At 37.7% G+C, this 72,089-nt stretch overlaps 1 protein-coding gene across 1 annotated transcript; it reads left to right on the top strand.

The window, feature by feature from the left end:
* The first annotated feature begins 35,026 nt into the window (after positions 1-35,026).
* Positions 35,027-38,219, top strand: LOC108999401 (MDIS1-interacting receptor like kinase 2-like). Its single transcript, XM_018976295.2, has 2 exons — positions 35,027-37,534; positions 37,625-38,219. Exons 1-2 carry the CDS (start codon positions 35,080-35,082, stop codon positions 37,930-37,932), a joined length of 2,763 nt encoding a protein of 920 aa, XP_018831840.2. The 5' UTR covers positions 35,027-35,079; the 3' UTR covers positions 37,933-38,219.
* The last annotated feature ends 33,870 nt before the right edge of the window (positions 38,220-72,089 follow it).

The following is a 72,089-nucleotide window of genomic DNA, read 5'->3' as shown; positions in this document are numbered from 1 at the left end:
CCTCTGCAAACTAGGAAACGAGGAAGGGAAGGAGCCACTCAGGACACTGCTCGTATCGGCGCTCGTACTGTTATGGTAGAGCGAGAGGTTCTGATTAATGAGTTTGACGAACTCATATGATAGCAGACGAACCTGAAAGATGTTTTCCTCAGTAGAGGCTGAGGAAATATCTACACATTGAGGGGGAAGGTATACCCCTCAATGGTTCAGGAGTTCTATATGGAGATGTGTGACATGCCTCAGGATGCATCCTTTCACACCATGACTGTACGCGGTGTTTCCATTGAGATTTTGCCAGATGTCATCGCCGAGCACCTCGGGATTCATCGAGGAGTTGAGAAATCTACACACGCTACACCCTGTGAGGATGTAGGCACTTTTGCATCATCTACTGGCTGCCCATTTGAGCCAGCATTAGCCTGAGATTCAGATTGATCAGAGGCCGAGGATACTGTCCTCGAGGCTCGAGATGATGATCGAGACTAGGATTTCTACATCCTCACCAGGAGGGACCGCATGCAGATCGAGAGGAAGAACACCTTCAACCAAAACCATCTGCTACCTTTCTTCCGCTTGTTGCACCTTATTGTTGCAACAAATATGGATCCTGTGGCACATAAAACCACATTTAGTCGGCTTCGGGCATAGTTTTTTATACGAGTGGCACGTGGCGATCCCATAGATTTGCCAATGCACATCTTTGAGAGGATTCATTACTAGGTGAACATCGTCTCCATGGATAATCTCCCATACGGTGTCCTGATTAGCCATCTATTACTTACACGGGGAGTGCCAACCCAGCTAGAAGAGCAGGTCAAAGATCATATGAGCCCCCTAAGCATGACCACGCATCAACGTAGCATTGGACAGGGGAGGGGACGTCAGCCACCCCTATAGAGGATCTAGTTCCTCTGGCGCAGCCTGAGCCATGTCATGTGGGGAGTAGTAGTTAGCAGACGCCGAGTACATCTGTGGGAGATGCCTGGTCTGCTGGGGTTGATGTGGTGATCTCACAGCTGACTGCGCATATCGATCGTAAGATCGATCGATCGATCGATCGCTCGCGGCTATAGAGACGTCTGTCACCAAGATCACCCATCGTGTAGGTATCCTCAATGACAAGGTTGATACCTTGACTGAGGAGGTACAGAGTTCAAATTTTACGGACAACACTATCATCTGAGTGTTGTTTACTAAATTCTATCATATTTTGTATTTTACTTTTAATATATGTAAAGAAAAATATTATTGAATATTTCTATGGTTTTTTAATTTCAATTCTCAATCTTCTTTAATGTTATATTTTCTAACTTTAATACTAAATCACTGCACTTCAAATACATATAAACATAAATATATATTTATATATTACAAATTGTGTATATATTAAATATATACAAGTCAAATTTTTAGACTTGTTCACAAATTATGCACTATAAGAACCACATAATTTTTAAATTAGAGTCATATTTAATTTAAATTTACAATTAACGTTCGAACGTTAATTACTTATGTTCGAACATTGGCGCCAAAACATTTCACGTTCGCACATAAGTAGCCACAATGTGTGAACATATATATGATGTTCGAACATAAATTTCTCATTCATTGGAATGTTAAACGGATCTTATCTATCTTTAGTGACGGTTTCTTGAAACCGTCACAAAAAAGGTTTTTTGGTAATGATTTGAGGACTGTCACAATTTCTCAACCATCACTAAAACGCAATTGTGTTATAGTGAGAGTTTATCATGTTTACAAACAACTTATGTAATAGTCGACTGAGTTCAACTTTATTCACCAGTTCCATCATTTTAATTAGTAGATTATTTATATTACATTTAATAACTTTATTTATATGAGCTAGCTTCCATGAGTGGACTGGGTTTTATGCGAGTTGAATCGTTTAATAAATATTTATATTTTTGCATTAACAAACGTTTCATCTAATAATTAATGAATCAAGCATTAGAAGTTGAATTCGACCTACCCCATGATCTCAAGTGGGTTATTTATTTACTGCTCTTATAAAGACCATGAACCATAAATGTCTCTTTCAACGAGATATGGGACCAAGACTTTGACAAAAGTGCACAAAAATGCAATATTAATCATCCAAGGGTACACATTTTTCTTTCCCGAACACTAGTTGTACATGAACTATGACAAAGACTACCACCTTCAACACGATTATGGATCCCAACCCTCTCCTTACACAACACAAGATAGTTGACAAAGTCACAACCCTCTCCTAACATCGATTCTAGATGCATGTTATAATTATTTATTCGCGACGATATAAATAAACCTTGAATTAATGTATTTTCATAATTGATGTGTATTTATATATATATATATATTTATACTTGTCTGACCTTTTGTACTTCAAATTTTGGTTGGGGGAGAAAACTTTAAAAAAAAAAAAAACTGATAAATAAGTTATTTCAAGACGATTAGCGGTGTAAACAAGTCGAGTTTGAATAAATATATATAAACAATTCAATGATTATATTTATAAGGACTTCAAATAACATGTTTAGTACTGAGAACATATATTATTTTAGTCTCTTTAAATGCTACGTACAAATACTATCATTAGGAAGATAGAGCTAATACTTTAAAAAAAATACAGAGTTATTCAAATTTATATGAGCTAGCTTCTATGAGTGGAATCGGATCATTTTATACGAGTTGAATCGTTTAATTAATAATTATATTCTTGTAATAAAAACTCTGACACAGTGAACAATACGGGAAGAACAGACATTTTGAAGTAGGCACTGTTTGTTCCTCAGGCTTGTAGTATAAATAGTAGATCCCAAGTACAAGAATATCTCTTTGATCCCTACGCTCTCTTACTTATTTATTACACTCCTATAATATTTACTAACTTTGGCATTGAAGGTTATCCGACCGCGAGGCCGCCCTCTCAAACCGCAGTATTTTCTAGCTTATGCAGGGCCCATCTTTAAGGACCTGTGTTGTTGGTGCTTGGTCTAAAGGTGTGCGAAACACAACGTTAATAGTTAATGGATGGTGCACGACCCTGAAGAGAAAGATGGACGACAACCTCCCCAGAGCGAGATCCCGTGCCCTTTAATTTTGTAACACCTCTTCATCTAACTTGTACTTTCTATTTTATTTAGTAAAAATGCGATTATTTAGGACAATGCAAAACATCTACTTCACGCTTTCCCATTATCAATAAGGCACCAACAATAAAAGTGCAGCTGACAAAATCTATGGCAATAAGAGCGTCAACAGATTACCTACCCGTGAGAGACCATAGGAAAAGGTAGACCTAAGGGTTGCCTTATCCCTCCCGCAATGGAGTGCAGGTCAGCCTTTGGTGATTTGAAAATGAAAATTTACCTTACTTGCAGACGTCAACAGGTGGGTGCAGGTCTAATCACAAACTACCCGAAGTTATCTCCATGCGGGACACTGTAGGGAAAGATCGGCCTAAAGGTGGCCTTATCCCTCCCGTAGAGGAGAGTGGGATTGGTGTCATGGCCCCCCAAATAAATTATTCTGACTTTCGCCGCAACAAAGAGCACGATCAGCACCAGTCTGACCCAAAACTTACCTATCTTATGATATCAATGAGCGGGAGCGGGTCTAGTAACAGACTGTCCGAACGACTTACCTCCCTACGGGACACAACAGGGAAAGGCCAGTCTAAATGTGGCCTTATCCCTCTTATAGAGGAGAGCAGGTCATGCCTTCAATGCTGCCCAAAGAACTTACTCTGTCTCCTATCACGATGAAGAGCGGTAAGCCAATTGCTGTCCGAACTTATGTGCCCACAAGATACCACAGGGAAATATAGGCCTTAAGGTTGCCTTCTCCCTCCCGCAATGGAGTGCAAGTTAGTCCCCAGCTACCCGACACCAAAAACTATACATTCCTCGTAAGTGTCAACAGGTGGGAGTGAGTAGAGTAACAAACTGCCCGAATAACAAACTATACCTTCATGTCATGTTTATATCTCTTAATCAAAACTCTCAAGTTAGTTAAGAGATAGTACTTTATAAATAAAGCCCATATGATATATACGCTGCTCTACAAACAAAAACAATGTGATCATTAACCATCAAGAAGGTATTTTCCCTTCTCATCAACTCTGTCCTATTTGCTCAGTTGGTTCCTAATTCACTGGAAGCTGCTTTTTCTTCTAATTCTTCCAAAGATGGAAGTTTACCGCATGTTCGTACTTTACTACTCCATGATAATTATTCCAAAAGAACTAATTCCAAGACATCCACAATTCCTAACATCGATTCTAGAAGCATGTTATAATTATTAATTCACCTCGAATTAATGTATTTTCATAGTTGATGTGTATTTAAGCAACATCCTTAACTTATTTTTATATATATATATATACCTGTCTGATCTTTTTCTACTTAAATTTTCGTTGGGGGAGAAAACTAAAAAAAAGAAATGATGAATAAGTTATTTCAAGACAATTAGGGGTGTAAACAAGTCGAGTTTGAATGAGTAGACCCGGATGCAAGTCAAATATTGTGCATTTAACAATTTATTCGAACATGAGTCAAGTTTCATTCTTTATCGAGTTAGATTTTATCATGTTTACGAACAACTTACATAATATTCGATTGAGTTCAACGTTATTCACGAGTATCATTTTAATTATTAGATTATTTATATTACATTTAATAACTTCATTTATACGAGCTAGCTTCTATGAGTGGAGTCGGGTTTTATACGAGTTGAATCGTTTAATGAATAATTATATTTTTGCATTAACAAACGTTTCATCTATTAAATGAATCGAGCATTAGAAGTCAAATTCGACCTATCCCATGATCTCAAGTGGGTTATTTATTTACCGCTCTTATAAAGACCATCAACCACAAATGTCTCTTTCATTGAGATGAGGGACCAAGACTTTGGCACAAGTGCACAAAAATGCAATATTAATCTTCCAAGGGTACATATTTTTCTTTCCCGAACGCTAGTTGTACATGGACTATGACTATGACTACCCCCTTCAACACGATTATGGACCCCAACCCTCTCCTTACACAACATAAGGTAGTCGACAAAAGCACAACCCTCTCCTAACATCGATTCTAGATGCAAGTTATAATTATTTATTTGCGACGATATAAATAAACCTCAAATTAATGTATTTTCATAATTGATGTGTATTTAAGCAGCATCCTTAACTTATATATATATATATATATATACATGTCTGACCTTTTCTACTTTAAATTTTGATTGGGGGAGAAAACTTAAAAAAAAAAATTGATGAATAAGTCTTTTCAAGATGATTAGGGGTGTAAACAAGTTGAGTTTGAATGAGTAGACCGGGATACAGTTCTAATATTGTGCATTTAACTGTTTATTTGAACATGAGTCAACTTTCAATCTTTATCGAGTTAGATTTTATCATGTTTATGAACAACTTATGTAATATTCGACTGAGTTCAACTTTATTCATGAGTTCCGTCATTTTAATTAGTAGATTATTTATATTACATTTAATAACTTTATTTACAAATTTTGGCAAACAACTTTTTACTAATATCTTTATAAAATTTATATATATGCATACCAATGATTATATTTATAAGGATTTCAAATAACATGTTTAGTATTGTGAACATATATTATTTTAGTCTCTTTAAATGCTACAAATACTATCATTAGAAATATAGAGCTAATGCTATAAACAAAAAAAAAAAAAAATGATACAGAGTTTTTGAAATTTATACGAGCTGAGCTTTTATGAGTGGAATCAGGTTTTATACGAGTTGAATCGTTTAATAAATAATTATATTTTTGCATTAACAAACGTTTCATCTATTAAATTAATCGAGCATTAGAAGTCGAATTCGACCTATCCCATGATCTCAAGTGGGTTATTTATTTACCGCTCTTATAAAGACCAACATGAACCACAAATGTTTCTTTCAACGAGATGAGGGACTAAGACTTTGACAAAAGTGCACAAAAATGCAATAATCTTCCAAGGGTACATATTTTTCTTTTCCCGAAGTGAGATAGAGGTGGCTCCTCGATCCAACTTGTTTATGCATGGTAATTCAAAATTCATCGTCTTAATTTGTGATTGAGATATGTTTTTTTATTAAAATGATTTCGGTTAAGTAAAAGGTTTCCAATGGAGGTGCATAATATTTTTATAAAATACATGTTGTTTACCGTACACACGTGTAAGAATATGATTATGCTACTTACCTTGTAGCGCGAATACAATATTTTCGGCACATAATTGGTCACCTATAATAAGCACGTAATGTTCTCTAATTAAACCTGTGACTTTATTTAAAAGCTAAAATACTAAAATAGCCTATATTTCCTAAAATCTCCCTAGCACTAAAATATTCCCAACCGTTAATCCTAAATAGGCATGGGTTCCCCTAGTGAAAGATAGGAGTTTGTTTGCTTTAGGCAAGAGTGTCTCCCCTCCGAAGGAGCTAGTTTGTTTCCTTTCTTCTCTTGCTGGTTTTATTCTTTGTTCTTATTGAGAGAATGCTCGAAGAGACACCTTGCTATGATGGCTGATGATTTCATTGAAAAATGGGGTGCACTTTGCCTTACTAAAAGAGAACTGAAGACACTTGAAGTGGAGATATCAAAAGAGAGCATTGCTTCAATTTGAGGCAAACTCTGCCTGGTTGGACTCATCGTAGCTGAGAAAAGTGTTAATGGGGAGGCTTTCAAATCCACCATACAAAATTTGTGGAAGGCAAAAGGGAGATTACAGTTTCAGGAGGTTGGTTCCAACCAATGGGAAAAACTCATAACAGCTCGGGTGAAAACTGCATTTTAATACTAGCCAATAAAAAGCTGCCACATAGAATGTGCAATAAATTAAAATTTACACCCAGATGCAAATGATTATTTCATTTTATTTTCTCTCTCCCTCCCCTACCTCCCGTCGCCTGCAAGTACCCCCTCTCTCTTTCTTTATTTTTACTTCCTTGCAACACAAATTTGCAACCAAAACTGTCTGCCATTGCAAAAGGAAGAGATGGTCACAAAGCTTTGCCTCCCAAGCACCACCCACCATTTTGTTCCCCCACCTTTTGTTAAACTAATAAAAAAGAGTCAGAATCCACTCCCCAATTCTGACAGTGATCAATTGATCAGCCTACAATGCAAACCGCACTATCACTACATAAAATTATTGTAGAATTCACAAAGACATGGTGCGTCTTCACTTTAGATGCAGGAAAAGGCAGATCAAACAAAGAAAATACAACACCAAAACTATAAATTGATTTATATATCAACAATGCAACTCAAGTTATATGAAATTTTAATTTCAATCAAATCTTGAAGCTAAATTAATCACTCTAGAATTAGAATAACCAACTGACTCTAAATTTTTAGCTAATTGTCAACAATCCAAGCTTAACGTATAGAATTTGCACTTATAAAACCAAAGTAGGACAACCAAAATCACCCACAAAGTTCTTGTAATAGCCACACAAAAATGGCCACAACTGTTGTTTGGATGCCATTAAAGACCAATCTTGTTGTAGTGACCGCGTAGAGTTAATTTCATTTTGGTCACACTGCTACGAAAAAAGGAAAGTTAGAGAACCAAAAACTAGATGGAAGAAAAGAAATGGCAAAGCGATGGGGGAGGGAGAGAGGGGAGGAAGAAAGGAAAAAAATGTAATGAGTTGCTTGTGGGTGCATTGTCTATTTTCTTGCAACCCATACGTGGCATCTCCTCATTTGCAGGTGTAAAAGCAATTATTACACTTGACCAGCTGTTAGCATCTCCTAGTCATCGAGTATCAGCATGTAGCAAACCTTTAGAAAGTGATGAAAGGTAGGCCTTGTAACTTTGATCATAATTTACTATGCTTCACTGCTTTTGATGATCATGAAGCTCCTAAAGACATTAACTTCTCAACTGAACCTATGTGGATCCAACTAAACAATATCCCATTAGGAGGGATGACACAAGATGTTGGTAAGCTTATTGGCAACAATATAGGATTGGTGGAGGATGTGGACACTGATGAGGATGGGATTGGATGGGGTCCATACCTCAGAGTTAAGGTTGTTGTGGATATCACCAAGCCACTCATGCGTGCTATACTAATCAATGTCTTAGGGAATACATGTTGGATTCCTTTTCAGTATGAAAGACTCCCTAGTTTTTGTTTTAATTGTGGCATTATAAAACATGTTGCTAATGGGTGTAACCAATTAAATGGTGGGAAAGCCTTGCATAGTGGGAGCATCACCAGTGGCTTGATCTTCTCCCACGAATAATGGGAGCAAGATCATGGCAATCCTCAAAGTTATTAGGGCCAATAGGAGGACGAAAATGGGGAAGGCATTAATTTCAAAGGGGGCAAAAAGTCAAATTCTACTGGAACAGAGGCAGGATTAGTGGATGAGTCAAGGTCTATAGCTACTAATATGGAAAGTTCCCTACGAAGGAATGAGGAGCAATCTAAAGAGTTGAAATGGATAGGGGCTGTCAATCAGAGGATCCCACTTAAGAGGCTGTTGGGGACTCTGTTGGAATCACAGCTAGAAAGGAAACTCTTTCCAACTTAGGTAGGTGTCAACTTGGTTCCCAAGAAGCTATTTATTCCCACCCTCCATTGATTAAGGAAAGTTAGGCTACTACCACTGGCCAGAATGAAGGAGCAGACCCATTTCAAATTGAATAGAATCCTCTGCTTGTCGATGGCTGTAATGATAAGGGGCCCAAAAAAAAAAAACAAATGGAAAAGAAAAGGTCGGAAGAAAACAAGTACCCCAGACCACCATTATGAAATCAGGTCTCACAAGAGATATCCTATGACTAGGTTTGAAGAGGATGTTGATGGGAAGAATAAATAAATAAAAAACAAAAAATTGGGTCCATTGCAGGAGTGCCCACTCAATCGCAATTCTGCCAAAACCAATGAGTTGCTTAAGTTGGAACTGTTGAGGGCTTGAGAACCCTCGGACAGTTAGATTCCTTAGTCTATTAGTTAAGGAAAAGTGCCCCGGTGCAGTTTTTTTGATGGAAACAAAATGCAATAAAGAAAGAATGGAGGCAATAAACTGAAATTTGATGCTTGTTTGACAATAGATAGCATTAGCAAAAGTGGTGGTCTTGCTATACTTGATGACTGCAGGAATCAAGTCCCACAGCTCCTTTGGGAAATACTTGGGACTCCTAGCTATTGTGGGAAGGATGAAAATGGATGCATTCCACTCATGGGTATGTTCTTATTGCCTATGGGTCTTGCTACACTATGGGTATGTTCCTATTGCCTCAATCCATAATACAGAAGCTAAACAGATTACTAAGGAATTTTTGGTGGGGCTATAATGAGGACAAGTTAAAAATCCAGTGGGTAAAATGGAGTCATTTGGGGAAAGGAAAAGATCAAGGTGGTCTTAGGTTTAGAGAGTTTAAGTCCTTCAATAATGCTATGTTATCAAAGCAATGTTGGAGAATTTTAAAACATCCTCACTCCCTAGCAGCCAAGGTTCTAAAACATAAGTATTTCCCCCACACACAATTTCTAGAGGCCAAATTGAGATCTAGACCCTCCTTTGCATGAGGAGTCTCATGACAGGGCTTAAATTGCTAAAAGACGATCTAATATGGAGAGTTGGAGATGATAAACAGATTAGGATATGGGAGGATAGGTGGCTCACGGATTCAAGCAAACTAATGGTAAAAAGCCAGACCCAAAATGAAAGAAGGCTTGAGAAGGTGGCAGATCTCATCCATCCTATACTTAATGAGTGGAATGAGGATGTTATCTCTAACGTGTTCTCACCAACTGATGTTATTCAAATTAAGTCCATCCCCCTCAGTTCTATTGGGAGGGAGGATATGATAGTATGGGCCTATACTAAGAATGGAGTTCACTCAATTAAGAGTGTTTACTTGCTGCAACAGGATCTACTAAGCCAAAGTGAAGGAGAAACTTCAAAAGGGAGGGAGAGGAGTGACTCATGGAAGGCTATTTGGAAGATGCAGGTCCCTAATGTGGTCAAAATGTTCCTATGGAAAGCCTACAAAAATGAATTATCCACCTTGTTGAACCTGTTTCCCAACGAAAGATAATTCCTATCCCATTTGTAAACTATAGTGAGAAACAGATTCTCATGCTCTTTGGGAATGTGTGTCGGCAAAGGATGTGTGGTGCCAAGCTAGTAAAAGGCTACAAAAGATGTCTATCCATAGATCATCATTTCTAGAGCTTTGGGAGGATCTGATTCAGACTTTGCAGAAGGATGAATTAGTTGAGTTTGCAATGACTGCTAGATTAATTTGGTTTAGGACAAACAAATTTATCCATGGCAAGGGATTTTCTTCCCCTAACTCTATTACTATGAAGGTTGCTGAGGAGAAAACTTGCTTCAAGCAATGTGAAGTTCAGAAATTGAAAAGGCCTACTACTCAAGAGCAGTGTTACAGATGGGTAAAACCTCCTGTGGGATTTTACAAACTGAATTGTGATGCATCCATTGATAGAGAGAGTGATAAAGTTGGGATTGGTGCTATCATAAGGGACCATATGGGTCAAGTTAATTGCACTCTCCAAGCCCACCGAGACATACTGCAAGGCCCCTTCATTGCAGAGGCTTATGCACTAATGTTAGCCAGCTATATTCTGACGAGACCTGGGAATACAAGATGTTATCATAGAGGGTGATGCACTACAAGTCATCAACATTCTGAACAAAGAAATTCATGATTTAAGCCAAGGAGGAGTTCTAATTGCAGACACCAAAAAGATACTTAATAATACCTTGCATTCATGGTTAGCTTCCCATGTCAAGAGGGAAGGAAACAAAACTGCCCACAGATTAGCTAGAAATGCTCTATCCCTTGAGGAAGACTTATACGTATTGGAAGATTATCCAGCTTATATACATTCCACTATTATTATTGAAATGCTGTAAGTTAGTCATGAGCAATAAACCTTTTGGATTTCAAAATAAATAAATAAATAGATAGGCATGGGTATTTTTGTAATTTAACTTACACCCTCACCTGTTATGTGTTTTTAGGTACGGGATTTTAGACATTTGAAGGGAGGAGATGACCTCACTTCGAGAGGTAGTGGGCAATGGAGCTTGGCTATGAACTTCTAGCGAAGGTGAGTAGTGGCTAGAGGCTTGGCACTGGATAGAGGGAGAAAGATAGATAGAGCTTGACCGTGAGATAGGGAGAGGGAGTTTACGCACCATGCAACATATGGGCTGCGGCCAGTGGTGTTGGGCATCAACTGGGCAGCGTACGATGGTGGAGGCTTCCTTTCCAGCGAGTAGTGGTGGCTAGGCTTGGGTTAGTAGATGAGTTGAAGTTGCTCTAGGTTTAAACGAAGTTTTCAGTGGAGGTTGGACGACTGAGGATGGCTTTGAGCTTGCATATTGGTCGTGCTTGGAGATGCTCTATTTTCTGTTGCTAGAAAGAGAGGCTTAATCGAGTGATGCTGATGAATTGCTGGACATGGTGGGGCAACTTGCGCAATGGTCGTTGGCAGAGAGCAACTGGTGGAGGTGCTTGCTGGACAGTGCATAAGAAAGAGATGGTAGCTAGACGTGGTGCAGTGGCAATTACAGACCTTCACACAGTCTGCATCTTAGGCTGTATTCACGTTGGCCTTCTTTTTACTCATGGTGGTGATCGGCTTCATGGAGGCGATGACTGAGTGAAGTTCACATAAGGTTTACCCATGGGCTGGGCAGTGCTTCGTGGAGGCGATCAACGACTGTGCAAGGGGGGACGTAAATGAGCTAGGTAACGTGAGGGCTACTCCGTTTGTTGTTGGTGGCTTTTGTTGGCTATGTGATGCTTTATGTAGGGAAGAAGAAAATCAAAGCGGGGAAAGAAGAACATAGCAACAACTTGAGGAAGGTTGGGCACCGCGGCTTGAATTACTCTCACAAAGGAACAATAGGTATAAATACTATTGGTTTCAGAAGTTTTAACGTGAAGAGGGCTCACGTAGAGTTGTAATCCTAGTGAACGTTGATGATGAAGACGTGCATGACTTGGAGTTCGTGGTTTATTTGATCTATCGAATATTAAATAGGCTTAAATCTATTTATTAAGTCCAGTAAAATTTCATAATCCATTTAAATATTTTTGGACCTATTAAACATAACTTAGGCCCAATAGAAATTATCAATATTCATACCTTGGAATTATTAGGTTGGGTTGTTACAAGCTGCTCTAAACTTGTGTGTAGAAGACCAGGGATTATTGTTGTATAAGCATACATAGTAATTAGTGTTATCTTTTCCTTCATCCCGTTTTGTGTCTTTGGTACTACTTTAAAATTCATTAATATCATGATTGATATGTGAAAATACTGCACTCATGATATATTGTTCTACTCAATATTTATTAGAATTTTAAACATTTATATAGAACATAACAACTCCATATTTGCACAGCACACTAATGGTTATTGAATTCTCATTTTCATCAATATTTGCTGCATGCAAAACAGGTTGTCATGACCCCAAAAAATCTCAGCGAATCCTTTAAAGGATGCGGTGAACAAATTCTTTAGGAGAAAGACATGGTAGATCAGTTTATTAAGGTTGTTTAGCAGAGCTAGATTTTTTTTTACGTTCGATCAGGAACTCAAATAACTAGGTTTCAATTATGGTTCCGGTTTGGATAAACCCCGTGCCAAAAACTTCATCGCCCAAAACCAGCCCTACCCGGGCCAATTACGGGTAGAACTCGGTACCTAGAATTTATAAAAATTTAACTCCGAGTTTATGCAAATTTTAAAAGCTAGAAAGATTGAGTGGATTCTTCGATTGTATGTACTAATTCTTTAATATGTGAAGTTCTTGAAATAGGAGTTTTGTTTATGTTGAATCATATAAATATATATATATGATCATTCAATCATGACTACAACAAATTTGAGATTTTGGGACGAAATTATTTAGGGATGAAATTTTTTTCGTCCCTAAAAGTCATTTCTTGCGACGAAATTTAAATTTCGTCTCAAAAAATTGATGACTTTAAAAAATTGTTCGAACGTTAAAATAACCGTTCGAACAGTATTTTCTGTGACGAATTAAATCGTCTCCAAAAATTTTTCCCGTTCGAATGTCAAAAAATACGTTCGAACAGTAAAGTTTGGTGGATAATTACTTTATTATGGCGGGGAAAGTTCAAAAACGTTCGAACGATAATTTGTTGTGTTCGAACGGAAAATATTTGGTGGCAAATCCTGGCGGAAAGGTTTCTAAACCGTTTGAACGGAATATATTTTGTTAGAACATATTCAAGCACCACATTTATACATTCGAAGGTATAATATTAATCTCGGTACGAAACTCAAAATATAAAAAATATCTATCATATATAAAAATTCATTAATTAATTTTATGTAATTAATTTTAAAATATTTTAATGATTTCTTTTACGTTAAATAAGATTTTTAGTTAAATAAATATTTTCAACCACATATATATTAATCAACCAAATAAAGCAAATTATCAAAATGCCATATATATTGTTCATAACTATAACAAAAGAAAATATAAATAAAAGATAAAAACTACTGTGATGCGAGGTCTCTACACACTTCCTCGACTGCAGCTAATTATGTCTCTACCTGTGTCAGTCGAGTACTAAGTGTGACCTGAGTTGAATTATTGGCATTAATCGCTGTACGTAACTCATTAACCTCTGTACGTAACCCAGAGACGGTAGCCATAATCTCTGTACGCAACTCAGACATGGCAGTATGCACTACATCAATCACTACTGATGTGTGTACGCCGATCTCAGCACGCAATATGTCAGCCATCTCCTCGCGAATATATGTGCGTGATGCCTCAGCCTGTGTAGATGTCTCACTAGCCGATACTCCAGTATCTCCCGACTGTGCATCTCTCTGAATCTCAGCCCTGTCAGGATCAGCCCCACGAAAACGAAATCTAGAGTGTCCCGTGCTCCGTGATAGGGTGGTGCTGTTGATCGGTGCCATCGGAAATCGGGAACGCTCAGCAGGTTCGGACACAACCCCGGGATGTAGCAAAAATTGAGTGATGAGGATCCCAAACGGCAGTATATCTGTCGTAATGAACCGTGCCTCTGATCGAATCCTCTCAAATATATAACCAACGAAGTCGATCGGGATGCCACGAGCAACCCGTAACATAAATCTCGCTCGATCCATGCCGACCTTGGTCTTGTGCTGCCGTGGGTCAATATTGTTGGCAATGATCAAATTCATGATCTTGAAGAAAGAAGATAAATCTACCTGCCTAATACTCTTCGTCCCATCGTACACTGGAGCATCTGGACCAACAATCAAGTCTCTGACCTCATGATCAGCAAGTGTATCGATCTCATCAGTGTAATCTGGTCCCTCGTCCTGAGACATAGCTGCATCACCTGAAAGATCAGACTCTCTAGGCGGCAGGTTTGGATAGGCATCAAGAAGCCTAGGAATACCCAGATATGCAGCGAGTCCGTCCGCTGAAAATATAACAGGAGCTCATCGGACACAGATCCTATATGCCCCTCCATCGTCTAGGCTGGCAGCACCGAGCTCTTTATAGAACTCAGTAACGATCTCAATGAAAGAAACGAGCTCCATTCCTTCTTCTCGCTGATCTAAGATTGGTGCCCAACCACGATCATTGAATACTAATGGGAGGGAATGAACCTCACATATAAGAGCTACAAAATCAGACAGTTTTACCTGTCGCTCAAGTAAAACGGTCCGCTCTCGAACTGTTTGGATGGAAGGTTCTCCTAATCTACCACGTTTACGGCCCCGATAAGACATTATTATGATCCTGAAATTTTAAAAATAAAATATACATTCAAGATTAGTGATAAAATCTAATTACGACTAAAAGATTTACAAAATTATATACTAATAGCAATTTAATAAATTAATTGATAGAACTTATATTCAATTAAACAATGAAAACAATTTAATAAGCTAATAAAATGTAAATGGATTGAATTTAATAATTAGCATTCGAACGTCTAAATATATGGTCGAACAGACAATTAGTAACGTTCGAACGTTTTAAACCTGTTCGAACGTACAGGTTTACTCGTTCGAACGTACAGGTTAAATAGTTCGAACGGAAAACAGATCTAACTCAGCCATGGCTGAGTCAACTCAATGGCCATGAAAACACTCAAAAAATAATCGATTCCGTGGTTTCTTCAACTAAAAACAAAGTACTCTTCATTTCTAAACATCCTATGATAGATTTATGATATTCTACAGTAATTATTGATGAAAAAGTCTAATTTAAAAAAAAAACAAATAAAACCATAAAATTATAAAATAAACGGTAAAATGAGTTTGAAAATACATACCTTTACTTGGGAGGAAAAGTGATTGACGTATGTGCTGATCACGACGGCAAACGGCGGTCAATGTAGTGCGTTCAAACGTTTTCTCGGTTTTTCAAACGGTGGGGACAGCGGCGTGAGAGAAATCGCTGTCCACGATAACTTATACATGTATAACCATTCGAACGTTAAATATTAACGTTCGAACGTTAATATAAAACCGTTCGACCGTTAATATGTCACGTTGGAACGGAAGTTTTGTAAGTTTATTAAAAATTATATTAAATGTATACTATATTTATATTCCTATAAATTATTATAATATGTATACTATTATAGTAGATTATATATACTGTAATATATATGTAATATTATAATATATTATAATATATATTATGATAGTAGAATACTTTAAATGAAAACATAATAACTTATATGTATTTTTTTATAGTATAATAGTAATATATCATAATACTTTACTATCAAAGTGTTATATATGAGATTGTAATATATATATAGTACCATATGATAGCATATAGTACTATATGGTATGAGTTTATACTTAACTAATATATGTCATACTATATATTTCATTATACTTTACCTACTAAAGTTATACATGATATTATACAACATATATATATAGAGTATAGCTTACTAATATACTATCATCTGATAAATTTCTCTATACTTTATTATGTGACCTTAGTATATTTGAGGCTATATATATATATGTGAGTATATATTACTAATACATATGATCTTAATAATACATATGATAGTATAGGTCACTATATATATGATAGTATATATTACTATATATATGATAGTATATATAACTAATACATATGATCATATAGTAATTTTCATTTAATGATGAAAAAAATTATATTTAAACATAAAGGATATGTGTTCGAACGGTTTACGAGTACTGTTCGAACACATATGTTGCGTTTGAACGTATAAAAAAACATTCGACGGGTTATTGCAATGGCGGGAAAACATCTCGCCAATTAAAGACTGCTGGATTACCGTTCGAACGTAATTTGTTATAATTCGAACGGATTATTGCAGTGGTGGGAAAATATCCCGCCAATTAAACTATAGTATCATCTAATATGTCTATATATATTAATGTTATTCTTTTATTCAAATGTATAATGAAAAAAAAATACAAATAAACATTTACAACACCATTTGAACAGTTAAAAATAAAAGTTCGAACGGTTAATTTTCGAGCGGAAATAAATCAATAACGTTCAAACATACTATTTATACATTCAAACGTGAAAATTAGGAGGGAATTTTCTCCCGCTTAATATTTTCACGTTCGAACGGTTAGTAAATAACCGTTCGAACATGAAATGTTCTACAAAAACACGACAGAACCTCACAATATTGTTTCTCTCCTCCCGCGCGCCCGAAGTATTCTCCTCAGTGTCGCCCGAAGTTTACCCCCTTCGCATATTAGAGGTATTCTTTCTCAAAATAGCCTCTAAGCTCAAAAAAATTTCCATCTCACTCAATTATTCTCGGATTACTACTTGTAGGAGAGTTTTTTTGTACGGCATATCACCATCTCCTTCCCTTTTCATCTTCAAAAATTCAGGTATTCCTTCTAAAATAGAAATGTATGGTTTGAACTTAATATTTTGCAATGTTAGAAAGTTGTATCCTTTGAGATTGTTGTTTGTGTTTGTTAGAGTTTGTGATTAATGGAGTTTTCAGCGTTGTTGAAGACGACTGGAATCTGGAATGAATATGTTCGAACGGGTTAGGATTACCGTTCGAACGTATTCATTTTGTTCGAACATAGGTTATCATTGTTCGAACGGGTAATGACATTACATCAACTTTGATATACAGAATACAAATATTTTGGGATAGTTGTAAATTATATGTACTACTAAATCACAAATAATTAGGACCAACTACCATTTAAATAGTTAATTCTAAATAAATAAAATTAATATTCAAATTAAAATACTACTAAATCTTTAAATTAAAATAGAAATAGTTAAGATTTAATAATACTTAAATACTTAATTATAAATTAATAAAACTAATATTTAAATTAAAATCTAGAATAAATATTGAAATAATACCTACTAATTATGTTTTTGTTGTATTGTTGTATAAATAATATGTTGTTATTGTTTGACATATATTAGCATATTTTGCATTGTTTGTTCATCAAAATAAACCTTAGACCCGTTCAAGAGTTATCAATCCGGATGAATGCTTGATTGATAACTCTTGAATTGTCCAGAGTGGACAGTTTGTGATTGTAAGATCATTCTCGCAAATTATAGAACTATATCTGTTGTCGTTCAACATTATGATTTTGGTAGATTCATCCATTGTTCTCTGGATATGCAATTTCGGTGATGGTGCAACGACGTGTTAATCGTCAGTGCACACAACCGAACGAGCATATTTGGAGAACTATGGGGAGATGCTGCCGAAATTTTGTTGGACGTGACAGATAATAGATCATAGGTTGGCGACTATGATCTTACAATCCCGAACGAGATAGGACCAACTACCCGGTGAAAGGTGGCATACTCATTGATTGGTACATGATACATGGCTGTTTGCTGATGCACACGTGATTGTTTGTAATGAATATAGTCGGCATGGATAAGAGTTGGATGAGAGTTAGCGATCGATTGGGTCAGAATTACAATGTATATGCTGAAGGTGTTAAGAAATTCTTGGAGTTTGCATTGGGTACATGTGATAGTGATGGGCGTATCAGATGCCTATGTAGAGAATGCAGGAATTTGCGTTCTCATAAGATAGACTTGGTGAGAGAGCATCTGTTTGTCAAAGGTATTGATAAGGGTTATACTGATTGGGTCTTACATGGTGAACCATATCCAACTTCATTTGAGGCTCCACATGAAGAAGAAGAGATCGATGAAGATGTACAAACAGAGATTGTTGGAGATGATTACGATGAGGATATGGAGGAAATGTTAGGTGACATCGGTGCGAGACTGTTTATGGATGAAGGTGACACGGACACATCAAGCTCAAATTATGGGGGCCATAACACTTTTGCACGCTTGTGGAATGATTCACAGCGTGAGCTATATCCAAGATGCAGAAGACACAGTAAGTTGTCATTTACCATAAGATTGCTTCACATAAAATCAATGTGTCGATTATCTATTAAGGCAGTCAATATGTTACTTGAGCTGTTTAAAGAGGCACTACCGACAGACAATACTTTACCTCGTAACTTCTATGAAGCAAAAAAGTTGAAATGAGGACTCGGATTTGATTACAATGTAATATATGCATGTAAGAATGACTGCATAATATTTTGGCGAGAGAATGAGCAGTTGAATGAGTGTCCTATATGTCACGAGTCAAGATGGACATCGGACAAAGCAAATGTTCCACAAAAGGTCGTACGCCACTTTCCATTGATACCTAGATTACAACGATTATTTATGTCACGCGCAACGGCTGTAGACATGACATGTCACTCATCAGACAGAGTAAGGAACGATAATATTTTGTCACATCCTGCTGACTCCCAGGTGTGGAAGGAATTTGATCAGGAACACCCATGGTTTGCTGAAGAACCGTGTAAAGTAAGACTTGGATTGGCAACAGATGGATTTAATCCTTTTGGGAACATGAGTACTAGTCATAGTACTTGGCCAGTTGTACTTATGCCGTATAATCTACTACCGTGGAAGTGTATGAAAGATCCATATTTCATGATGAGTTTGCTCATCCTAGGTCTGAGGTCACTGGGAAATGATATAGACATACACTTATAGCCATTGATTGCAGAATTGAAAGATTTGTGGGAGAATGGGGTTGTCACATTTGATTCGTCAACAGGCAAGTCGTTCAAGATGCATGTTGCGGTGTTGTGGACAATAAATGATTTTCCAGCTTATGAGAATTTGTCAGGTTGGAGTACTAAGGGGAAAATGGCATGTCCAACTTGTAACAAATACACCAAATCTGAATGGCTTACGTACGGGAGGAAATTATGTTTCATGGGTCATCGTCGATTTTTACCTGGTGACCATAGATGGCGTGGAAGTTCTAGAATGTTTGATGGAACTGTTGAATGGGGCCAGCCTCCACCATATTTGTCTGGCGAAGATGTACTTGCACAATTTATAGATGTTGGTTGTAATGAATTTGGTAAAAAACAACGAAAGAGAAAACGAGCTACGAATGAGTTGAATTGGACAAAGAAGAGTATATTTTTCGAACTCCCGTACTGGTCGAAGTTAAAATTGCGACATAGCCTTGATGTTATGCATATTGAAAAAAATATTTGCGAATCCGTATTGGGAACATTGATGTCAATTGAAGGAAAAACAAAGGATACAATAAACTCAAGGAAGGATTTGAAGCGGTTGGGAATAAGACGGGAAATGCAGTTGCAAGAAAATGGTTCGTCTGTCTACATGCCGATTGGGTGGTATATATTGTCAAGGAATGAAAGGGTTACATTTTGTGAGTGGCTAATGAAGATCAAATTACCGGACGGTTATGCCTCGAATCTAACAAGGTGTGTGAGAACAAATGATTGGAAAATAACTGGATTAAAAAGTTATGATTGTCATGTTTTCTTACAGCGTATCTTGCCTATTGGTATCCATGGGTACTTGACCAGAGATGTGCGCATGGCTTTGACTGAGTTGGGTGCATTTTTTAAAGACTTATGTGCTACGACGTTGAATGTAGAAGCTTTGGATCGAATGGAACGAGAAATTGTCATAATATTGTGTAAGCTAGAAAGTATTTACCCACCGTCATTCTTCGATGTCATGGTTTACCTAGCCGTTCATTTGCCACGTGAGGCTCGGCTTGCAGGACCAGTTCAATATAGATGGATGTATCCCATTGAACGATTTCTTGGAAAGTTGGAACGTACAGTGGGTAACAAGGCCCGTCCAGAAGGATCAATTGCAGAAGCATATATTGACGATGAGTGGCATACCTTCTGTTCCAAATATTTCCACAGAGTTGACACTCGGTTTGATCGGCCAGAAAGAAACTTGGACGTTGACTGAGCAAGACAACGGAATGTATTTTTTGTGTTTTCCCAACAAGTTCGTCCAATTGGTGCAGTGCATGGTTATGACTTGTGTGGAAGAGAGTTCGAGAAAGCTCAGTGGTACGTGCTGAACAATTGCCCTGAGATAGAGAACTAATTGAAGTAAGTTTTAACTTTTTCTTAATTTAAATTGCCTCATTACTTTTAAAAAAATACAAAATATAAAAGATTTGTGGTAATCATCAATTTCAGTGATCATATTAACGTGCTCAAGGAACTGGGAGTAAATGTTATAAACCAGAAATATGAAGAGGAGTTCCCGAGATGGTTTGAAGAACGGGTAATGACATTACATATGCGTCACTCAATAACAAATGAAAAAATATTAATTTCAATTTTGATATAGTATATGCTTTACTCAATATGTAGGTTGTACAAATGCATACGAATAATCCAAATGATATATCGGATGAATTGTATGCATTGGCGCGTGGCCCATCGAGACGCACTGCTCGATATTCTGCATGTATTTCTCAAGAAGTAGGTATCACACACTGGATCGAGATTGTTATAGGAAAACTCAAAATAGTGGTGTCCTAGTCGAAGGAAGTCATGATGAAGAAAATATTGATTTCTATGGGGTTATTGTCGATATAATTGGAATGAAATATTTGGAAGAGCTTGCGGTGTATCTGTTTAAGTGTGATTGGTGGGATTTAAGCAATCATCGTACTGGAGTCCGTGATGATGAATATCTTTTGAGTGTTAATACATCAAAAAAATGGTATGAAGATGATCCTTTTATTTTGGCTTCTCAAGCATCTCAAGTATTCTACTTAGATGACCCGAAGTTAGGAAATCAATGGCGAGTAGTACAAAAATATTCTCCAAGAAATATATATGATGTTATCCCTCAGGCGGAAGGACAAGATGAAGAAGAAGATGACTCCTCTACTCAAGAAGCATACCAAGAGAGTCAACCCGCCTTAAATTTGTTTGTGGATTTGAGCCAGTATGAGATGATTCCATTAAATAGAGAAGATATTAAGGCTGAAATTGTTGATGCGACAGTTGAGGAAAATGTTGAATCATCTGAAGTATCTACAGATGATGAGAGCGAATTGTCAAATGAAACTGATACAGATTCTGATTGACCAATTATGTGTTAACATTACACTTGATGACAAATATTTTACTTATTGAATGTATCAGTAGTTTGAAATTATGCCGCTAAAGAGGAAGGAAGTTCGCAACCCGTCTCCACCTGTTCCTAGCTCTCCTTCAGACTCACCATTAGAGATTGACTCTACAGAATAAGGTAAAAATCTAATACTCATAAAAGTTATTAATTAAGGTCCTATAATAGACATATAAATGAAATTGATTACAATGTTATATTTTATAGAATCTATAGTACAATCTCGTCAAGGTCGAGGCACCACTAAAGGGGTGATGTTGGAAAAATATGGAAGGTGGGTAAGATCAAGGTTAACATTCTTGACGAACATACCAGGGGCGAAGGACAACCAGCAGCTTGGCTTGCATCGCATGTGGGTGCTCTTACATGAACTTATGCACCTTTGGCAATGACTTCATGGAAGAAAGTCCCTGAAGATGTTAAAGAGCTTATCAAGAAGCGTTGTTTGGTAATGTTTAAAACATTGATTTAGTAGAATAAATTTCTATATTTTACTTAAATTTAGAATATTATAAATGATAATGTGTTTGTGACTATTTTTTTAAGGATGATTTCGAATTAAACTTTGGTCGGAGAGAGGAACATAAGACTGTGGAAGAGCTTATGGGTAATGCATTCCGCAAATATAAGGCGAGGTGTCATGAGCATTATAATAAGTTTGAGAAGAAGGAAGATGCACGCCAACATCCTTTCCAGGATGTCCGACCTTCTGAGTGGGAAAAACTTTGTGACATGTTTGAGGATCCATCATATCAGGTATAATGAAATTTAATTATTTTATTTGTCCTATTTGTCATTTCGCTTCATAATATTTTCAATTTCTTTGTAGGAGCGAAGTTCTATAAACAAAACAAATAGATCAAAATTGAAGATTAACCATCATGCAGACTCAAGATCTTTCCATCGCCTTTCTAAGAAATTGGTATTGCTATTTTTTTTATTGGATATAGTTAATTATTTGGATGAATCATAATGAATTTATATCTTAACAGATTTATTGTAGCAAGATTCAGATACTAATTATGATCTGACAAAATTATGTGCTGCATCACACACTGATCGTAATGGAGAGTGGACTCATCCTGATGCCCGTAAAAATTATGTAAGTATTATAACCTGTTTTAATTAAATATATTAGATTATTTATGACGATATTAATTCTTTATCTTTTATATGTCTAGGATAAAATGGTTGCCCTGCGTGCTGAATCTGTGTCAGATCAAAATTCCTCAACAAGTGATATTGAGATTTTTACACAAGTCTTGGGTCAACGTTCAGGATATTTGAGGGGTTTGGTTCATTGTGTAAAGCCTGGTCCCTCTTCCTCTTCTTCTGGGAATGCATCTATGACTTCTATAGCGCTAGAGAATGCGAATTTCAGAATCGAAAAATTGACTGTAAGGCAGCATGAGTTAGAGGCTCAATTGGCAAAACAAGCAGATATGGAGATGCGCCTCAAAAAACATGAAGAACAACAAGAAGAGTTCAGAAGACAGATGTAACTCCAAATGCAGCAACTTATGCAACAGTACAGGCCTCCAAGCAACTGATGGCTTTTTACGTACAGATTTTGGGATTATCTATTTATGTACGAACAATGCCTGTCTCGACTGTTATTTATTTAGTTTGCGCTTATTATAACACTTTTGTGAGTGTTAAACAGCTTCTAATGTATTTTTTTAAATAGTATGAATGTCTATTTGGTTTTCTATTATTGATTTAAATTAAAGAGATTTCGTTCGAACGAACATAAAACGTTCGAACTCTATGTAACGACAGTAGCGTTTGAATGTAAACATAATGTTCGAACGAAATTTATGTTCGTAGAGTTCGAACGATCACACAACGTTCGAACGTAAATAATTTCAGTCGTGTTCGAACATAGCATATACCGTTCAAACCCATATACCGTTCGACCTGACCATTTAACGTTCGAACACAAAGACAATTCATAACGTTCGAACGAATTCATGTTTGTTCGAATATATTTCAAAATCGTTCAAACACGTCACTACTGTTCGAACTTAAAATTTTTTCTGTTCGAACTATTTTCTAGGACGAATTTTAACCATGACAAAAAAAAATTTCCGTTCGAACGTGTTCGAACGGTTTCCTTCAATTTCATCCCAAAAGAAATTTTTTGGGACGAAATGGTGATTTTCGTCCCAAAATACCTTTTGGCACAGTGATATTGGAACGACTTTGGGATGAATTTTTTTCGTCCCAAAAAATTTTTTGGGACGAAAATTTTCGTCCCAAAAGACCCTTTTTGTTGTAATGCATGTATTAAATGATCATGAGTTTCATCTTTTAAGTTTAAAGTAATTTGAATGGGCATGTTAGTAAATATTAGACAAGTTGATATTTTATAACTTCGAAACACTTTTGCCTTCTTTCTTCTATAATGTTTGTCTTATATATCTTTTCTATACATTATAATTAGAAATGGAAGAACGTGGCCATTAGAACACTCCACAATTAAATTTATATAGACATCCTTAACAACTAATAAATTAGTAATTCTAAGAATGAAGCCCTCACAAAGGCCGCTACTACTATCGTTAGCTCTATGTAATGGGAAAGTATTACTGTGTCTTTTGATTTTGGACTTTGGAGGACATTAATTCATCCCTCCAGTGGGAACAAATATTAATTAGTTTTTGTTTCTTGCCGAGTAAAACTCCAGAGTTCATGATGTAAAGCATGTAGTTAATAAAAACAATGGAAAGAATAAAGGCCGAATAATAGATCTTAAAATATATATTTATTCATTTCCATGCACGTACATCAAGCAGCTTGACACTTCGGAGGCGGCAGTACCGATCCCATGATGAAATGACCCATCTCTTGTATTTGAAGACAACATATAATATAAACGTTGCATGCTAAACTAGATCAGACAGATATAATTGGAATTTCAATACATAATATATATATATATATATATATATATATATATATGATAAATGCTTCCGCCAAAAAAATAGAATTTCAATGTACGGAAGCATATGGATACAAGGTTGCTTTGCTACCACCTCGTACGGTTTATTGCGTCTCAATGAGGCGGGAAGCATACCGAAGGTTGCTGGGACCTAATACAAGGGCGAGATCCAGGGGACGGGGTTCCCCCGACAGGACCCCTTTGAGCTGCAATTAGGCCAGAGCTAATTAATTATTAAATAAATAATAGAACTAATTTATAGCTAATGATGCATCAGAAGTACTTTGAGATAACGTTAGGACGTAGAAATGAGGTATATATGAAATTCTAAAAATTTTTGTAATTTTTAATTACTATCCATAAACTTTTGAGAGACATCATAATAGAGAGAGAGAGAGAGAGAGATCAGTTAAATTACCATAAACTTTATGCTCATCGCTGATCAACAGTTGTCGAGGGGAAACAATATGGTTAGCGAGGATGAGAAACGCAACGAAACAAAACACAATGGTAGTAGAAAGTTTGAGAGCCATCCTGACTTTAATCTTAATGGGAGGCCAGTAGATGAGGAATCCACACCAGCCCCCTCCTTTATATAACTTTTCACCTACAACTAGAGGTACCTAGGTTTTCAAAGTTGACGTAGTCATCAAGGCTTGCAAAACATGTTAAAACATTTAAAAGAAATGAAAAAAAAAAAAATAGTTTGAAAAACTTATGAAAGCTCCCTCCAAATTACGAATCTTGCTACTTATCATCTCTATACACTATATATGTACATAATATATTTATTTTTAATTTTAATTTTTTAAAATATTTTTTAAATTGTTTTTAGTTTATTTTTCTTAAATTAATTAAATTATTCTGCTCATCATTCATGTACCACACATTTGATAAGAAAAAAAATTAAAAAATTAAAAAAATATGTATGATGTGTGGTGTGTGGTGTCATGAGCATGATAAATAGAATTTTTTCCAAATTATATATACAAGAAGTACTACTGATTGTATTCCAATTCTAGTACTTTTTTTCATTAATTTACGAGGATTTTAAGAGATTCTATTTTTTACCCTCTCTCTATATGGTTCTTAATTTTCTTCTAATTTGCACAATATTACTGGTATTAATTTGGGTGGCATTTCAATGCAATTGCAGAGAAGATTCTCCCGGCCAGTGGGTTGAAGTTATCAGCTTGCCGCATAAAATATTAAATATTAAACCAAATAATAAATCGTAAAAGCATTGTACAATAATCCAAAGAAGATAAATGAAATAGTTTCAAAGCATTGGGGATGTAAGCTATGTGAGTGATGCTGAAATTATCAAGTTTCAAAAAGAATCATAAAATATTAATCGTTTTAGGCTTTTATAACATTAATGGTACGTACGCAGCTTGAATGTTGGTTCTGCGAAAATGTTTAAATATATTAATTTTTGTATCTAGGTAATGACTGGATAAATAAAAAGTTGAGACGGCTTTTTTTTTTTTTTCATTTAAAGATATTTAGTTTGTTTGAAAAGCAACGTGGAAATATTTCTGTAATCGAACAAGGCCTAAGTTACAATTTAGTCACAGAACGTACTATCATTAGAAAGTGGTGGTTATATAAATTACAATTTCAATGATTAACCATTCCCATGAAACTTTAAAATGAAGAAATATAAGTATTTCGTGATCAACAAAATGATGTTATTTCAATATTAGGAAGTTCATGATCACAATCGAAAAATGAAAATCGTTAATCGTCTTGGAGGTGACCGCTTGTTTATGGTAATTAGTTCGAAAGATCCTCGATCTTGTGGTCCATCTTGTTTATGGTAATTCATAACTTAATCGCTTCTTAATTGAGATGCGTATTTTTATTTAAAAGAATTTGTTTTGGTATTGGCATGTTATATTAACTGATCATGACATATATGACGTCATAATTCATTGACCGAAATCGTTTTTCCATAACTCATGACTTTTCCAAATACATCCAGATACCAAAACATCATGAAAGCTACTTACAGAAGTTTTTCAACAAAATGGCCGTCTCTCTTGACTAGGGAGACTTCCTGTCATCTTTTTCTTGGAACCATGCATATATATACAAACGAGGCGGCTGGTTTGGGGAGTGAGATGGGATGAGAATTTTATGAATAGTAGTAAGATAGTTTGTAAATAATAGTGAGAATTTTATGAATAGTAGTAAGATAGTTTGTAAATAGTAGTGAGATGTTTGAGAATAAGATGGGATGAGACCAAACAAGCCCTAATGTTTTGCTTTCAATTATAAGATCAACTGTTCCTTGATACTAAGGATGTGACACCATCCAAAATAAGAATTATTCTGATGGCTAGCTAATCAATAAAAACTAAGGATTGAGATTGAAAAATAATGCAAATGGATAGAAAACAATGGAGTTTATATATTCATTAAAGTTGAAAAATGCTTCATAAACCCACAAGTCGAGCTCAAATAGTTATGGAGATTTGAGATTTTGATAATTTTACACGGAAAGACAAAATCGCAATTATTGCATAAAACTAATTAAATTTGTAATAAAAACTATGAATATGGCCAGAAACTTGCCCCATACCGGAATAAAAATTATCTCTAAAAGCAAGAGAGAAACATTTTCATAAAAGGAAAAAAATATTTCAATTGATTAATCAAAGGGGATACTGGTCGACTTCGGGATAAAAACAGAAACCACTAGGCATAGCCAGGTGACCATTTGTGTGCGCTGAAAAGAGTTATGACCAAAATACTAACGAGTGCACAATATTACTCCAATTTCAGGAATCTTCACTTTTTTCTTATTCCCCCCTAATCCCTTCCCCCGCACATGCAGGAACCCTAACCCCTTCCCCCGCATCCCTCTGCACGAAGACTAACCCCAACCCTAATCTACCGCACCCTTCCCCCGCATCCCATCCCTCCTCTTCTTCCCCCACGCACGAACCCTAACTTCTTCCCTCGCATCCCTCTATTTCGCACTAATTCTAACCCTAATCTACCGCACCCTTCCCTCACATCCCATCCCTCTCTTCTTTCCCCACACACGAACCCTAACCCCTTCCCCTGCATCCTTTTGTTTATTTATTTTTCAACTCTGCAAGAGACGCTGAAGATGACATTATAATAACAAATTGATTCTTTTATTCTTGGAGAATAGAAAAGGGCACCGCACTACTACAAGTCTCTTAACTCTATTCGTGGGTTAATTTATAGTGGAACAAAATAATTTCAGGAAAAAAAAAAACATAACATAAAAAAAAGGCAACGGATAAATTTAAAAAGTCTTTTTTTTTCTTCTTCTTCTCCTTCTTTTAAAAAAAGGATGAGAGTGTTGGTCCGTATTCTGAGACATCAATAAATACGTTTATAAAAGGTCACAAAGTCAAATGCCCGAAGGGTTGAACTTCCTATTTTGTGTTAGGTACGTAGGTTCTTACATAACTCTAAGCAAGTTGCAGTTAAACCGATAACGTAAGACCCCGGCCCACCCCCTTTTTTTTTTTTTTTTTTTAATAATAATAACGTAAGACCTTGTTAATATTAGTACTGTTACTTACTCCAGTACTATTAGTACTACTTATAATATTATTCCTTCTAGTAGTTTGATTATTAATATACGTAGATGCCTCAAAAGAATAAGGAGCTCTATATATATATATATATATGCCTACTTTTCTTCTCCAGCTCCTTGGCTCAAGGCTGTATAGTGTATATGCATATTTAAACTTCAAATCTCCACAGCTTTGTTTTGCTCCATCAATGGTACTACTGGGATTTTGTTTGAGTTTATCGCATTACCAATCTGATCATCCTCTTTATCAGTTTGGGAAAAAGAAATATTTATGAAAACATATATATATATATATATATATATATTTATAGCACCTAGCTAGCTAATATTAACTCGTAAACTTCCGATTGGGGGATTTGAGCTTTGGTTCATTCAGAAGATAATGATGATATATACATTGGATCGAATTATTTAATTATAATAAAAGGACAAATTAAGCTCAGATCAAAACATGATTTGAATCATGCACGTATGGAACAAAGATCGATCATCATCTAGATCATCAATATCTAGCCTCACATGATCAACAAAACACTGCTAGTTTTCTAAATTAATATGAATACATTTACTTTTTATATATATATATATAAGTAATTAATATGAATACATATATAAGTATCACACTATCATAAATACAAGTGGAACAAATATTAAAGCTGGGTGGGTATTTTTAAATTGAATTTGTTTTTAAATAATAAGAATTAATGGAAAGCTGACATGCATTGTGCGGTGTGAACTGCAAAGCCAATATCCTTACCCGACATGCACACTCAGTACTCTTTAACACTTTCCATTAATGGGAGTAACGAAGCGTGCGAGTGCCCATCCCTTGGATCAAATAATTAAAACGCACTCCCAGGCCAGTACTGGACCTGATAATTAAATGCAGATCAACCCAATTAACACATGAATAATTGAACCTTTTAAGAGAATTATGTAAGCTGTTGCGTCATCACCACAAAAACTAAAAGTGGCACTAAGCAAAACATTATTACTGCGTTTAAATATATTCTTATATAACAAACACTACTCAAGTAATTATTAGAGAAGCTCACCATCACCATCATCATCTGGCATATTATATTTGGACTAATATGCCTTCTCAAAGTATGCTAGCACTCTCAACGTAGAATCTGCCAAATTAACATCATCAGAACCGAATTCCCCTTCATCATGAAGAAATCCATCTTGCAGTTAGCCTTAAAGCAACATCCAAGTATAATTGTTTTTTTCAAAAGTTTAATGAGAATAGTTAATTATTTGGTAGAGTAAGTATGAGATGGTACTTCCACCTTATCATATTATAGTATATTATTAAAATTGCTTATGTAACCACCGTTTTTATTGATTTCACATTTTGTGATAGAGTGAGAGTTATACCATGCATGCATGTGTCCATATACCATATATATATATATATATATATATATATATAGTTATGCTCTTTTAAGCACCAATATTCTTGTCTTATACCAGCATTCATCTTCCTCTAACTTATAATATCAAGACCATTGAGAAAGAAAATTGATGTATGACGAAATTAAAGAACGAATACTTTGACGGGCTTTCTTGTGGTGGTGTCTATATCTCTACCTAATTATAGTGACTAATTATAATATCAAGACCATTACCAACCACAAATGTCTATATCTCTAACGAATTAAAAGGAACGAAGACTTCGACGAATTAAAAGTGCAGAAAAAAATACATTAATAATCCTCGTAGACAACATATTTTTCTTTTTCCAACCTGGAGGGGCCCGGTTATAACTGACTAAAATGATATATATCACGGGAAAATGAAGCAATAATGAATCTAGTAGACAAGAATTTAATTTCAATCTTGAATTGCTGAGAAATTGCTGGAAGAAAGTTTGATAGATCTTTCTTATATATCATCAAATTAGAATTTGGGCTCATTAGATTATTCCTTTTCCAAAGTTTGTAATTTTTGGGTGAAACAAAATTAACAAAATCCCAACGTTCAATGGATAGTTGGTTACGTAGTATGCAATTACGCTACATAAATTTTTTAAAATATATGATATTACTATTATACATTATTCAACAAAATACAAAACTTAAGCCTCGTTCGTGAACACATCTTATCTCAAAATTTCTCTTAATTTTCTTATGCGTTACTTAAACACAAATACTTTCAATATCAAATCTTCAACTTTTTCATGTAATAATTATCTAATCATTATAATTTTCTAAAACTTCCAAAAAAAAAAAGAAAATAAATTATTAAACTTTTTCAAATTCTAAAATAAAAATAATATTTTAATTTTATAATATTTTATTCAACATTTTCTCTCACATTTTTTAAAATCTCATAAAATATCTTAATTCAAACCATTTCATTATTATTAAATATTTCTTATCTCATTCCCCAAATGAGGCCGGTATCATATAGCATTACTCATAAAAAAAAATGTTTTGCAATCTTGAATTATATTATTGTTTCTTATGCGGCAAATATTAATGATTGAGATTTTTCATCTCTAGCTATTCCACCATACACCACAACAAATAATTAAAGTCTTTTGGAACGAACAATGTTGTCCCAGAAGATTGGCATTTTGTCCCAAAATATTTTTTTGGATGAAAAAAAATTGTCCCTAGTCCGTCCCTATAAAACCGTCCCAAAAGGTATTTTGGGACGAAAATTACAAATTCATCCCAAAAAATATCTTTTGGAATGAAATTAAGCTGGACCGTTCGATCACGTTCGAACGGAATTTTTTCTAGGACGAATTAAATTCATCACAAAAATCCTTTCGAATGTCGGAAATAACGTTCGAACAATGAGGAACGGCTCAAACGGGTATTTCATGACCAGTCGATCGATACCAGTCCGTTCGACCAAATACAAATGAAGAAACGTTCGAACAAAAAAATTGATGATCAAACACAAATAGTGAATTAGTTATACTAAAGCGTTCAAACGACGAGAAATGTTTTACCGTTCAAACTCAAAATTTCAATGTTCAAATGGTTGTGTCCAATTTATCTATGTTCGAACGTTTGATGAGAGTTCGAACGGTTATTATTTTCTTGGACAATACTTAAAACCAAATAGATATTTATATTTTAAAAATACATTACAAATTGTTCAAAATAAATAATACTAATCTAATAAGTCAGAACTATGAGCCCGATGTTAATGGTTTTGTTCAGCCCTTTCATTATGATTCTGTTACTATCACACTCAATATGTTAGAAAAAATACTCAAATCTTCTATACAAAATTTTCTACCTCTATAACTTATTGCTGGGGAAAGAAAGCAGAAGCAAGGAGAGGAAAAGGACAGGCCCGTCGATCGAGGAACTTGACTTTCTCCAATGACTGGTCTCGTTGGATGGCATGCAAAGATCAGGCATGGGTTTTCATTGACCCAATGCCCTCTTAGTTTTCCATCATGAAGTGGGAAACAAGTGGGAAATTTTACTACAAATGTCTATATCCCTAACGAATTACAAGGAACGAAGACTTCGACGAATTAAAAGTGAGGAAAAAAATACATTAATAATCCTTGTAGACAACAAATTTTTCTTGTTCAAACCTGGAGGGGCCCGGTTATAACTGACTAAAATGATATATAGGGTCGACGAAGACTGCCTCCTTCAACAAATGAACCCCAACTATCTCTTTACAATAGATATCTAAAGAAGTTCGACGAAAGTTCGTAAAAGCAAACCTAATCACGGGAAAATGAAGCAATAATGAATCTAGTAGAAAAGAATTTTCAACCATGAATTGCTGAGAAATTGCTGGAAGAAAGTTTAATAGATCTTTCTTATATATCATCAAATTAGAAATTGCATATGTGTAGCGTTCAGATCATGTATGAGCCCGTTAATGGTTTTGTTCAACCCTTTCATTATGATTCTGTTACTATCACACTCAATATGTTAGAAAAAATACTCAAATCTTCTATACAAAATTTTCTACATCACATGGTTTTCTTCATCTATAACTTATTGATTGGGAAAGAAAGGAGAGTAAAAGGACAGGCCCGTCTAGGAACTTGACTTTCTCCAATGACTGGTCGTTGGATGGCATGCAAAGAGGCATGGATTTTCATTGAACCATTAATGCCCTTTTGTTTTCCATCATGAAGTGGGAAACAACACAAGACTAATGAAAGCAAAGGATTAAATGAGGTATGTGGACAGTATATAGTAGGATTAATATCCCATCCCCAAGTGAATCCATCGGCCTTGACTTGGAAGTCTATTAACTGTATATTTATATTGTTACGTAGGATAAAAAAGATTCATTCCTCAATTAGTATTGCTCAAACTATGCTAATTCAACTTATTTTGCTTTCACTAATAGTCACTCCCTTAACTATTAAGTAAAAATAAATAAATTAAAATAATCAAGTGGTAAGTTTGAGTGGTGAGTTTGAGGGGCTCCATTAGCATTTTTCATTCATTAAAATGGTTATTTCCTTTTTGTGAATAAGATATATATGTTTGGATTTGACATATCAACTATATTATTTAGGCTTATAAATTTACACTGTTATATAACCCACATCTTACATAGATCCACTACAATAAATTAGGTCTTTTCTTTCCCGAATGCTAGTTGTACATGGACTATGACTAAGACTACCCCCTTCAACACGATTATGGACCCCAACCCTCTCCTTACACAACATAAGGTAGTCGACAAAGGCACAACCCTCTCCTAACATCGATTCTAGATGCAAGTTATAATTATTTATTTGCGACGATATAAATAAACCTCAAATTAATGTATTTTCATAATTGATGTGTATTTAAGCAGCATCCTTAACTTATATATATATATATATATATATATATACCTTATATATATATATATACCTGTCTGACCTTTTCTACTTTAAATTTTGATTGGGGGAGAAAACTTAAAAAAAAAAAATTGATGAATAAGTCTTTTCAAGACGATTAGGGGTGTAAATTAACAAGTTGAGTTTGAATGAGTAGACCGGGATACAGTTCTAATATTGTGCATTTAACTGTTTATTTGAACATGAGTCAAGTTTCAATCTTTATCGAGTTAGATTTTATCATGTTTACGAACAACTTATGTAATATTCGACTGAGTTCAACTTTATTCATGAGCTCCGTCATTTTAATTAGTAGATTATGTATATTACATTTAATAACTTTATTTACAAATTTTGGCAAACAACTTTTTACTAATATCTTTATAAAATTTATATATATGCATATCAATGACTATATTTATAAGGATTTCAAATAACATGTTTAGTATTGAGAACATATATTATTTTAGTCTCTTTAAATACTAAAAATACTGTCATTAGAAATATAGAGCTAATACTAAAAAAACAAATACAGAGTTATTCAAATTTATACGAGCTAGCTTCTATGAGTGGAATCGAGTTTTATACGAATTGAATCGTTTAATAAATAATTATATTTTTGCATTAACAAACGTTTCATCTATTAAATGAATCGAGCATGATTTGAAGTCGAATTCGACCGATCTCAAGTGGCTTATTTATTTACCGCTCTTATAAAGAGACCATCATGAACCACAAATGTCTCTTCCTACGAGATGAGGGACCAAGACTTTGACAAAAGTGCACAAAAATGCAATAATCTTCCAAGGGTACATATTTTTCTTCCAAGGGTAAGTAAAAGGACTAATTAAAACAATGTCAGTACTATTGTCGTCATGTGTTAATTGACTTGTGTGATGGTACTAGTTTGGTACTCATGCATATTATAATTCATTGTGAAAATGGTGTTTTGTTAACTGAATTTTCCCAAGTACATCCAAATATCAAATAGAAGTGATATAGCTACAAAGAAATTCTACGAAAATAGATTTTCAAATTGATATAGTTTCGTAAGATACGTTAGATTTATTTTATAATGAAAATAACTTTACAACCAAATTAACATATTATATCAAGATACGTTATTTTGTGAGTTTATTTTTATAGAATCTTTTTATGGTTAAACCATCTCTCAATATCAAAATATCATGAAAGTTATTTACGGAGAAATTGTAATACAACAAAACAAACCTAGCAGCCAAAATCTCCTTAATTTTAGTTATTTGGTCGTCCCACTCGACTGGGGAAACTTCCTCGATCTCATCTTTTTGTTCGAACCTAAATGAGATCCTGTCATTTGTGATTCTAGTGGGAAAACGTAGAAACATAATAAAAAGATGAACATATGAACTTTGCCGTGGTGGAATCTCTCAAGCTCTCTGTTTAAATATAGTGACTTATATATCAAGACCATTGTGAACCACAAATATGTCTATATATCTCTACCGAAAAAGGAACCAAGACTTTGATAGATTAAAAGATAGGGAAGAAGACTAGCTGCCTCCTTCGTAAAAGCAATAGGTACACATTTTGATTTTTCCAGCCATTGATGTGACTGGAATGTTGAATGCACTGTGGAATGTTGAATGTACTTTGGAATCTAGTCGACGAGATTAATTTCCAGCCTTGAATTGCTGAGAAATGTTGCAAGAAAGTGTAATGTACTGGGAAGGATGGGATCAATATCCCTGCCCTTAAATTATTTTCTAAACTTGAACAGTATCTATCGATGAGTGGTAGGCCCCGTACAAGATTGCTTATAAATAAAGCCCTTAACGATCATACGCTCTACAAGTAAAAACAATGGGATCATTAGCCATTAAGAAAGTATTTTCCCTTCTCATCAACTTTGTCCTATTTGCTCAGTTGGTTTCATCACTGGAAGCGCCTTCTAATTCATCCAAAGAAGCTACTGCTCTTCTTACATGGAAAAACAGCCTTCAAAAGGAATCCCAATCCCACTTATCTTCATGGACTTCAGTTTCTTCTTCCAATCTAAACGTAAGTAGGAATCCATGCAATTGGTTTGGTATTTCATGCAACCTTGCTGGAAGCGTCATCAAAATAGACCTTGGCAACTCTAGCTTACAAGGTATGCTTCACGGATTTTCTTTCTTGTCATTTCCAAATCTTGCGTACATTGATCTTTATATGAACGCACTTTTTGGGACAATTCCACCTCAAATTGGTTCACTGTCAAAACTTGAATATCTTGATTTGTCCCTTAATCAGTTTTCAGGTAAAATCCCACCAGAAATTGGCAAGTTAACTAATCTTAAGGTCCTCCACCTTAGAGATAATAACTTAAACGGCTCCATTCCTAAAGAAATAGGGCGCCTAAACCTTCTAACTGAACTTGCTCTTTACAAAAACCATATAGACGGTTCCATCCCTTCTTCTTTAGGCAATTTGACCTACTTGGTTAATTTGTTTCTTTATGACAATGAACTTTCTGGTTTCGTTCCTCCAGAAATGGGAAACCTCTCCAATTTGGATCAACTTTTCATTAGTAGCAACCACCTGACAGGTCCAATCCCTCCCTGTTTCGGGAACTTGAAAAAGCTAACCATCTTGTCCATGTTTGATAATTCACTTTTTGGTCCCATCCCTTCAGAAATTGGAAATTTGAGTTCCCTAAAGGAATTAAGTCTTCTTCAAAATAATCTTTCGGGCTCAATTCCAGCATCATTAGGTGATTTGGTAAATCTTACCCTACTTCACCTGAATAATAATAACCTTTCTGGATCCATTCCTACAGAAATAGGAAACTTGACTTCTCTCAAATATCTACAGTTGGATCAAAACCAACTACATGGTTCTCTTCCAACTTCATTTGCTAATTTGAGCAATTTGGTAAATGTATCCCTTTATGAAAACCAACTTACCGGTCCTATTCCTCAAGGAATTGGAGATCTCATCAACTTGGTGTTTCTAAGACTTGACACAAACCAATTTATTGGTAATTTGCCTCAAAACATTTGCCATGGTGGATCACTTCAGTACTTTATTGCAAGCAACAACTATTTGGTTGGTCGAATTCCCAAAAGCTTAAGAAATTGCACAAGTATAGTCAGAGTCTTTTTAGGAGGTAACCAACTCATTGGAGATATAGCTAAGGACTTTGGTGTCTATCCAAACTTGAAGTTCATAGATCTAAGTCATAATAGATTTTATGGAAGGATCTCAAGTAATTGGGGACAGTGTCCACAACTACAATATCTACGACTGGGCCAAAACAATATTAATAGTAGCATACCACACGAGATTGGAAATTGGACTCAGCTAGGTGAACTTGATCTTTCTTCAAATCATATAGTTGGGACGATTCCAAAAGAATTCGGAAGGCTGATTTCTCTAATGCGATTGAGGATGAATGACAATCAACTCTCTGGTGCTATACCTTTTGAATTTGGATCATTGACAAATCTTGAATATCTTGACCTGTCCTCAAACAAGCTGAGTAAGTCAATTCCAAGTAATTTCGGGGACTTCGTGAAATTGATCGACTTGAATTTAAGCCACAACAATTTTAGCAAAGGGATTCCAGCTCACCTCCTAAACTTATTTCATATCTCCAAATTAGATATAAGTTATAACTCCTTAAATGGAGAGATACCAATGGAAATTAACAAATTGGAGAGCTTACTGATCTTAAATCTCTCCCACAATTATCTTTCTGGTTTCATTCCGAAAGCATTCGAACAAATGCATGGCTTGTTGTATGCCGACATATCCTACAATGAGTTGCAGGGACCCATTCCCAATAGCAACGCATTTCAAGCATTACAAGGGAACAAGAGATTGTGTGGTAATGTTACAGGACTACAACCATGCAATGCTTCCATGATATACAAGCATAGCTCAAAAAGGGGACACAAAGTCGTTTTTCTTCTTGTTTTCCCGCTTTTAGGAGCAGTTTCTATTCTACTTTGTTTCTTTGGGCTTTTCCTCTTTATGCAAAGAAGAAAGACAGATCTAGAATCCAAACAAAGCAAGACCAAGGGGCAAGTACAGTTTCTTTCAATATTACAATTCAATGGAAGAACATTGTATGATGAAATCATAAAAGTGACCAATGGTTTCGATGCTCTATACTGCATTGGGAAAGGAGGACATGGAACTGTCTATAAAGCAGAGCTAACTTCAGGTGAAATTGTAGCCGTGAAGAAATTCAATCAACCACTACATGATGCTGGTGAGAACAGATTTCAAAAGGAGTTCATGAATGAGATAAGGGCATTAATAGACATCCAACATCGAAACATTGTTAAACTTTATGGCTTTTGTTCCCATGTGCAACATTCCTTTTTGGTTTGTCAGTATCTAGAGAGGGGTAGCTTGTCCCTAATCTTGGGCAACGAAGATACTGCTAAAGTATTGGGCTGGAGTAAGAGATTGAATATTGTTAAAGGTGTGGCATATGCCTTGTCTTACATGCACCATGATTGCTCCCCTTCGATTATTCATCGTGACATATCAAGTAGCAACATCTTGCTGGATTCTCAATTTGAGGCTCATGTTTCAGACTTTGGCACTGCTAAGCTTTTGGAACTAGACTCATCCAATTGGACTTCCCCTGCAGGCACTTATGGATATATTGCACCAGGTTATAAACCATTTCATTGTCCTATCAAAGAAAGGCATGCATATGTGTTGATTTTTTTTCCCATGTTTCCTTGATTTCTTTGCTTTGCAGAGCTTGCTTATACAATGAAGGTAACTGAGAAATGTGATGTGTATAGCTTTGGGGTATTGGCAATCGAAGTCATTAGAGGAAAGCATCCAGGTGATTTCATCTCCTCACTATCAATGCCGTTAGCTATGGAGAACATACAGGTGAAAGATGTCTTGGACCAACGGCTTCCATTTCCAACAGCTCAAGTTGAAAATGAACTTAGAATAGTTGTACAACTAGCCATGAAATGCTTAAATGTCTATCCCCAATCAAGGCCGACGATGCACATGATTTCTCAAGTGTTATCAACCGATATTGCAAATTCCTAGAGCCATCCATATGTGCATTGCCAACGTGAAAGCTGAGAATTGAAGCTTATAGACTATCGAGATAATAGTTAATGAGAATAAGTGCTAAAATCATGTGTTAGTCTAAGAGCATTTTATTTTCATCCCAAGTATTTATGTGTAACTTTAGTTTTCAGTTGTATGAGTGTTAAAGTATCTTTCTTTATCATCTCATGTCCTTCAATTTAATTCCAACTATATCAATCAACCAAAGTGTCTTTTGGGAGTATAAATGTGTCAAGTTTTTGCAACTTGAAGGTTTGTTTGTTCTTAATAAATCTTTTTAATAGAAACCCATGTGATTTGAAACATTTGGAGTTGAAGACCTTAATTTAGAAAAGTGGGAGCTTGAGACATCAATTTTTTACTTTTTCTTTTAGAAGTACTCTTAAATATAATTTTTTAGAGCCGCATGATATTTTTTATATCTTCTAGAAAATATACAAAACAAATAGTACATAGCTTCTGGCTAGCAATAGCAAAGGGTGGGAGGTAATTCCCCCCATACAGTTACCGTTCTATATGGAGGGAAAAATCACCGCACATGGGGAGGCTACGAAGTGGAGGGGGGATCCCTCCCTGCTAACACAATACAACTAATAGAGTTGTTCTTATAAATGTATTGTGTTAGAGTCTTCAATGACAAAATTTATCCTGATAGGAGAGTTATTATTTGGTACACTTGGAATACGGACACATGGTAATCACATCCTATCATGTATATGTTGTCATGATAATTAAGTTTGATACTTACTACTAGGCCTACAACCCGATGGACACCAATCGGATTTGGACCCGGTCCAGCACAGTTTACGTGCCGAACTAACCCATATGGTATAGGTTGGTTTTTTTTTTTCCTGCCTGCCTGCTACATGCCACAGTGGGGGAGATAATTGATATTAGTCTTTTTTTTTCAACATAATTTATGTTAAATTTGTACAACAACAAAAAACTCATAAAAAAATGTACAAAAGCCATCTTTTACAAAAATTATCTAAATTGCAAAATACGAACATTATTTGATATAGGACTAAGGAGCATCCAACGATCAAATTATAGCAGCTTCCCATCTCTTTCGCCATATTTGCCATTATGAAAAAGTCAGCACCAAATCAATAATAGCACATCAAATAATTCAAGTCAACACAAAGTGGTTTAGTTTCTCTAACAAAGGAGTGAAAATAAAAAGCATACCATCAGGCAGACCATAGGCCTTGAGTTACTCCTCATCAACATAGGTAAAGCTTGATTTTGGATTAAACTCTAAAAAAACACATGATGATTATTAGATGATATAAAAATAAATATTATTAAGTTTAATAAATATGTAAATAAGAAATAAGTTCATTATCCAATTCCACCTCAAAACTTTTAATATAATCCAAGGAGGCACAAAGATTAATGGCTATTGGGTCCTTCAACCATTTTTGTGTACAAACGAGTACCTCAATTGTTCTTGGAGATAGTGAACTCCGAAATGGGTCAAGCACACAACCCCTGCACTAAAGGGTGACTCAGAAGAAACAGTAGAAACGAGATTAACCATCACATCTAGTGCAACTTTTGCCAAAATAGGATACTTTACTTCATGATTTTCCCCCAATCTAAAATATCAAACTTTTGAGCTCGTGCCTCACAACCATGTTCAAAGTATTGATCGATCTCCGATTTGTTCATCAAAATAGATTCAATAATTTCTTGCTCATATTCAACCCAAAAACTTTGTTGAGAATCATAATTAATCATACTAGGATCAACTGAGGAAGGAGGCTCAGAATAGAAAATTCCACTTAAACTCCCATACACGACACTATACTCTTTGTAAATGTCAATCATGAATTGTTTCACTTTTGCAATCATTTATTCGACTAAATTACAGCCATATATTTTTTTGAACAAAAAATGCAAAAGACTAAATTTGCATCTTGGATCAAGAATAACAGCAATAAATATCATCAAGTTAGTCTTTTCGATTGATCCCCAATATTTTTCATACTTAATCTTCATACTCATCATCATACATTTCCACACAGCATCATTATTTTGACTCATTTTTTACAAATGTGATTGGATGCTCCAAATCTCCTAGAAATATGCATTAGATGTTGTGATAGAATGAGAGTACCACGTCATCTGTATTCTTTTAGTACTTAATAACTTTTATTAAACTTCAGGTTCAAACTGAAAGAAATTGAAATTATATCAAATTCGCTAGACCTTCACAAGATCTTTGAAAGATAGTCGCTAGTCCTTCCTGAGATATACATGATTCTAGCCAAAACTCCAACAATTTTTCTAGATGTTAGGTCAAGTGAAAATTCGTAATTTAAAAGCCTCTATACCTCTTGCTATACTTGCAATTTACATGTTGCGGAGTAATTATTTGGTAGATGCTCATTCGGCCTATAATTTGGCAAATTTGGACTTTTAAGAGGTTTCTTAAATCAAGTTTAACTCTAATTCTGCCACCCTTCCTATATAAGCATCCTTATATACAGCTTTTATGTGTGGAACCGTTCCTGTATAAGCGCAAAGTACGAGAGATGAATTAGTCACAACATGACACAAGATTGGCAAGCAAGGCATAAGGCAAATTGGGAAATAGATGAACAATGTACAAGTTCGAGCTTGTGCTAGGAATACTTTCCTCGCCGTATCATTAGTCAGAGATATTGCCCAAAGGTCATCCTTCTTGTTTGAGAAAATGCTCGAACTCACTTTTTGATCCATCATTTTTCGAAATTGTGCTCGGAAATTGTTTTCGAGTTTCATTCAAATACTGAGCAAGTATTCTAAAGGCCCACTACAAGTGATTGCATCTTTTGGGATGAAAATTTTTCGTCTCCAAAAGTCTATCTCAAGTAGTCTTTTTTGTCCCTAAAATGAAATGTGGCCGATCCGTTCGAAGCCATTCGAACTACAGTAATAAACAGAGAAATTGTCATCTTCTGTGTATAATTCGTGTTTGATGATTTGTGCCTTTTTTATCCTTCTATTTTATTCTTTTGTATTCGTTTAAACGAGGATATTTTAGTCTTTTAGTATAGCTGTGCAGGGGTCGGCAGCTTTACCTTTTCTTTCTCTTAGGGTGGGTTTGGATACACAAAATATCTCATCCCATCTCATCTTATTTCATCATTACAACTTTTTCAAATTTTCATATAAAAATATAATAAACAATTCAACTTTTTCAAATTCTAAAATAAAAATAATATTTAACAATATTTTATTCAACTTTTAACAAAACATCTCATCTCATATTGTAATGACCCAGTCCGGCACGAGTTGAAGTGTTACTTCTTATCACTTAAACTAACATTTCAACAATATAATAATAGACTCCAAATTCCCAATATCATATAGAAATTTCAATTCAAACTAATTTTTTCAGTATAACCAATTTTCCAAAGTGCCAAGTCATCATAACACAATAAATTTTTTAATAAAAATCGACAATACTCATAAAACCTTTCTATGCTTAATCCACTATACCTAAATCATCTCACCCAATGCCTCCTAATCTTGATTCTTAGCTGAACCATCAAAATATCTAGAAAATATTGTGGAGATAAGGGGTGAGTTATCAACAACTCAGTAAGTAGATAACTTATACTAGCATGTAAACATGAGCATTTATAAAGTTCAGTATGCAGGAACAAAACATTTACTTTCAGAATACATAAACAACATATTTACTTTCAGAATGCATAAACAAAAGATCATTTCACATGTTTGAAATAAACAGAATCAAAATATCTTCATTTATTCATAGCAAAAACTTTTAGATTTCCATATTCGCTCTTTTTTGTAAAATTCAGAAAACAGAATGCACAAAATTAGCTCATGTTTACACCAGTCATGACAGAAAATACTTTCTCTTATATAGAATTTATGCATATGCAGAACAAACATCTAAGGTCGTTTTCAAATTTCTTTTCGAAGACAAACATGCTTATTTTCAAAGTCAACCTTATTTCATTTCTTTGGTGCAAAACTAGTATATGAACCCCGCTTACCTAGACTTCTTATCCTTTCAAATATTTCATCAACAATGCCGAACAAATACTAATCGTCACCTATAAAATAATCACGTAATTCCCGTAAATTTCCAGTCGAATACGTATTTCGATATTTAAACCTAAAATGTTAAAACTAACCTATTTTAATTCCTCAATACTTAAAATTTTCGTAACCCTAAAATATAATCACTTCCCAAATTCCTCAATCTCCACATAATTTCTCTGACTATTAAACTCTGAATATTTCTAAAATTGCATATTAATATTCTTACTAATTATAACTATGCCACAAAAATACATCTCTAGTTTTAAAAAAATTCTCTTAACATAATTATAACAAAATTGGTCAAAAATAGGAAAGCAACAATTTCATTCAATAAAAATAGACTAATTAGTATCTCTTTAAAGGGTTCAAAATAAAATCTTGCACTTGCTACGTACTTCTAAAATTCATATTTTAATACAAATAATATATTTCAAATCTGTATTTATTTTCTTTATAAAATCTTGTATTTGAAACAAAACCTACATAAATTGAGTTTAATATATAAAGATCAAAACATGATTATCCTATAATTATTCTAAAATTTTAGGAACTGACCGAAGTTGACCCACGTATAACCAAGCTAAAATTTACAAAATAATCGTGCATGGAATTTCAACTACCCAAACTAGAAACACTTCGTGCGATAGAGAGAAAACACAAAACAAAAAATAAAAAACAACATGCTCACTGAGAAATTGAGGGTACGACTGCGACGAGCAGGTGGTAAGGCAACGACAAAACACTGGTTAGAGAGAGAGAGAGATGAGCGAGAGAGAGAGAGAGAGAGAGAAGAGAGTGAGAGAGCGAACAGAGAGTGAGAGAGTGAGAGAAAGAGAGCCACATGTGAAGGACCCTGTTATGAGCCCATGGAGAACGAGAGGACATGCAAGAGGATTAGGGCCACACGGCTTGAAGAAAATTAAGAGACAAGGGGGGAAGTGAAGTGAAGTGGAGTGAGTTCGTCTGGAAGTCAAGTGAAGAGAAGTACCTGTTACCAAAATGCACAGAAGTAGTCTAGATTCAAGCTCACCTTTTCATCCACGTTGCACGCACCGTTTCATTATGTTCAAGGCGCATTGTTTCGTGGGTTATTAAAACTCACCATTTACCTTTAGTTCAGTATTTGAAATTCCTACTTGTATTTCTTTTAAGTGTTCTAGAACATTGTCTTTCATTTTCCAGCTTTATTCTGTTAAAGTCAGGACGGGTGTCCATATGTTATTGCTTTGGTTAGTTGCTCCTGCGTGAGTATTAGAGTCCATTCGAGCACAAGGAAATGTATCTAACATTTTATCCAAAAGAATATTCAATCAAGTTTATGAGATTTTAAGGGGCACACGAAGAACCCTATATCCATTTCATTCCATTCCAGTTTCTGAAGCTTTTTCACAAACAGATCACCTGCATGCATTTTTCCCTCATTTATCAACCCAGATTTACATCCTTCCAACCTGTTTACAACAATATACATCACAGGGTTATTACAAGTGGTATCTAGAGCCAAACGTCCTAATGGCTGAAAATGTCCGCACCAAGCAGCCACAGCAAGATATGCTACTTCAGCTTGATCAAGCTATTCATAATATGAGCGAACAGATGCACCAAATTTCTGAGATGCTAAGAACGGTTTTAGCAAATCAGGCCCAACACATCAATCGTGACCATCAAGAGAGACAAGAGGCACAACATGATGGAGAAAATGAAGGAGAGCAACGTCGGCAAGGACCCAGGGGAGTCAAGTTAGATTTTCCTCATTTTTCGTGGAGAGGGACCTGCAGGGTGGGTTTTCAAGATGAGCCACTACTTTACATTTTACCAAACACCTACTGCTCAAAGGCTTTTAATGGCTTCATACCACATGGAAGGAGAGGCTCTCACTTGGTATCAAGATGCGATTGATACAGGACAGTTTAAGGACTGGTAGACCTTCACTGAGGCACTTCCACTACGCTTTGGCTCGACAGCGTATGATGATCCGATGGAGTCCCTCACCAGGCTATAACAAACTTCGACAGTAGCTGGGTATAAGGCTCAGTTTGAGTCCCTCTCAAACAAACTTAAAGGGCTCTCCGACAACCATAAGTTAAGCTGCTTCCTTAGTGGCCTCAAAGATGAAATCTGTCTTCCTCTTCGGTTACTCAAACCAGCAAACCTCAACATAGCATTTAGCCTCGCAAAAATACAAGAAGAATTTTGGGTTAGTACAAGAAGAAATGCTAAACCATGGGGAGACCGAAATACTTATCAGAACACCATTGGTAATCAGTGGTCAGCCCCTAACACAAGCACAACTCAAAACCCAAAGTCAGCTACCCCCATGAGGAAGGTGTTAGCAAGCCATATGGACGAAAAAAGAAAGCATGGATTATGTTTTCATTGTGAAGAAAAATGGCATTTGGGTCGTGTGTAAATCTCCAAAGATTTACTTTCTGCAAGCTGCTGACCAGAACAATGAGGACAAGGGTGAAGATGTGTTCTATGACTCCACAGATACGACTAAAACAACACCACCAACTACACTCGATGGCCCAACAATTACACTGAATGCATTAATAGGTACTCCTTGCCCTAAAACTATGAGATTACATAGCCATATTGGTACTGCATCTGTGCTCATTTTAGTGGATACAGGAAGTACTCACATCTTCCTAGACCCATCTATTGTTACAAAAGCTAACCTGCCAGTGAATAGTGAGCGAAAGCTAAAGGTGCAAGTGGCTAATGGTGAAGTAGTAGAAACCTTGGGATCTTGTGAGGAAGTAGTGACTCGGATTCAGGGAGCTTGTTTTAAACCTTCTTATTTTATATTACCCTTAGCTGGGTGTGATGGAGTCTTATGAATTCAGTGGCTTGAGTCCCTTTGGTCCATAAATTGGAATTTTTCTAACCTACAAATGCAGTTTCAATGGGAAGGTAAAACAGTTATGTTTCGAGGCCTTCAACTACAACAAACTTCATTCTCTAATTGTCACAAAATTTTTCTAAACTCTTGTTACAAAGGGAAGGGTTTAATTCTACAGTTGCAAGCCACACTTGCATTGTTGGACAATGAGGTGAACCACCCGGCAATCAAAAAAGTCTTATTAGATTTTGACCGGGTTTTTGATGAACCTACGGGGTTGCCACCCATGAGATCTCATGACCATCGTATTGTCCTCAAGGAGGGTACTAGTCCCATTTCTACACGGCCTTATCGATACCCTTTCTACCAAAAGTCAGAAATAGAGAAAATAGTGGCTGAATTACTGAAGACAGGTGTCATAAGACCAAGCTCTAGTCCCTTTTCTTCACCTGTTTTATTGGTACACAAAGCTGATGGGAGTTGGCATTTATGTGTCGATTATCGGGCACTAAACCAGGAAACGGTTAAGGATAAGTTTCCCATTCCGGTGATTGATGAACTCCTAGATGAACTACATGGTGTAGCAGTGTTCTCAAAGCTGGATCTTCGATCCGGCTATCATCAAATTAGGGTAGTACCCAAGGATATCCCTAAAATAGCCTTCCGAATGCATGAGGGGCATTATGAGTTCTTGGTAATGCCTTTTGGGCTTACCAATGCTCCCTCCACTTTTCAGGGGCTCATGAACACAATTTTCAGGCCATATTTAATGAGATTTGTCTTAGTATTTTTTGATGATATCTTGGTGTACAGCCGCACCATGGATGAACACATTGGGCATCTTAAAGTGGTCCGGCAAACCCTATCTAACCATTGCTTATTCGCTAAATTATCCAAATGTCAATTTGGAGTAGCCGAGGTGGAGTATTTGGGTCACATCGTTTCTGGTGAGGGTGTTAAAGCAGACCCTAAGAAGGTATAAGCAATGATGGAATGGCCAACTCCAGCAAATACTAAAGCTTTGAGAGGGTTCCTAGGCTTGACGGGGTATTATCGGAAATTTATCCGGAGTTATGGCCCTATTGCAGCCCCACTCACTGCTCTTTTGCGAAAGAACTCTTTTCATTGGGATGATAAGGCTAATGTGGCATTTCTGAAACTTAAGGCAGTAGTATCAACTCCACCCGTATTACGGTTGCCTAACTTCTCCCAAAAATTCATTATTGAGTGCGATGCAAGTGGTTGTGGGGTGGGGGTCGTCTTAATGCAAAAGGGCCAGTCGATTGCCTATTTAAGCAAGGCATTAAAAGGGAAAGTTTTGACCCTCTCTACCTATGAAAAGGAGCTCCTAGCTCTTGTCACTGCAGTTCACAAGTGGAGACCCTATTTATTGGGTCAGACCTTCATTGTTAAAACTGATTAGCAGTCACTTAAGTATCTCTTGGACTAAAAGGTGGGTACGGTGAAACAACAAAAATGGATCACAAAATTAAAGGGCTATGATTTTACAATTTAGTATAAGCAAGGACAAGAAAACAAAGTTGCTGATGCTTTATCTCGGATGCATGAACCAGATCTCAGTCAGGGGGGATTTCTAGGTATGCTTACATTTCCCACTCCTATGTGGATAGATGAACTTAAAGCTACCTATACAGCCTCTCCCGAGTTAAATAAGATTATACAGCAGCTAACTATAGGTCAGCAGGGGCCTACAAGTTATGCTCTGAGACAAGGGTTACTCTTAAAAAAAGGCAGGTTGGTAATTGACCCTCAGTCCTTGTTCAAGGCTAAAGTTCTTAGCTATATTCACTCAGATCCTCAAGCAGGCCACTCGGGCAATTTGAAGACATACCAACTAGTAAAAAGAGATTTCTATTGGCAAGGGATGAAAAAGGCGAATGTGATACATGCCAGGTAAATAAAACGGAGCCTATTTTATCCCCTGGTTTGCTCCAACCCCTTCCAATTCCCTCACAAGCTTGGGAGGTAATCTCACTAGACTTTGTGGAAGGTTTACCTAAATCCCAAGGGTTCAATGTAATTTTAGTAGTCATTGATAGACTGACCAAATATGGCCATTTTGTAGCCTTGGCACACCTATACACAGCTACTGGGGTTGCACAGTCATTCTTTAAGGAAATCTTTAAATTAAATGGGCTACCAAAGGTTATCCTCTCGGATCATGATCCTATTTTTCTGAGTACTTTTTGGAAAACGTTACTTTAGTTGCAAGGTACTGTGTTACACTACAGCTCAGCCTACCATCCACAAACAGATGGCCAGACTGAAGCCCTCAACAAGTGCCTCGAAGGCTACTTACGCTGCTATGAGGGTGATAAACCTAGAAGTTGGGAATAGTGGTTACCAATGGCCGAATGGTGGTATATTTCATCATACCACACTTCGACTAAAATCTCCCCATTTGAGGCCTTATATGGGTACTGTCCACCTAGACTAAACTCTTATATTCCTGGGACAGCCCGTACTGAAGTAGTAGATCAACATTTAATTACAAGGGAGCAGATCAAGACTTTTCTCCAACACAACTTGCAACAATCGCAACAGAGAATGAAATACTATGTAGATAAAAAAAGATCAGATCGTGAATTTGAGGAGGGAGATTGGGTTTACCTCCGTTTGCAGCCTTATCGGCAGAGTTCCATCGCTACACGCCACAACCTTAAACTTTCTCCCCGGTTTTATGGCCCATTCCAAGTACTAAAAAGGGTTGGGAAAGTGGCTTACAAACTGGATCTACCGGAGACCTCACACATCCATCCCGTGTTCCACGTTTCTTGCTTGAAACGCAAGTTGGGGAACCAGATCTCTCCCCTTCCCACACTCCCTCCAGTAAATACAGACAGAGAAATACAACTCGAGCTCTAGAGTGTAGTCGAGCGCCGTCTCAAGCGGCAGGCCAACAGCGCCGCCATGGACGTCCTCATCAAATGGGTTGGGGCTTCCTCGAAAGAACAATAGTTGGGAATCATTCTCAAGAATGAAGGACCTTTACCCGCACCTTGTGGGCAAGGTTCTTTAAGGGGGGAGGATTGTTATGAGGCCATGGAGAAGGAGAGGACATGCAGGAGGATTAGGGTTACACTGCTTGAAGACAGTTAAGAGACAAGGGGGGAAGTGAAGTGGAGTGGAGTGAGTTCGTATGGAAGTCAAGTGAAGAGAAGTACTTGTTACCAAAATGCACAGCAGCAGTCTAGATTCAAGCTCACCGTTTCGTCCACACTGCACGCACTGTTTCATTATGTTCAAGGCACATCATTTCGTGGGTTATTAAAACTCACCGTTTACCTTTAGTTCAATATTTAAAATTCCTACTTGTATTTCGTTTAAGTGTTCTAGAACATTGTATTTCATTTTCCAGCTTTATTCTGTTAGAGTCAGGACAGGTGTCCATATGTTATTGCTTTGGTTAGTTGCTCCTGTGTGAGTATTAAAGTCAATTCGAGCACAAGGAAATGTATCTGACATTTTATCCAAAAGAATATTGAATCAAGTTTATGGGAGGTTAAGGGGCCCTCGAAGAACCCTATATCCATTTCGTTCCATTCCAGTTTCTGAAGCTTTTTCACAAACAGATCACCTGCATGCATTTTTCCCTCATTTATCAACCCAGATTTACATCCCTCCAACCCGTTTACAACAATATACATCACAAGGCTATTACAGACCCACCGTGAGGGTAGCGATGAAACAGCAACAAGGTGGCTGGGAGTGGCGATAGTGTTGTCTTTTACTATCGAGGCAACAGGCGTGGGCAGTGGCTTAAGGGCAGTGGGTTGGTTGAGTCAAGACTGCTCTGTTTTGGGAAGCAAAAATAAAGGTCCTTTGGTGACAGTGAGGCAGTGTCTCCAGTCATGCAGGGGGAATTGTCGTGTGACCTGCGGCGTGGAAGGGCTTGGCAGTGGAACTGCCCTTCAATTGTGGTTGTGCAGGGACGACTAGTGGTGGCAACGTACGTGAAGTAGTTGTTGTCGTGTTTTCAGGGGCTAAAACAGGGGACAAACGGCTTCGCATGGACAAACGTGGAGATGGAGGCTAGAAGCTTGCGATGCAGCCGCAGTGTGCAATGGTCCCCTGCAATGATGACTGAGCGGTGGAGGGACAACGACAGACAGTGGTTGGCAACTGTCTCAATGATGGTGCAATGTGCATGCGTTCTGTCAGGGTTTTTCGTGATGGTGGTCTTGCGAGAATTGGAGGGGTTCGCGTCATATGGTGGTGGGAGGAAAAGAAAAGAAAAACTGGTGGTCTTGTCTCATGGCTGAGGCTTAAGGAGAAACGGCTATGACTGGTAACAAAACTACTGCGACTGGTAGTAAAGGAAATCGATAGGTAGTTTGGTAGAGGTTCACGACGAACCTAGATTGGGAAAAAAAAATGAGGTTTCGATGAACGTCCAAAATCATGCATGTATATATATATATATATATATATATATATACCAACTGCCATAAAACCTAGTGGGGGGTAGAGACGTGCATGGTGTGGAACGTGGTGACGGCAACCAAGAACTAACTAGGGTTTGAAAGTAAAACATCTATCATAATGCACGGGGCTGTATAATAGGTTTAAGGATTTTAATGGAAACGAAACTCTAGAGTTGTAATCTTAATCCGTTTAAAAAAAATAACAAACATTTGAGCAGGGGATTCGCAAGATTTTTGAACGTAAGAGATGGAGGGGATGCAACTCCACTGCATTTAGCTACTCGTCAAAGTCGGCTAGAGTGCGTTCATATCCTTTTTGACAGTGGGGCTGTTGTTTGTGCTTTAACTGGTGGATATGGGTAATGCTTTTAACTTGAGGCATTGCTATCACTGTAGTTAAATAGCTATCATTTGTCATTGAAATTGATGAAGGTACCATGATCTGCAGCTACCTAGGAAGTACACCTCTTCATTTAGCAGCTCATGGTGGTTCTTTGGATTGTGTCTGCAGATTGCTTGCATGGGGAGTAGATAGGCTTCAACCGGATTCATCTGGGTAACATTCATGAACTGTTGTGCTCAATCTAAATTACGGCTTGTTTGATTTTTTGATCAACTATAAATTTTGCTTCTTAATGCTATGCTTGTACTTGACTTATGTTTGCCTTGTTGGAACTCCCGTTCGATGTCCTTGATTCCTTATGTTTGCATCAAAGGGGTATTTTAGAAAACTGAATACAGTGATTATTAATTCAATGGTTGGAACACTCTCTTGGGGTTGTACTTTTATATTTAAAAAAAATACATCCAAGAGGTTATTTATTTTATTATGAATTTAGAGATATCTATATATATATGAACTTCACAAATAGGATATACATAGTGGCTAGGGTGAATTTCTACTTTTTGAAATCTAGCAGTTCTCCCTTTTGATTATCCAAGGCTTTAGTAAATTGCTTATTGCCATTGGACAGTTTGTATTAATGGGATATTTTGGTCGAAAACTTTGCCAATTGGTATCATCCGAAAACTGAGTCATGCTTTCTATTTATTAACTAATACATGAAATATCTTTGTAACGAGGAGAGTGGAGGTGTGTGAATTTATTTTCTTACAAGTAAGCCACCATTTTTAACCTCATGGGCCTTGAAATGTTTTTGTGCTATGAATACTTTATGGAGCCTGAATTGATTTTATTCCCATGTGGTTTTCATTTGTCTTAAAATTCTTGAAGTTTGTATTATATAATGGTCATTGTTAGAATTTTTAGTTTTGAAGGTCTATTGCGGAAACTTGAAAATGAATTATTTTTTACTCTGAGTCCCATGCTAACAAGTTTTTCCCCGTTTCTTTAGTTGTTGGATTTTCATGCTCCATTTATCTTAGATCTGTTGGGTGTGCTAGTTGCTTTGTTTCCGTGGTTTGGTCTGTTGTTGACTGTTCTGGATGTTTGATATTGCTCTCTTTCTCTCTCTCTCATAGAAAATTTGTTAGAATTTGTTGCAGTAATGTTATTTCTTTTGACATTTGCATCCATGCAGTGATTTTGATTTATGTATAACAGTTATATTTGTTTTAGTTTTTTCATTTTGAGGAACAGATTTGTAGATATATTAATTCAAAAATTTATTGAACCTGTTTCAGTTAGGGGTGCTACTCGCATGGTGCGGGGCAGGGGCTCCCCCTCCCCGCCCCCCACCCTGTGAGCGGGTGGTGGGGTTGAAACCGCACCCCACACCCCGCCCCCCGCTCAACCCAGTGATTCACTAGGTCTATAATTTTTTTTCACCCCAATTATAATATAATATAATTATAAATTTTATTTTAAAAAATATAAACTAATTAGAGTTGTATTTCGGATTGTCTTAGCCTCCTAGGCCAACCTTTCTATAGGAAGCCAAGACAATACAATAGTCATTCTTAAGCAATGTGGGACTTGATGTAAATCCCACATTGTTTAATCCATGAGGGGGCGGGGCGGACGGGGGCAGGGTAGCAGGGGGCTGGTGTAACAACCCGCTCCTTCTTACCTACGGTTCTTCCTTCTTACGTACGCTTCTCTCTTTCTAACGTAAGATTCATTCCTTCTTACGAAAGCAAGTGTTGAGGACGAAAATTATGTAAATCGTCCGCCCCTTCTCTCTAGCAAATGCGAGACTCGTCATGCGTGCCGAACCATGATGACGTGTTTCGAAGGATATCGTACGACTTCTAGGGCACGCCCAGTGTGTTTTAAATGTGCTGGAAATATTTATAAAAAGTATTTCCAATGTTGTTGAACTAAGCTTGATTTTAAATATGACAATTATAACATTCTTGAAGAGCTCCAAAAAAATTATAATTGCCATAAATCATTTTAATATCATTATTAAAATGATTTCAACTATTTAAGATATTATGGGATTTAAATTATGTTGAAGCTTTTATTAATTAAATGATTTTATTCTCTTTAATATGTTAAGTGAGACTTCATCATTTTATTAATGATGAAGGAATATTATTTTATAAAATAAAGTTAGTTTAAAATAATATTCTATCTTAATTCCTCTAAGCGTTTTTAATTAAGTTAATATTTACGCATTTTCAAATCAATGTTTGAGACCCATCGTTAGACCGTTATGTGGATTCCCAGACGAAGGGACTGGGTTAAATACCCAGACCCCCTCTTTTTCCCCCTCATTTCCCGTAGTTCTCTCTCTCCTCCTCCCTCTCCCTCGCAGCTTACACTGCACGCTGCTTCTCCCCCACGTCAAGTCTTCCATAGCTCAGCCCGGCGCCGCCATGCGCCGGTGAACTTCACCTCCACCACCAACGGCTTGCTCCCACTCCAGCCAACCTCCCTAGCACAGCCCAGCCCCTCTCCCTCACGCTCCCTCTTCCTCTCCGCTGGAAGTGCAAAGCCCAAATGGGCTTGCTGTCCTTAGCGCCGCCGTGCGCCATCCTCCAGCGCCACCACCTCCACGGCAGCTTCCTCTGCCACCAGCCACCACCCTCCAGCAAAACCGGCATCTCCCATGCAACCACCTTCCCCCTCCGTCGCACACACGCACGCACAAGGAGACCCACGCATGGCTTCGCCGTGCGCGGCCTCTAGCGCCGCCGTACGCGGCACCCACGGCCACCTAGCAACACCATCTCTCCTCCTCGAGCTCCTCCAAGTCAGCCAAGCTCTCCAGCCCTCTCAAGCCTCTCACTCATGCACGGCTTCTCCCTTCTCCACGCACTAGTTGCACAGCTCTCACCGCCGTGCATCGCCACCCACGGTGACTGACCACCACCTCCAGCCTCCTTAGGCCACCACTGAGCCAACCCAACCACCTACGGCCACGATCTGCCACCCACGCATGCACACTCTCTCTCACTCTCCCACGGCCTCTCATCCACTTCACGGCCTTGAATCGCCACCGTGAGCCACCGTGGCGCCACCTCGACACCACCACAAGATCCAGCGCACCTCCCTTAGCCGAGCCCTAGGTCCAAGCCACCACTTTATGTGGTGGGTAACCACTGCACGTGATGGACAGTCACTGCGCGTGATTAACTGCAACTGCACACGGCTAGAGCCACCGTGTTATGTCCCTTGCCACCATCACAAGGCCACCACCACAAGGCCACCACGAGCCCCTCCAAGACCACACCTAGCTATCCAAACGCCTAATCAGTCAACGTACGTGGGTTAGCCGCCACGTACAACTCTTCTGACATCTTCGGCTGTGACGATCAACGAGCAACGCACGAGTTATCCTGTCGATGGTATAACCTTCTATCTCTCGTTATTTATGTTAGATACTGATTAGTTGACTAGGTTGTAGACTGTGCTGTTTGTATTTATGGAGTTGTGGTATGGTGATGTGGTGATGTGTAACGAAGTGTTGGGCATTCTATGTAGTGAAGTGTTGTGCATATCTGTATTGGATGGAGGTGTATTGTGCCGTGTAGTGTGCTGTGAAGTGTTGGGCGTAATTGGGAAGTGTGTTGTGTAGTGTTGTAGACTGTGCTGTAATGGTGGAGTGATGTAAGTGGGATGGGAAGAATACACGCTGTGTGTACTCTGTGTGTGGCGTAGTGTGAGACGAGGAGGGTATATGTAGAATATACTCTCTTGGCATATTGTGGAACAGGAAGAGTACACTCTGAGTGTACTCTGTGTGGCATAATATGCATGTAGGGAGTACATTGGGAATGTACTCCAAGTGGCGGAGTGATGCACCATATGACGGGAATGCCATAATGGTGATGTAGCATTATGCGGGTGAATGGAGTGCACACGGAGTGTACTCCATGTGGTATAGTGGTGCACCAGTGGCAGATATGCCATAATGGTGATGTGGCGTGATGAGTATGAAGGGAGTACATGTGAAATGTACTCCATATGGCGGATTGATGCACCCTATGGTGTGTATGCCAAAGTGGTGATGTGACGTTTTCTCAACGAATTGATATGTTACGATCATAAAATGAACGTTTTCTCATAAAACGATGTTTTCTCACGAAAAAAAATGCTTTATCACGAAAGGCAAAGAATGACAAGGAAATGGACTCTTTCATGGATCTTACGAACCGACGCTCTCATGGACGCCACGAGGTAATGCTCGTGGACACCACGAGAGACAACGTTTAGAGGTGATGCTTGTGGATACCATGAAGGCCGACGTTTCGGATGTTTTACGATGCCATGAAGGGATGTTTTACAAATGTCATGAAAAGATTAAGTTTATGCACATGCTCATGAAAAGATGTTTTCTCATGAAAACAAACGTTTTCTCATGAAAGGACATGCTAAATGAAAGATAAGAAAAGAATGAAAGCTCCAGCTCTTTCGAGCTGCCATGAATGAATGAAAGAACGAATGAAAGGAATGAAAGCATGAAATGTATGAAAATACGTAACGGCCACATGAATGAATGAAAATGGGTATCCAATGAATGAATTGACAGATTGCAATACCGGGCAGTAGTGCTGATAGTGCACCCAGTGCAGCACTCTAACGGAATGGGATTCCAACCAGTGGCCACGGGCGAATCCATTGGTCCAAAAGACCCTAACCCTAACACACGGGGCGTAACAATATGTACCGGCCTATGAAAGTGAAAAGAAAGAATGTATGTATGTACGTATGTATGTATGTATGAATGTATGAATGCACTTTAAGAAATGAAGGCACCGCATTCTTGAAGAAGTGAAGACACTGACGGATGACACGTTTTACGAAAAGGAAGCCCATGTTTAAAAGAAAAATCCCGTCAAGTGATGTTTTCAAACGTACGCATGTATGCACATATGCATGTAGGTATAGTATGTATGAATGCATGAATGAAAATCTATGTTGCTATATTTTAATTGTATGAAGTAATGCTTACTAGTCATCGACTCATTTTAGTTTTCATGTATGCTGTGGCGCCCCCAAACCCCCAAGCAAGAAGACATGGAAATCGAGATGCCAGGATGATGACAACACGGTCACGCATCCCAACAATAGTGCCAAGTGGTGTACATGCAATAGTGTGCAATAAAAACGCAGCGGATAATTAAGTCAACTAAGTACCAGAATTCAAACACAATTTAAATATCAGTAAAAGGGTTTAAAAAGTTATACAATCATCCAAATAAAATATAATACAAGTCTCAAATAAAATGAGTGATCCCAAATCACTCCTCGAGTGGAGCCAATTCCTCAGGCCCACTCTCATATTCATCTGCATCAAAATCTGCATTACCATAAAACGATACCGCAGGTAAGTATAAACCAAACAACCACGAGATAAAAATGCATTAATGCAACCAACATGCATGCATATGATGAAATATGCATTATGTCCAAAACATCATTTTCTCTGAAAATGAAAATTTCCAACACACGCCAAAATCCTAGTTGGCCCAAAAATATCCATAACACATTTTTCCAGAAAATGATCACACAATTTACAAAATCCAACACACGCTATTTTCCCAGAAAATAGTTCATTTTAATGTATGCACCATGATCTCCCCTATGGGTCATCTGCACACCCTGGCTTCGTAGCGATGCCCAGTTCTGAGCCCGGCGTGTACGTGTCCAAGCATCCTCTACGCAACGAGCAACGCCCAGTTCCTGGCCTAGCGCGTACGTGGCCAAGCGTCCTCTAGTCCCCGCTAGCAAAAGGACCACAGAGTCGGCACGAGACCATCTCGTTCGATCCCACTGTCGCCCGGCGACAATCCAGAGGACGTCACTCAATATATTACGTTCTCGAGTGACCAGAGAAGCTCCACCGATATAATGCCCCATCTCGGCTTGGGGTCGTGACACGCACCCAAAACATTCTCACACATGAAACCCAGTTTTAATAAATACATGAACATGAATGCAATACACGAAAACCCAATTTGCTTTACAAACATGATCATGCTTGCATATATGTCATGTACATGAACAATACAAATCCCAATCAACAATTACCAACACAATCCAATCACAAAAAAACTTCCTCCACTAATCCAACTGACCCCCGTACTCCTCGGACTCAGTCCGGCAAGTTCAACCAAACACAGTATAATGAGTTAGTGCAAAAATACATTTAAATCTCAAAAGTTATTTAGGAAAATACTTACAGTACTATATAATAATTTCCGGAGGATCACAGAGGTGTAAGAAGTGGAAATGCAGCTACGAGAACAGTGCCAAATGCACTGTGGCTGTGGGTCTCAAAGACCCATTTTTGAACGGGAGCGAACGAAGACTCGAGATTGATAGGGTAGGGCTTAGGGATGTCGGTGAAGCTAGTGGTGGTGGTGGTTGGCTGTGGGTGGCTGCGTGGGCGGCGGTAGAAGACCAAAAAATCCAAAACAGAAATGTTGATGAATGTGCTTCACCGGTGATGGATCGGAGCTGGGGTTGGGTCCATTGGGTTGCTAGGAGCTCGAGGATGATGTGGTGGGAAGATGGTGGATGGAGGTGGCACAACGGCGGCGCTGGAGTGAAGAGACAAGAATATGTTTCAAGTTCATGTTATGTTATGTTCACGTTCATGTTATGTTCCAAGTTTACATTTATGTTTTGTCATGCTCAAGTTCATGCTATGTTCAAGTTCATGTTCAAATTATGCATGTTCACGTTCATACTATGTTTCAAGTCTATGTCATGTTTCAAGTTCACGTTCATGCTATGTTTCAAGTCCATGTTATGTTTCAAGTCCATGTTATGTTTTAAGTTCACGTACATGTCATGTCATGTTAAGCTAAATTTCAGTTTCAGTTCAAGTTATGTCAATTCATGCCATGTTATGTCAAGTTATGTTATGCTTATTATTTCATGCCATGTTATGCCATGATATGTTATGTTTACTATTGACTTTGATTGTGCACTCATGCCTTTATTGCCATGCATGCATCATTAACCTGTGTGGAAGTTTCCTGTTAAATTGTTGAGATTTGTAATCAAATCTCACTGTGGTAGTCCCAACTACCATTCTCCCGAATGGTAGATCTTGTTACAGGATCTAAAGGAAAACTAAGAATCGACCAACTGGAAATAGTCGACTAAGCAACGATGCAACGTAGGTGATAGTACAATAGTTACCTCAGATTACTACTTGTATTTGAGGTGTTCAATCTCTAACTCTCTTTTAGTCACAACTATTTTGGACTAGTGTTGTGATCTCAGTTATGTCATTATGTATGAAGTATGTTTTAAGTATTTGAGATATTTCGGTTTGGTGCATAGTATTGCTAAAGAAAAAAATTATCCACTACGAATATTGCATAATGGTAGATGCATGTTAGGAATATTGTATATTAATGTCATAAACGGGGGCAGGTAACCTTGTGTTGCATGTCTCGACGCTTCAAATGTCTGTTCAATCCCAAGCAAAATTTGGGGGCGTCACAACATTACTATTCAGATAGTTTATGTGGGCATGCAATACATAATGTTACGGTTTAGTGAAGGATCTTCTTAGTTTTTGTGTACTTTTATATATGCTAAATGCAATAGGTATGATCATCAAGCTTTATGGGATGAAATTAGTCTTCAAGGGTTGGGAATAGAACCTAGACTATTTGTTGGGGTCTTTAATATTATTAGATATGATTCTGAAAGAAGGGGAGGAAGACCAAGGCATAGAGCTACTATGGCCAAGTTTAATAATTGGATACACCAAGAGGGGTTGATTGAAATGAAGTCCAAGGGTAGCGTTTTTACAGTGCAATGGGCAGGTTAGGTGTGCTAGATCTTGGGTGAAACTAGATCGAGCTTTATTGGATGCTTCTTTGCTGTCTTCGTGTCCTAATGTGGTGTGCTCAATCCTTCTGAGGTCGACCCCAGATCATTCTCCCTTACTCATTGAGTTCATTTATGATCCATTCTCTTATGGTCCAGTGTTGTTTCGATTTCAACAGATGTGGGTTGAGCACCCATGCTTCTTAGACTGTATTTGAAAGGTTTGGTCTGAATATGTGCCTGGCTGGGGGCTGTATAAACTGAGTGCTAAACTTAAGAAGTCTAAGGTGGCTCTTCGAGCATGGAATAAGTTGGTCTTCAACAGAACTAAGGATAAGATTGATAGGCTTGAAATTCAAATTGAAGTTTTGCAAAATAGGTTACAAAGGGGCTGGGATGAGGAGACGGATAGGGAGCTTCATAATGCATCGATTCAATTGGCATGTTGGAGACAGAGAGAGGAAATTTGACTAGCTCAAATGGCCAAATTGAAATGGCATGTGGATGGGGATCGTAACTCCAAACGTTTTTATCAGTTTTAGCAAATAAAAGGCATAAAAGAGTTCTAGAAATGAGGTCTCCCACCGGGATTGTTTTTTAGTCGAATAAACAGAATCACCAAGGGGCTGTTGATGTCTTTACTAATTTCCTTCAAGGGGATTCACCCAGAGAGCCTCCTAATTTGTCTCACTTAATATCGCTAGTAATTTTGGAGGAAGAATGTGGCCATCTTTGTTCAGTTCCAACTATGGAGGAAATTTTGGTTGCAATGTCCTCTATTCCGCCTAATAGTGCTCCGGGGCTGGATGGTTTCGGCTTAGGTTTTTTTAAAAGCTGTTGGGAGATTTTGAAATTTGATGTCTTGGATGCTATTTCAGATTTTTTTAACTATGAATATCTTCTGAGATTTTTTTCTGCTTCCTAGCTTGTTTTGATCCTGAAGGTAGATGCCCTAATGGGGTTTGATAAGTTTAGGCCTATTAGCCTATGTTCGGTTTTCCACAAAATATGCTCCAAAATTATTGTTAACCGTTTCTCAGGTTTTCTTCCAAGGATGATCTCGTTGGAACAAGGTGCTTTTATTCAAGCTAGGAGTATCTTTGAGAACATCAGTCTCACTCAGGAAATGGTAAATTCCATTAATAAAAAGTCTCATGGTGGGAATATTATGCTCAAAGTTGACATGGCTAAAGCATAGGACCGGGTTGATTAGAAATTTTTGCTGGAGATCCTTCAATGTTTTGGATTCTCTCCTCATTTTTGTGCTCTAATCCGGGTTTGCATATCTATTCCATGGTATTGAATTATGATGAATGGTACAACAAAAGATTTCTTTCATGGTGGTCGTGGATTGCTATAGGGGGATCCTCTCACCTTACCTGTTTATCATTTTACAAGAGGTGCTCTCAAGGTTGATCAAGTAGAGTGTGGGAGCTAAATGGTTTGACCAATTTTCACATGCCAGAGATACAACTATTATATCCCATTTAATGTATGTTGATGATGTGGTAATCTTCACAAATGAGAGCTTGAGATCTATTCGTGAGCTTTTAGTGGTGCTTAATCAATATGAGAGATGGTCAGGACAAAGTATCAATAAAGAAAAGATGGCAATGTTTTTCTCTAAACATACTTTGTTGTCTTGGAGGGAGATTATGCAGAGAACAGGCCTTTCGGAGGGATCTTTCCCCTTTATATATTCGGGGGTCCCTATTATTTTGGGTAGACTCAAGCATATGCACATGGAGGAAATGTTGACTAAAGTGCGCAAGAAAATAAGTGGTTGGAGGATGTAACTTCTCTCTACGGGTGGTAGACTTGTTCTATTACGACATGTGTTATCTAGTATGGCTCTTCATTTATTTGTTGTTTTGCAGGCTCCTCAACCCACTATCAAAGAATTACATCGTTTGATGTGTACCTTTTTTTGGGGGGAGGCAAATGGTAAAGGTAACAAAAAATGGATATCTTGGCATAACATTTGCAAGTCAAAATAGGAAGGAGGCCTTGGTTTGAGACATCTTGATGACATCCAAAAATCACTGCATACGAGGTTTGCTTGGAATTTAATTCGTGGTAAACCTCTATGGGAAAATTTCTTTAAAGAAAAATATATGGGAGCTAAGCCTTGGACTCATATTGATCCTAATAAGGGTTCTAGATTTTGGAAAATGATTGTTAGAAGTATTCCTCTAGTCATAAATAATGCGAAATGGAGGATTAAGGAATGAAATATTTTTTTTCTGGCATGATAAATGGTGAGACCCTAGGCCATTAATTGACCATATGCAATTAGTGGGTCATTATCTACTTCGAGTAAAGGAGTGTAAATTGAATGATAGTTGGGATGTTGATTTTCTTGTGGGGATAGTTGGTCAGGAAAATGTTGATGATATTTTGGAAACTTTAGCAAATTGTAAGACTAGTCCGAATGTATTAATATGGACTAAATCTGATAATGGTTGTTTTTCTACGAAGTCAGGTTGGAACTGTATTCGTATAAGGGGATCACAATTTTAATGGTATCCTTGGGTGTGGCATAAATTGATTCCACTAAAGATCTCTATTGTTATGTGGAAGGCACGGTATATGGCTTTAAGCCTTGATGATCGCCTTTGCCGTATTGGTATTCGATTGTTTCTCGATGCGATTGTTGTTGTGTTGTTGGGCATTTTGAAGATCAAAATCATATTTTGTTCGAAGGTGAGATACCATAAAAGGTGTGGCAGTTCTTTGGAGTTATGATCGGTGTTCCTGTTGGCAGAACATGGAAGGAGACGGTGTCCTCTTGGTTTCATCGTGCTAAGTCTCAAGTGGGGTTAATTATGGGGATCCTTCCGGTAATTATCACTTTGAGACTTTGGAAGAGAAGATGCTTGGTGTGCATGGAGGGTCTTACTGAATCTTTATCTGATTTAATGCATTCTATTAAACATTGGATTGGTTTATTATGTCATGACTCACATATAATTTCTAGATTGTCTAATTTTGATTTGCAGGTGCTTCAGTGATTGAATATTTCTGCTATAACCCCTATAGTTCGTTATTGCTGATTTGTTGCTTGGACAAGACCTCATACTGGTTGGTTCAAATTGAATATAGATGGTAGCAGTCTTGGCAATCCAGCCTTTTCTGGTGTTGGTTGGTATCATTAGAGATGACCATGGCAAATTGGTTCATGCTTTTGCTTCACATGTCGGCGTCGAATCTAACAAAAAAGTTGAACTATTAGCCCTTCTTCACGGTCTCAAGGTTTGCATTTCTTTGGATATAAATTTTGTTGAAATTGAACTTGATTCTTTGACTGTAGTTTCATGGTGGGATCGAAGAAGATGCGGGGTGTGGTAGTTGGAGGACTTATGGGAAGAAATTAATGAAATCACGGCTTCCATGACTTGTTCCATAAAACATATCTTTAGAGAAGGAAATTAAGTGACTGATTGGTTGGCTAAACAAGGGGCGGTAGGGTCAAATTTTGCTTGGCACAAGTTGGGTGTGACGCCCGTCCTTGTGGTGGGACTTTTTCCAAAATATTTTTATAAAAAGGACGACGGGAATTACCGTCCTATTTAAACCTTTTCACTTGCATACCCAGGGTGCGAGACTCTACGTTTATAAATAAAATGTGCTTTGATAATAAAAGAGGGATTACAATGGAAAACATAAACCTTATAATAAAAAGACCTCTCGTATGTTTAAAACTCGTGCCTAGACTTCCGTGCTCTTTCCCATGGGCCATGTCCGTCCCGATCATGCAGTTCCTGTGGGGGGAAGGGACATGCATAAAAACTAAAATGAGTCGAAATCTCGTAAGCATTATTTCATACAGTGAAAATATAGCAACATAGGTTTTCATTCATGCATTCATCACTCATACATACTATTACGTGCGTGCATACGTGCTTTGTGTGCGTTCATTTGAAAACATCACTGGACGGGGCTTTTCTTTCAAACGGCTTTCCTTTATTTAAAACGTGTCCCCCGTCAGTGCCTTCTTTTCTTCAAGAGCCGCTGTACGGGGTTTTACTTTTAAAGAAAGGCTTTCTTGTCGTAAAACGTTTCCCCCGTCAATGCCTTCATTTCTTAAAGAGTCTGTGCTCTTGTGCTCTTGTGCATACATGTGCATTTGTGCGTTCGTGCATGCGTGCATACATCCATTCTTACTTATCACTTTCATAGGCCAGTACACATTGTTACGCCCCTCGTTTCTGGGGTTAGCGGTCTTCCTTTGGACCCGAATTCCGCCCGTGGCCACGGGTTGTAAATCCCTTTTTTATAGGGGCATCACTGGGTGCACTTCCAGTACTACTTACCCGGTATTGCAATCTGCCCATTCATCGGTACCCTTTTTATTCATGTCATGTGGCCGTTACGTGTCTTCATACATTCATGCTTTCATTTCTTTCTTTCTTGCTTTTCATTCATTCGTTCATGTCAGCTCGAAAGAGCTGAAGCTTTCGTTCAGTTCGTTCTTTCATTTAACAGTCCTTTTTTTTTTTTTTTTTTTTTTTTTATGAAGAGCCGAAAGTCACATGTCCAATTGCGACTCCGTCCCAAATTTTATTAATCAACCCTCACTTGTGGCGGAGGAAAACCGTGGTTGCAACCCAAGGCCTGGGGGCTACAAATAATATAATAAAACCAAAACCCAAGCCTAAAAACCAAAAAACTCAACCACTATACAAAAACCTCCAAAAAAACCTTCAAAGAACAACCTGCAAAAACAAAATCTGCACGAACATAGAGTGAGAAATAAATGATCAAATGCAAAAAAATACATACCTCTCAAACAGCCAGCTCACAAATCTTTTAATCAACTGCTTCGGATTCTACGTAAGTAAGGGAGACCCCCTCTATCCAGCCTAATGTTACCTCTAATAGCAGGAGGTAACTCAGGAAGAGACAACCATGATCCCGAAATACCATAACATTAATACCAGCTATACGACTCTGAATTTCATCCCAATAGTCTTCCATATACCATAAGCCACATCTCTGATTCTTCAACCAATTTAGAACTATCAAAGAATCTAGTTCAATTTCCACAAAAAGAAAACCCATCAAACCAATATATCGAAGCCCATGAAGTAAACCCATTAGCTCAGAATAATTGTTCGAATGATGCCCCATAGCAATAGCAAACCCACAAAGCAGATTACCTTTTTCATCTCGAATAATACCTCCCGCACCTGAAGGGCCCGGATTACCTAGAGAACAACCATCAACATTCAGCTTTACCCAACCTTGCTTAGGCTGATTCCACTTTACCGGAATGACAATCTCTTTCCTCATGACATTTAACGGCATATTAAAACATTTTAAAATACCTTCATCTCGCCGATTGAACAAATTAACCTTGTTAAGTTTAACTGCAATCCAAGAAACCCAATATTTGATGGAACACCAAACTTGTTGAACCGATTCCATTATTCCTTCCATCCGGGCTTTACAACGACGGCCCCATAACCGCCAAGTAATGATTGCCGGAAGAAGACCCAACACTCCACCCTCTGTCTCCATGAACAACCTCTGTCTCCATGAACAACCTTCCACCCACGGAATTCCAATAACCACCGAACATATACGCCAAATTTTTTCAGCAAAATCACCTCCCGCAAGAATATGATTTAGATCTTCACAAGTATAACTGGAACAACAATCACAACGGGAAACAATAGGAATACCAATTCTGCAAATTCTATCATCCACAGGAAGACAATCATGTATGGCCTTCCACATTGTGATTGAAATTTTTTTAGGAAGAACAGAGTGCCAAACCCATTTTGCCCAAGGGAAATCTGGTCCCCTCAAGCGAATACAATTCCAAGCACTCTTCGAAGAAAAAGTTCCGTCATCATTAGGAAGCCATATCAATTTATCTTTCCCATGTTTAACCCTACCCAATTGCATAATAATATCTTCAGCTTTTTGATACCCAACCAACTGAGCAAAAATCTCCATATTCCAACCCAACTCAATTTTACAATCTTCCAACTTAAGATTTGGCATACCCGAAATCTGAATATTATGACTAAGAGGGGCATCATCAACCCACTTATCATGCCAAAAAAGAAGCTTACCCTCTCTAACTCTCCATTTAGAATTTGTTTGCACTAAAGGAATATTTTCCAAAATCATCTTCCAAAAAATAGACCCTTTCCTTGGATCCACTATAGAAATATGACTATCACCAACATACTTAGCATGAAAAAAATTAGACCAAAGAGATGTACCTTGCAAAAGATTCCAAGCTAACCTCATATGTAGAGATGTTTGCACATCTTGAAGGCTCCGAATACCCATCCCGCCTTCCGAAACAGGCTTACAAATATCCACCCAAGAATGCCATTTTTTCTTGTTTTTTCCATCTTTAACACCCCAGAAAAAGGTGCTAATAATTTTTTTAAGTTTCTCAATAACAGCTTTAGGCGTCCTTAAGATAGAAAGACTGTGAACAGGAATACTTTGAAGCACATGTTTAATAAGAATCAGACGCGCCCCACTAGATAACAATCTGGTTTGCCAACCCTCCAATCTACATTGAACTTTAGCAATCAAGTCATCAAAATAAGCAATTTTCAATCTTCCTGAAATAATAGGAACTCCTAGATATTTAAAGGGAAAAGTCCCTTCCGTAAAACCCGTGAAACGAAGAAGAGCCCGACGTCTAGAAATAGGAATCTGCGAAGAGAAAAAAATAGAGGACTTGTTTTTGCTAACTACTTGCCCCGACCATTGTTCGTACGTCTTTAACACATCAGAAATAGTTCTTAAAGATTTTTTTCCCCCATTACAAAAAAGCACCATATCATCCGCATAGAGTAAATGAGAAATAATGGGAGTACCCCTAGAATGGTAAAAAGGAATAATCTTACCCATATCCACCTGTTTTTTTATCATCCTTGTAAAAATTTCCTCAACAATAATAAATAAATAAGGAGAGATAGGGTCTCCTTGTCTCAACCCACGACCACCTTTAAAAAAACCTTTGGGCACCCCATTCATAATCACAGAAAACCAAGGATTAGTGATGCATTTTTGAATTAACATGCAGAAAAAATCTGAAAACCCGAATGCTTTAAGAACATGCAAAAGAAAAGACCAGTCTACACTATCATATGCTTTAGCCATGTCAATCTTCAAAATCATTTAACAGTCCTTTCTTTTTATGAGAAAACATTTTTTTTGTGAGAAAATATCGTTTGGGGCATGAGCCTGAAAATGGTCTTTTCGTCTTTCAGTTCATTTCAGTTCTATCCTCTCTTTAACAGTTCGTTTATGGAAAACTTTGTTTAAGAACATACATGGGCTTAAACGTCAGCTTTCGTGGCATCCATAAGCGTCACCTTGAACGTCGTCAATCATGGCATCCACGAGCATTACCTTGTGGCGCACATGAGAGTGTCGATTCGTAGGATTCACAAAAACATCAGTTGTCATGCCTTTCATGCATCTTCATCAGTTTATAAATTTTCTTAGAAAATACATACAATAGATACAGCGTATAGTCATCCATTCACATGCGTACAATTAATACTTTGGATGCGTAAAAAGGGGCTACCAAGGAGGGGCCGTACATACTTATACCTATGAACACTTAGCATTTTCTTTCTTCAAGCATCTTTCGTTTCTTTTCGTGAGCATCTTAAGGGAAAAGCGTTTCTTGTATCTTTGAAGACTCTAGAAGAGTATGAACGTAACACTTACCTGGACTCCATGCTACTTGCATGTCATTCAGTCCATTCATGTGCTTGTCAGATGGCAACCTACATGCATACACATAACCTTAGCATCATTCTCTATCTAATGCATAAGTAACTTAAACTATAAATAGAACTATGCTATACTTAGAACACTCTCATTCTATCACGTGCACTTACGTGCCCTTCACTATGTTAAACCCTTCGGGGACCACTTACGGTCGCCACAACTTCCAATTCAAAGTCTTGCCTCGAGTGCTCATCCTCCAAAGTGAACCCATTATTCACCTTAGGATTAAGACACTAAGACACTCGTCTTACTCTTCTTACAATCGCATTCGACGCATGATTCCGACCGATGGAATCACACATCTCAATCCTAACGATGCATCCGTCACTACCTTCATGCATCTTAGCCATACTAAATCCTCATTCCCATCCATACAAGCACACGGCTCTAAGCCAACTCTGAGGCTCAAGCATCGTGTAACTGTACTTAGGAAAGATTACCCATTACATATGGTGAATCCGTTCAGCACGTGTCTCTTACCATATTACACAGGTACCTTACCCCTTTATAACCTAAGATCAACATATATAACACGTTGATCACCTGCTCGTAGGGACAAGGGCGATGCTCCGATACCAACTCTTAACCCGGCTAGCATGACTCTTCACGCTACCTGTCCCTTTTGACAGTTCATCCCAACACTTAACACGACAAGACTCCATTCATAACTACGTTTCATGTCATGTTATATAGCTCGGAATTAACCCCAAGCTACACCGTGACTTTGTCGCGTTACCCAACACTGCTATGTCAACTCTTGACTCATCACGAGTACAGTTCCTCATGTACTCCCGTCACAACGTGACATCTCATCACGTTCCCGTTACGCCATTCCTACACTTTAACACTTCACCCATCATAAGCATGACTTCCAATAACCATGTCACTTCGTGACGTTGCCTAGTCATGCTTCCGTTGCGTACTCTTATACTTATTCTGATACTTCACGCATACTCCTAGCCATAAGTCCATCACAGTGACACTTGTCACCTCAGACTACATGCTATGTCATAACTACTTCGGGACACTGTTCCACAGTTTCCAACACTATCCATCACGTTCCATGCCCATCATTCACATAACCATCCTTATCTCTACGACACGCCATACGGAGTGTCATTGCCACGTGGAGTACACTCTACGTATACTCCCTTCATTCATACCACATCCCCACTATGGCATACCTGCCATATGGTACATCACTCCATCACATGGGGTACGTTCCACTCGTACTCCCTTTACATACGCTCCATCACCACTATGGCATACACGCCATATGGTGCATCACTATATCACATGGAGTACATTCCACATGTACTCCCCACATATACAATCATGCCACATCACCACTATGGCATATACGCCATATGGTGCATCTCACCGTCACATGGAGTACATTCCATTTGTACTCCCCACATATACCATACCCCACATAGAGTACACTCATCATGTACTCCCTTCATACACACTACGGCACATCACCATTATGACATATCCGCCATATGGTGCATCACTATATCACATGGAGTACATTCCACATGTACTCTCCACATATACAATCACGCCACATCACCACTATGGCATATACGCCATATGGTGCATCTCACCATCACATGGAGTACATTCCATTTGTACTCCCCACATATACCATACCCCACATAGAGTATACTCATCGTGTACTCCCTTCATACACACTACGGCACATCACCATTATGGCATATCCACCATATGGTGCACACCCATCATATGGAGTACATTCCACATGTACTCCATCCATACACACCACATCACCACTATGGCATACCCGCCATATGGTACATCATTCCACTACATGGAATACACTCTGCATATACTCCATGCACGTTACACCACATAACCACTATGGCATACACGCCATATGGTGCATCTCACCATCTCATGGAGTACATTCCATTTGTACTCCTCACATATACAACACGCCACATCACCACTATGGCATATCCGCCATATGGTGCGTCACTATATTACATGGAGTACACTCCTTGTGTACTCCATCCACATGCATTACGCCACATCACCATTATGGCATATCCGCCATATGGTGCGTCACTCCACCACATAGAGTACATTCTACATGTACTCCTTCTACACGCACTACGCCACTGAGTACACTCCACTTGTACTCATCTCATTCCACACTACCCCAGGAGGGTATATTTTACATATACTCTCCTTATCTCACATTACGCCACACATAAAGTACACCCAGCGTGTACTCATCCTGTTCCACATATACCACGCCACTATTACAGCACATATTCCCCAATCACACTACACAACACGCTTCCCAATTATGCCCAACACTTCATTGTACATTACACCACACAATGCACCTCTATACAACACAGACAAGCCCAACACTTCACTACACAGAATGCCCAACACTTCATCACAATGCCACAACTCCACAAATACTAACAGCACAGTCCACAACCTAGTCAACTACTTAATATCCAACATAATTAACAAGGATAGAGGGTTATACCATTGACAAAATAACCCGTGTGTTGCTCGTTGACCGTCATAGCCGATGATGTCGGAAGAGTCGTACGTGGTGGCTAACTCACGTAAAGTGACTGTTTAGGTATTTGGATAGCTAGGTGTGGTCTTGGAAAGGCTCATGATAGCCTTGCGATGATGGCAAGGGGCATAACACGGCGGATCTAGCCGTGTGCAGTGGCGGTCAATCACGCGCAGTGACTGTCCATCACGTGCGGTGGTTACCTACCACATAAAGTGGTGGTTTGGACTTAGGGTTTGGCTAAGGGAGGTGCAGTGGATCTCGTGGTAGCGTCGAGGTGGTGCCACGATGGCTCACGGTGGCGGATCTGGCCATACCGTAGAGGAGAAGCTATGGGAGAGTGAGAGAGAGTGTGCTCTCGTGGGTGGCAAATCAGGGCCAAGGGAGGTTGGGTTGGCTTGGTGGCGACCAGAGGAGGCTGGACATGGTGGTCATCAGCCGTGCGTGGCAGTGCATGATGGTGCACGGCGTGCAACCCGTGCGTGAGAGGGGGAGAAGCCGTGAGGTGGAGGAGGGGGTTTCCAGCCATGGGTCATGTGGAGGAGCTCGGGGAGGAGCCATGGTGTCGCTAGGTGGTCGTGGGTGCTGCGCACGGCGGCGCTAGGGACCGCGCATGGTGAAGTCGTGCATGGGTCTCCTTGTGCGTGCGTGTGTGCGACGGAGGGAAGGTGGCTGCATGGGAGAGGCCAAGCTCGCTGGGGAGTGATGGCAAGTGGTAGAGGAAGCTGTCGAGGGAGTGGTGGCATTGGAGGGCGGCGCATGGCAACGCTACGCGCACCAAGCCCATTCGGGCTGTGCAGTTCTGAAATGGAGAAAGGGAGAGGTTGGCATGGATGGACTCGAGGGAGGGAGAGCAAGCCATTGGTGCCGGCGGTGAGGAAGGGTGACGCACGACGGCATCGGGCTGAGGCCTTAAGCCGTTCAGGCGTGGGGTGGATCTGCGTATAGTGTACGCTTGAGAGAGGGAGGAGAGAGAGGGTTACGGGGAAAATGAGAGGGAAAGAGAGGGGGTCTGGGTATTTAACCCAGTCCCTTCGTCTGGGGATCTACATAACGATCTAACGACGAGGAATTAAAATACTGATTTGAAGATGCGTAAAACATTAACTTAATTAAAAGCACTTAGAGGAATTAAGGTAAATATTATTTCAAACTAACTTTAGTTTATAAAATAATATTCTTCATTATGAATAAAATGATGAAGTCTCGCTTAACATATTTAAAAGGGTTAAACCATTTAATTAATAAAAGTTCTCATCATAATTTAAATCTCATAATATTTTAAATAATTGAAATCATTTTAATAATAATATTAAAATGATTTTCAGCAATTATAATATGTTTGGAGCTCTTCAATAATATTATGATTGTCGTATTTAAGATCAAATCTTAATTCAATAATGATGGAAATACTCCTTATAAATATTTCCAGCGTAATTAAAACACTGGGCGTGCCCTATAAGTCACACGATATCTTTCGAGACACGCCATCATGGTTCGGCACGCATAACGTGGCTCGCAGTCGCTTGTGAGAAAGGCAGATGATCACATAATCTCTGCTTTCGGGATTTGCTTACGTCATCAAGACGAAACATACGTCAGAAAGAGAGAAGCGTACGTAAGAAGAAGGAGCTGGGTATTACATTGGGGGATATTCCTCGAAGGCTGAGAGGTTTAATTTGTAACGATTGTTTAGGATTACCTTCATTACGTTTTTATTAGTGTTTGTTGGTTTTCTGCTTTGTTTGTCTTTTGTTTTGTTGATTTGAAAGATATGATAGGCTTGTTTAGATTGTTTATTGGTTTAGTTTATTGTCTAGGTTTTTTATTTTTGATACATGGGATGGTTTTTTCTTTGAATATCTGTAAATCCCATATGTCTTGATTTGTTACCACGATATTCCTCCACCATTAGCGAGACAAATAATAAAATTGGGGTACCGTCCTCTTTTTTGTTTTTTTTTTAAAAGTTCATTAGGAAGTTCATCACAATCAAAAATCATTAACCGGCTTGGAGGTGGCTGCTTAATTGTTTATGGTAATTAGTTTCAATGATCCTCAATGGATCCATATTGTTTGAAATTATCTAAGTATCCCTGTATTTAGATCTCACGCTTCACCACACAATCAATCAAATTGATTAGTCATATATTATGTGATAATTTGATAAATAATCAAATAAATAGAATAAATAAAGTGTGTAACACCAATTTTGGTTACGAAGAGAAATCCTGTGTAGAACTCCTCAAAAGTAAAACTCTGCAGGGCAGCCAAATCCAGAAAAGTCAATTTTATTATTTGAAAATCAATTATAAGTAAATCTCAATTACAAAATTTTTGTAACTTGACTCTCTTATTGACCAGACAAACGACATGTTTTTCTTCTATTGCAATAGCAGCCAAAACCTTTGACGATCTTCAAACTATGGATTTCCCTCCTGGAACTCTAGTGGATGAACTCAATCACTTCAACTCAGACATAGAGTAAGCATGCATTCAAAGAGAGAAACAATATTAAATTTCTCTAAGGAATTTTTTAACCAAAATATGCATTGGAAAATGGTCTAGAAAATATTCAGAACTGAATCTCCACCTGTAATGCCCGTCCTTGTAGTGGGATTATCTTATAAAATATTTTTAGAAAGGACGATGGGAATTACCGTTCGATTTAAAACTTTTTACTTCTATACCCAGGGTGCAAAACTCTACGTTTATAAAATAAAAAGTGTTTTGACAATAAAAGAGGTTTATAGTAGAAAATATTAATCTTTCAAATAAAAGGCCACTCAATACAATTAAAACTCATGCCTAGACTTCCGCGCTCTTCTCCGTGGGCCGTGTTGGTCCGACGCGTACTTCATTCAATTCCTATGGGGGGAGGGGCATGCAAAAAAACTAAAATAAGTCGATAACTCATAAACATTATTTCATACAGTTAAAATATAATAATATAGGTTTTCATTCATGCATTCATCATAGCATACATACTATACGTACATGCATACGTGCGTTCTTTTGAAAATATCATTAGACGAGATTTTTCCTTTAAAAGGGGGCTTTCTTTTTGTAAAATGTGTCACCCGTCAATGCCTTCACTTCTTAAAGAGTGCGATGCGTTCATAAATTCATACATTCTTTCTTATCATTTTCATTGGCCAATACACACTATTACACCCCATGTGTTGGGGTTAGCGGTGTTCCTTTGGACCCGGACTCTGCCCATGGCCACGGGTTGGGAATCCCTTTTCAGTCAGGGGGTAGCACTGGGTGCACTACCATTATTACTTACCAGACATTGCAATCTGCCCATTCACTGGTACCCTTTCCATTCATTCATGTGGCCGTTACATATTTTCATACATTAATGTTTAGTCCTTTCTTTCAATTCAGTCATTTCAATCCTTTTTCAGTCCATTTCATTTAATAGTTCGTTCATGGAAAAACGTCGTTTAAAAGCATGTGCTTAAACATCGTCTTTCGTGGCGTCCGTAAAAGATCAGTTCATAGGGGCATTTTAACATCAGATCGTATGGACCTTTTAAAACACATTCTTCGCGTCAATCAAAACATCAGTCTAAAGCTCGAGGCACAGGCCTCGACATTTCTTTTCTTTTCTTGGAAAATACATATAATAGATACAGCGTATAGTCATCCATTCGCATGCGTACAATTAATAACTTTGGGTGCGTAAAAAGGGGCTGCCAAGGAGGGGCCTTTACATACTTATACCTTCGAACACTTAGATTTTTCTTTTGTAAAGCATCTTAAAGAGAAAGCGTTTCCTTTTCATTTCTTGTATTTTAGAAAACTCTAGAAGAGCATGAACGTAATACTTACCAGGACTCCATGCAGTCCATTCATGTGTGTGTCAGATGGCAACCTACATGCATACACATAACCTTAACGTCATTCTCTATCTAATGCATAAGCAACTTAACTACAAATAAAGTTGCGCTTTACTTGGAACACTCTCCTTCTATCCCGTGCTCTTACGTGCCCTTTACTATGCTAAAACCTTCGAGATCTATTTACGGTCACTACCTCTTCCAAACTCGACATTCTACGTTCTACTTCGAGTGCCTTTCTACTAGAGTGAACCCATAATTTCACTTAGGATTAAGACACTAAGACCTTCGTCGTACTCTTCTTATTGACCACATTCTGACGCATGATTCCAACCTATAAAATCACGCATTCCAATCCTAGACAAAACCCCCAACACTATCTTCACGCATCTTAGCTCACACTAATCCTCATTCC

The sequence above is a fragment of the Juglans regia genome, chromosome 2 (genome assembly GCF_001411555.2).
Source record: "Juglans regia cultivar Chandler chromosome 2, Walnut 2.0, whole genome shotgun sequence".
NCBI lineage: Eukaryota > Viridiplantae > Streptophyta > Magnoliopsida > Fagales > Juglandaceae > Juglans > Juglans regia.
Note: the sequence above shows the minus strand (reverse complement) of the source record. Positions and strands in the feature narration are given on the sequence as shown.

Coding starts and splice junctions, on each gene's coding strand:
- LOC108999401 (XM_018976295.2), top strand. CDS start 35,080: ATGAACGCACTTTTTGGGACAATTCCACCTCAAATTGGTTCACTGTCA. Junction 37,535..37,624: donor TTATGGATATATTGCACCAG/GTTATAAACCAT, acceptor TTTGCTTTGCAG/AGCTTGCTTATACAATGAAG.